We start from the raw sequence: 72,089 nt of genomic DNA, 5'->3' as shown, positions 1-72,089 counted from the left end.
GTTTATTTTTTACCTAAAACACACTGAGACTGACACTAACTGACACTGATGCCAATTTAAAAACTAAAAAAAAAAAATCCTGACCTTTGACACTGACCTTTGGCCCTGACATTGACCCAAGCACTAACCCTGGCACTGAGCTAGATCAAACCTTGATCTAGGTATTTTATCTTTTAATTTTTAATATTTATCTTTTTTTTAACAAACTGTTGTTTTTTTTCTCTATGTAAGGAGAGAAAGATACAATGTATCTCTCTCCTCCATTCAGAGAAAAAAAAAAAAACAAGGGGGGTGAGCTGTACAGTGACTGATCACTGTGATAGCCAATCAGAGGCTTTCACAGCGATCACGTGACGCATAATCGGGAGTCCTGGATCCCGATCGTTAGAACGGGACCCGGGGCTCTCAGTGACACCAAGGTCTTTGTGCTGGGAGTACACTGTGCGGCGCGCTCCCAGCACAAAGACAAGTACACAAATGTGCAGCTCCGAAGAAAAAAGCCCAGTTCTGTGAGGCCGTGTATTTGTGTGATGTTGGCGTGAAGGGGTTAAATTAAAGAAGAAGAGAGGGGAAAAAATGCACTGGAAAGCATAAAAAACGAGCATGCAAAAACGCATCCGGAAATGCATCCGGACTACATTTCTATAGTGTGAACCGGCCCTAAAAGAAGGTATTCCTTTCACTTCCTGCTGTGTATCTGGGACAGGAAATGAAGGAAAGTCTCCCCAACAAGACAAAGACAGAAAAAAAACCTAACGGGGGTCTTATCCATAACCTGCTATCTCTATAATTACAAAAACCAAATGTATTAGTCCCTGCCATAATAAATGAATACATGAAAATCTATTAAAGTGCACTGTAGATTCTTTTTAACCCAGTAATGCCTTAAAGTAAAACATATCAAAGTGCCATTTAGATGCAGAAGGAGCTTACAGAGATGGGTAAGCTTTTGTAAGAAGTAAGATCTCGTGGGAAGGTATAGAAATGGGGGATGGAGGGCAGGAACCAGAGAGCAAAAATAGGAAAGGAACTTACAGCAAAAGAAGATAGTAAGGAGCAGGGGCGGACTGACCATTTGGAAACTCGGGCACTGCCTGAGGGCCCGGGGTAAGTAGGGGGCCCCATGAGATGCCCCTGGTACCTTTTTCATAGGCTTTTTTGAGTTTGGGCAAGGACACAGGGGCCCCATGATCCCCTATTGCAGGGGTGGACTGACCATTTGGAAACTCGGGCACTGCCCGAGGGCCCGGGGTCAGTAGGGGGCCCCATGAGATGCCCCTGGTACCTTTTTTAAGGCCTTTTTGAGTTTGGGCAAGGACACAGGGGCCCCATGATCCCCTATTGCAGGGGTGGACTGACCATTTGGAAACTTGGGCACTGCCCAAGGGCCCTGGGTCAGTAGGGGGCCCTGTGAGATGCCCCTGGTACCTTTTTCATAGGCTTTTTTGAGTTTGGGCAAGGACACAGGGGCCCCATGATCTCCTATTGCCCAGGGGCCCCATGAGTTTTCAGTCCGCCCCTGGTAAGGAGAAAAGTGAAGAGAGTTATGGAGGGGGGGGGGCGGGAAAGGAGGGTAATAGGCAGGGGCGGACTGACAATTCATGGGGCCCCCGGGCAATAGGCGATCATGGAGCCCCTGTGTCCTTACCCAAACTCAAAAAAGCCTATGAAAAAGGTACCAGGGGCATCTCATGGGGCCCCCTACTGACCCCAGGGGATCATGGGGCCCCTGTGTCCTTGCCCAAACTCAAAAAGCCTATGAAAAAGGTACCAGGGGCATCTCCTGGGTCCCCTACTGACCCCGGGCCCTCGGGCAGTGCCCGAGTTTCCAAATGGTCAGTCCGCCCCTTGTAATAGGTAAGGGGGGGGGGAATGTGTTGTTTTTATTGTTGTTTTTGGTTTTTGTGAAAGGTTTATTATAATGGTGATTTTTGTAAGGAATAATAAATTAATAAAAGATACATAAAAAAAATGAAATGCTAGAGACAGAATATCACCCAGAAATCCAGGGGGACCGCTAGTATCCAAGTCCTCATCAGGAGTCTTGGGCCTCTCGTGGGAATAGGGCCAGGCTCTTTTCTCTTCGAGGGAGGACCATGTGTAAATCCTGTGCACTTTTTTGTGGTTCACTTTTTTTTTTTGCAGCTGTTTTTTTAGTTTTTAATTGTGTGACCACTGGGAGCCAAACATGGTGCTAAGTAGGCATTCTATTTTTTGCGCACACAAACACAACCACCTAGTCAGTAATGTATGTCTGGCACTGTCCCGTGCTGAGAGCTATGGGCACCACCATGCACAAGCCTGCACTGGTTTTCTTACACTGAATCAAAATATTTATTTATTTATTTCAGGTACTTATATATCGCAGTCAATGTACGCAACGCTTTACATATATATTGTACATTCACATCAGTCCCTAACCCTCAAGGGGCGTACAATCTAAGGTCCCTAACTCACATTCATACACATGCTAGGGCCAATTTAGACAAGATCCAATTAACCTACCAGCATGTCTTTGGAGTGTGGGAGGAAACCGGAGTACCAGAAGGAAACCCACACAGGCACAGGGAGAACAAACATGCAAACTCCAGGCAGGAGGTGCTGTGGCTGGGATTCAAACCAACGACCCGAGTACTGCCAGGCGGAAGTGATAACCATTTCCATCCTTCTTTACAGTTACATCATTTCACAAAACATGGCCAACTGTAAAGTCTGAGCCAAGAGACCAAGGCCTGCTGTAAACCCTTCCTATAAAAACCTTACCTATATGTCCCAAAGAATTATAAAATAAACAAAAAAGTTCAAAATTAGTAAAAGTTGCTAAACAAGAAATGGGTAACTAGATACAGTGGGGCAAAAAAGTATTTAGTCAGCCACCAATTGTGCAAGTTCTCCCACTTAAAAAGATGAGAGAGGCCTGTAATTGGCATCATAGGTAGACCTCAACTATGAGAGACAAAATGAGAAAACAAATCCAGACAATCACATTGGCTGATTTGGAAAGAATTTATTTGCAAATTATGGTGGAAAATAAGTATTTGGTCACCTACCTATCAATGGCACCTGTTTGAACTTGTTATCAGTATAAAAGACACCTGTCCACAACCTCAAACAGTCACACTCCAAACTCCACTATGGTGAAGACCACAGAGCTGTCGAAGGACACCAGAAACAAAATTGTAGACCTGCACCAGGCTGGGAAGACTGAGTCTGCAATAGGCAAGCAGCTTGGTGTGAACAAATCAACTGTGGGAGCAATAATTAGAAAATGGAAGACATACAAGACCACTGATAATCTCCCTCGATCTGGGGCTCCATGCAAGATCTCACCCCGTGGGGTCAAAATGATCACAAGAACGGTGAGCAAATATCCCAGGACCACACGGGGGGACCTAGTGAATGACCTGCAGAGAGCTGGGACCAATGTAACAAAGGCTACCATCAGTAACACACTACGCCACCAGGGACTCAGATCCTGCAGTGCCAGACGTGTCCCCCTGCTTAAGCCAGTACATGTCCGGGTCCGTCTGAAGTTTGCTAGAGAGCATTTGGATGATCCAGAAGAGGATTGGGAGAATGTCATATGGTCAGATGAAACCAAAATAGAACTGTTTGGTAGAAAAACAACTCGTCTTGTTTGGAGGAGAGAGAATGCTGAGTTGCATCCAAAGGACACCATACCTACTGTGAAGCATGGGGGTGGAAACATCATGCTTTGGGGCTGTTTCTCCGCAAAGGTACCAGGACGACTGATCCATGTACAGGACAAAATGAATGGGGCCATGTATCGTGAGATTTTGAGTGCAAACCTCCTTCCATCAGCAAGGGCATTGAAGATGAAACGTGGCTGGGTCTTCCAACATGACAATGATCCCAAACATACCGCCCGGGCAATGAAGGAGTGGCTTCGTAAGAAGCATTTCAAGGTCCTGGAGTGGCCTAGCCAGTCTCCAGATTTCAACCCCATAGAAAAGCTTTGGAGGAAGTTGAAAGTCCGTGTTGCCCAACGACAGCCCCAAAACATCACTGCTCTAGAGGAGATCTGCATGGAGGATGGGCCAACATACCAGCAACAGTGTGTGCCAACCTTGTGAAGACTTCCAGGAAACGTCTGACCTCTGTCATTGCCAACAAAGGATATATAACAAAGTACTGAGATGAACTTTTCATATTCACCAAATACTTATTTTCCACCATAATTTGCAAATAAATTCTTTCCAAATCAGCCAATGTGATTGTCTGGATTTTTTTTCTCATTTTGTCTCTCATAGTTGAGGTCTCCCTATGATGCCAATTACAGGCCTCTCTCATCTTTTTAAGTGGGAGAATTTGTACAATTGGTGGCTGACAATACTTTTTTGCCCCAATGTATATTCTGCTTGTCCACATTCTCTCATCTGCATCTGCTCCTTAATGACCTTTTCATATGGGTGGTATGAGCTCACTGTAAGGCAAACATGGCTTTAGATATGGAAGTAGCTGCCAAAATCTGCAGAAAACCAGTGAGTCTTTTTTTTGGTCTGTCATTACATTTTGGACATGGTTCTAAGTAGATCCTAGATTGGACCTACAGAACCTGATCAAATCAGTTTGTGTGACTGTACAAAAGTATGGTATTGAGCTTTTTATGTCATCGAAAGTAATTGATTTTGTATTAAACTAACCAATATACTGGAAAACCTTCGTAAACAGTAATCAATATTTCCCTTCCTGTAGAGAAAAGATAAAGACTTCCCACCATCTATCCATCATCCGTGTTTGGCAAAAGATTGTGTGAAATCCCAATGGCCCAAGCACCTAGAAACATCTTTAGCCTACCCAAACTTGTCTCCGCATAGGTCCCATTCCCCTTGTCACAGACTGGCTCTGCATTTGGTGCCTATGGAAGAATAGATACCAGTTGGTCTTATCCACAATGGAAAGTTTTGCACCTTGATGTCCCTGGAATTCCTTGCATCTGGAAACACCAACGTTTGTCACCTAAGCCAAACATGGAAGACAACTTTTAAGTGAAAGGAAGACAGAAGGAACCAATGAGCCACCTAAACAAAACGAAAGTGATTATGTTTGTGTTCTCTGGACTAACGGATAATGAGCAGCTTGCTCCATTCCTCTTTACTTTTTTCTCCAGCGTTTACCTCGTTTGTGTTGTGTTTAACTTTGGCATGATGTTCATATTACTCAAAGCCTCCAACCTCCACACTCCAATGTACTACTTTCTTAGCTACCTCTCCTTGGTGGACCTTTTCTACTCCTCAGTTATAGCTCCTAAAATGTTGGCTGACCTTTTGTCCAAGATAAAATTAATTTCATTTTGTGGCTGTGCAGTCCAGTTCTTTTTCTTCGATGCTCTGGCGGTCACAGAAGCAGTTTTACTCTCATCCATGTCCTATGATCGATATGTAGCTATCTGCCACCCTCTACGTTATGTTTCCATTATGACCATCGAAAAGTGCTTGAGCCTTGTCCTCCTTAGTTTTTCTATTGGTTTCTTGCAATCTGTAGCACAAACCAGCTGTGTGTTTAGTCTTGAGTTCTGTGGCCCAAATCTCATAGACCATTTCTACTGTGATGCACCACCACTGCTTAACCTGGCCTGCTCCAGCACTCTGTGGTGTGATTCAATAACTTTCTTCTTTGTGGTTTCTTGTGGTGTAGGCTCATTGACGCCTATCTTGGTGTCATACACTTTTATAGTTTCTTCCATTCTAAAGCTAAAGTCCAGTAAGGGGAGACAGAAGGCATTTGGCACTTGTTCCTCACATCTCATGTGCATCTCTATTTTCTACGGGACTGTTTTCTTCATTTACCTACGTCCTCCTAACAGTGACCTTGAAAATCAAGACAAGTCAGCTTCTGTGTTTTACACAGTCATGATACCAATGCTGAACCCTCTTATATGTAGCATGAGAAATCAAGAGGTGAAAAGGGTTATCAAGAAATCACTTTGCATCTATCTCTGACATAGAGATACTTGCATGAGTTTGTGGTTGTAAGTTTTCAGAACCTGTAAAATTGGCCAAAATCAACCAAATTCCAACCTTTATTCAACAATGACAATACATTGCCCAAGGATGGGGCCAGTTCATTCAATGCTTATTATCACAAGCAGGGGTTCTTCAAATGTGTGACAGGCCCAATTTTTACTTCTTCTCATCATGCAGAGGGGAGGTATGTGTCCAAGAAGGACAGAGGTCTATCCAGACATCATTCGTAGGGAGACATCTTTCCGTACTTGGCCTTCCAGAAAGTCAAAGTTGTAGAAGAGAACTCTAGGCAAAATACAACTCACAGTGTAGTTGCTAAATGCCATCCCTTGTTTCTGGGTACCAGGGGCGGACTGACAACTCATGGGGCCCCCGGGCAATAGGGGATCATGGGGCCCCTGTGTCCTTGCCCAAACTCAAAAGCCTATGAAAAAGGTACCAGGGGCATCTCATGGGGCCCCCTACTGACCCCGGGCCCTCAGGCAGTGCCCGAGTTTTCAAATGGTCAGTCCGCCCCTGCTGGGTACAGAATCCAGCATGGATACTATCTGTATGTTGTTTGATGTGTTTTTTGTGAGTTACATTCCACAATCCGAATTCCTAATGGTATGATAATTAGCTTCCATCAAACTGGCCCTACCTTGTGTTTCTATATAAATGTGGGGACCAGGGGCGGACTGACCATTCGAGCACTCGGGCACTGCCCGAGTAGGGGGCAGTAGGGGGCCCCATAAAATGCCCCTGGTACCTTTTATAGGCTTTTTTTGGGTTTGTTTTGAGTGTGGGCAAGGACACAGGGGCCCATGATCCCCAACTACCCGAGTGCCCCATGAGTTGTCAGTCCACCCCTGGTGGGGACATTAGAATGTGAAATCTTTGGAGGCAGAGACATCTGCAGAAGCATATAAAGGACATTCCACATGCTTCTACGAGTGTTTAATGCCCAAGGTAATCTGTGCAATAGTCAAACAGAATGTCTACCGTGTTTTTTGAAACCAAGGGGGTAAATAACAAGCAAGGTATATATTTTTTTCTTTTTTAACTCTTTTTTTCATAATGTAGAGGCTAGATTGGGGCAGGGAGACCTGAGGCAGAGCCCAATGCATTTGGCATTGCTCTTCGTTATCAACAAGCAGTAGATCTCTTTTACAGTTGTCTGTTATTGCAGGCAGATCAGAACTGCTACAGGAAGGCCTACAAAGCACACACAGCGCTGTGAAAAATTATTTTCCCCCTTCCTGATTTTTTTTTGCATATTTGGTACACTTAAATGTTTCAGATCAAACAAATTTTAATATAACCCGAGTAAATACAAAATGCAGTTTTGAAATGATGATTTTATTTATTAAGGGAAAAAAGCTGCACAAATCTACCTGGCCCTATGTAAAAAAAAGTAATCCCCCCCCCCATTGCTAAATCTTAAATTATCAATGATTAACCACATTTTTTGAAAATCTGAGGTAAATTTCACTTACCACACCCAGGCCTGATTACTACCAGAACTGTTGAATCAAACATTCACTTAATTAGAAACTATGTGACAAAGCGAAGCTCTCAAAAAGATCTCAAAAAGCAACACATTATGCTGCAATCCAAAGAAATTCAAGAACAGAAGAGAAACAAAGTAATTGACATTTATCAGTCTGGAAAGGGCTACAAAGCCGTTCCTAAGGCTTTGGGGTTCCAGGGAACCAAGGTGAGAACCATTATCCACAAATGGAGAAAACTTGGAACAGTAGTGGGCCCTTCTAGGAGTGGCCGGCCTACCAAAATTACTCCAAGAGCACAACAACGACTCATCCAGGAGATCATGAAAGATCCCAAAACAACATCTAAAGAACTGCAGGCCTCACTTGCCTCAGTTAAGGTCAGTGTTCATGATTCAACAATAGGATGGAGCCATAAATTCTGCACTCTACCAGAAAATCCTGAAGGAGAATGTCCAGCCATCAGTTCCTGACCTCAAGCTCAAGTGCGTTCGCGTTATGCAGCAGGACAATGATCTGAAACACACCACCTCTGAATGGCTAAAAAAAAAACTAAATTAAGGTTTTGGAGTGGCCTAGTCAAAGTCCGGACTTAAATCAGATTGAGATGTTGTGGCATGACCTTAAACAGGCCATTCATGCTGAAAAACCCTCCAATGTGGCCGAATTAAAACAATTCTGCAATGAAGAGTGGGCCAAAATTCCTCCATAGTGATGAGAAGGACTTATTGCCAGTTATCACAAATGCCCGATTATAGTTGTTGCCGCCAAGGGTGGCACAATCAGTTATTAGGTTTAGGGGGCAATTACTTTTTCACATAGGGTCAGGCAGGTTTGGACAATTTTTTTCCCCTTAAGCCCTTCATGGCTAAGGGTAAAGCAAATCTTAAAGCCTAAGTAAAATTTTACAATGTTGACCTGTGTTAGTAAAACCGTACATATAATCACAACTACTTTGTACATCCAAGCGAATTATACCGCGTTTCTTTCAGGACAAATTGGGCTTTCATTTGGTGGTAAATGGTAATGGATAGCTCCGGATTTTATTTTATTATCAAAGGAAAACTGGCCTAAAATAGTAAAAAAAAAAATTATTTTTTTAATGTAGCTGTGTGTTTCTTGTTACTACCATAACCTACCACCAAAGAGCAACCCAAAATAAATTCTCCAGCTCTAGATGATCGCAGCGATACCATATATGTGTGTTATTTGTTGTTTGTACCCGTAGTACAGCCCAGAAACAATAGTGCGCATTTTGTTTTTTTACCTAAAACACACTGACACTAATTGACACTGATACCAAATAAAAGAAAAAAAAAAATCCTGACCTTTGACCCTGACCTTGACCCAAACACTAACCTTGGCACTGAACTAGATCAAACCTTTATCTAAGTATTTTTTCTTTTCTTTTTTAATATGTATTTATTTAACTTTTTTTCCCCTCTCTGCAAAGAGAGAGAGAGAGAGAGAGAGAGAGAGAGAGAGAGAGAGAGAGAGATACAGTGTATCTCTCTCCTCCATTCAGAGAGAAAAAAAAATAAGGGGGACGAGCTTCACAGCGACTGATCACAGTGATAGCCAATCAGAGGCTATCACGGCGATCATGTGACATGGAATTGGGAGTCCCAGGTCCCGATCGTTAGAACGGGACCCAGGGCTCTCAGTGACAACCTGGTCTTTGTGCTGGGAGTGCGCTGTGCAAAAAAAAAAAGGTGCGCAAATATGCGGCCCCATGGAAAAAAGCCCAGCTCTGTGAGGCCACATATTTGTGTGGCGTTGGTGTCAAGGGGTTAATAATTGAAATCATTATTTAAAAATGGCATTTTGTATTTACTCAGGTTATCTTTGTGTAATATTAACATTTGTTTGATGATCTGAATCATTTAATGCAGGCCATAGACGGGTCGAAAACCGGCCGTTTTCTTATAAAAAAACCCCAAAAAATCGGTCATTCAATCAGCCGACGTTACCACCAACGGTAAAAAAATTGGCCAATTTTCGTTCCATCTACGGCCGCCATTTAACCCCATAATTACTACTGTCCCTGCAGAGAGCTCCGCTATTATATTTTATATGAAAGTCTTGTGGTTGCAACAATGTATCCATTTGTATCCATTTCAGATACAGATGGTTTTATTTGGATACAAATAGATACATTGTTGCAACCGCAAGACTTTTCATATAAAATATAATAGCGGACTGGACTTCTTCTTCCAGATTTTTTATCGGTAAAACGATCAGCCGATTTGCACATAGTTGCAGGGAAAATCGGTTGTGAATTTTCCAACTGACCGATAAAAAAAACGGCCGACCAATTAACCCACTAATGGTGCGAAAATCAGACGATTTTTTTTTTTTTGCCCCAAAAATCGGCCGATTTTTGACCCGTCTATGGCCTGTATTAGTGTGACAAATATGCAAAAAAAAAAAATCAGGAAGGGGGCAAATACTTTTTCACAGCTCTGTAGGAAACCTCAGTGACACTAGAGATGCTATCAGATATCAGTTGGGTGCAGGAACAATATGCTACATTGTACTACTTAATCCTTTTATTTATTGCTTTGTAGTAGCTTCACAAGCCTAAGGTCCTAACAGATTCCCCATCCAGGGAAGTGCTGGACCCCAGCTGTCTTTGAGTACATGAAAGGGGAGTAGGTGGGGTGTAGTTGGTCATCACGTCCTCCATGTTCTCCTTCTCATTGGCCACCAAACAAGGATCACATGAAAGGCCTACTCTAGAGTTGTTTCTGGGCTACGCTAGGCACTTTGTACTGGGTCACTGCCATACACACAGGGTACCTTTACTCTGAACCGACAATTATTTTTTATTTATTTCAGGTACTTATATAGAGCCGTCAATTTACACAGCGCTTTACATATATATTGTACATTCATATCAGTCCCTAACCCTCAAGGGGCGTACAATCTAAGGTCCCTAACTTACATTCATACATACTAGGGCCAATTTAGACAGGAGCCAATTCACCTACCAGCACGTCTTTGGAGAGTGGGAGGAAACTGGAGTACCCGGAGGAAACCCACACAGGCACAGGGAGAACATGCAAACTCCAGGTAGATGGTGCCATCATTGGGATTTGAACCAACGACCCTAGTACTGCCAGGCGGAAGTGCTAATTTAGCCACTGTTTAGGACAATTAGTTCTCAGGCACACGGGACATTTTTACAGAGGCTGTTTTTGGCTTTTGGCATTTTTTTTCTACAACTAATAAACTCCCCAGCATGTTATCCTATGTGTCCGTGCAGACATAGGCTTTAACCTTAGATTGTAGGCTCCTGGAGGGTTAGGGACTGATACAAATCTACAATATATATGTAAAGCGCTACGTAAATTGACGGCGCTATATAAGTACCTGAAATAAATAATAATAAATAAATAATCAGCGTTTTTGGGAGGGGTGTTTTTTGGCTGGAAAAAAAAACAAAACTAGTGGGTTTCTAGCTGTAAAAACGCTTTAATGCTGAAAAACACGGTAATACATGACATTTGTAGGAAACTAGCATTATTTTGACTTTTTTTGAGCAAGAAATTTTCTTATGGTGTAAAAAAAACAAAAATGAGGAAAAACGCAGAAAAAAGCAGCTAAACGCTAATGCAAAAATGCTAGAAAAAGCTGAAAAACTCACATTTTTAACGTGACTTGACACAGCTAATGCTACCAGCGTTATTAAACTGCCCTGTGTGCATGGAGCCTAAAACTTGATTAGACTCTCTCAATGTACCAAACATAACAGTGTGTAGAGAGCTTCATGGAATGGGTTCACATGGCTGAGCAGCTGCATCCAGGCCTTCTCATCTGACATCAGTGCCTGACCTCACAAATGTGCTTCTGGAAGAATGGTCCAACCTTCCCATAGACACCCTCCTAAACCTTGTGGACAACCTTCCCTGAAGAGATGAAGTTGTTATAGCTGCAAAGGGCGGGGCCAACTCAATATTGAACCCTACAGACTAAGACTGGGATGCAATTAAAGTTCATGTGCGTGTAAAGGCCGGCTGACCAATACTTTCGGCAATATAGTGTAACAGTCTAGACAAGCTCATATGTGAAAAATGCCCTCCCAACCTTTAAATTCCCTTAAAGTGTAACAAAAACAGATACTACAGATGAGATGTGATATTAAAATGTAAAAATGGTATGACGTCAAGATGTCTTCTTTCCGATTTGCTCCTGAAGCCAGCTCCATCTTTGTTAATGGTCCTTTGGTCAGGGACAAAAAATAAGGAAAGCTATTCCAGCAGTATATTACCTACAAAGAAAGGATTTTTGGGTCCCTTACTGTTTGTAAGCCTCAAATTGTTTATAGAAAGGCACCAGCACATAGAGGAAAATACATTTTTTTAAACCAAACATAATGGGTAGAGAATATAAAATAAACAAAATATTTTTTGAGCCTGCGGGGTTCCTAACGGGGGACAAGGCACACACAGGTCCACCCAGCTAAAAGGCCCAAAGCTGATCACTGAGCACTAGGTTGGGGACTCTCCTGAAAAGAGACCTCTAAGCCAGGGAAGGAATCTTACGGCCACACGGTGCAGTGCTTAGTCAAAACCCCTATGAACAAAACAGTGAACCGTGAAATTGCAGCACACAAAAAAAGTTTAGAGAGGATACAGGATGACCAATCCTCTGAAGAGAAAGGACCTCTAACCCTGAACCTCCCAAGGTGCAAGACATAGGCAAGGTACACCATGGTCTACCTAATCCAAAGCCAGGTGGATCCCACTCCACCAAGTACTTGGTGAGGGGCCTACCAAAGAGAGACACCTCTGGATGGGGTAAAACGAGGCACCCGGGGGCCAAAGAACCTTCCCCCAACATCATGGCAGCCTCAGCCTCCCCCCCCCCCCCCGCAGTGACCTGCACCCTCCATCTCTGTGCAAAGACACACAAAAAGACACAATTGCATTGCAAGTGCTAATGACAACCAAATGGCAACAGCAAAAAAAAAAGCTGTCATGTGTAGTACATAGCGGGTCAGAAGGCCACATCTAAAGGTGAAGTGCAAGTATAGCATGAAGCGACGTGTCCTTGTTCATATGAAACACCAATGGCATGGTGCAGCCCAATGGCGCTTTTCTGGCACCCCTGGGATGCCACCCCCCAGTGGGGACATCACTGAGAGCTCCTTGCACCTCCCAGCCCCAGGCCAGACAAATGAAGCCCCTATCAAATCAAGAATGTGTTAAAACCTATGGAGAGCCCTGCCATCAACTGGGGCAAGCCTGGTAAGCCAAGCCAGATTCAACCCAAGAAGAAAAGGGTCCTTCCCACCATATTACATCAGTAGGAATACTAAGCCCCCCCCCCCCAGTTCTAAGGAAGCAAGCTTTCTTGAAAACTGACAAGAGAAGATATTACACTTGATCTTAGTAAAAAAAGGCTGAAAACTTAAGGGGCACACATCCTCCCTTAGACCTCAAGGTAAGGCAAGGTAGCCGTGCTCAAATCAGGAGGCACTGGGCCACTCAGAACCCTCTACACCAGGGGAATACTCCCTACCCTACCATACCACGTGGGTGCTTCATTTTGTTTTTTCCCATGAGGAGGGCCCTCAGGACCCTTATCATACCCACAGGGATACTCTACAGACCAGCCAAAAGGCCAGAATGATGGTGGAGCACCCATATTGGGCACTGATAAGAACAGATTTTGCACTTGATCTTAGCCAAAAGGCAGAGAACATACCTGTTAGAATACCCATGCGGACCCCAGTATGTGGGATGCACAAGTATAAAACTTCATATAAGATTAGAAGAACATATCAGTAGCATAAACAAGGGTTCTAGGAACCATAGTTAGTCCAGATCGTTTTGAGTATTCCAAGCAAGGGATCAGTGCCAGATTACCAAATAGGCAGAGCAGGTATTGGCCAATAGGCTCCACACTGTTTAAGAGCCCCACGACAATTGATTAAAGTAATATTGATTTCATCTTGAAGTCAAGTCAGTAAGAAATAGTAGTGGAGATAAGGACAGATGCAGGTACACAAAAGAGCACAATAATCTGGCAAACAGGAAGTGCAAAGGCATGGCTTAAATCAAGTTCATGGGAAGTTCATGGGAGGAGCGAAAAGCTCAAGGTTCACCCAAAACAAAGGACAAAGCAAGAAGGTCCAAAGAATCAGACAATGTGCTGTCCAACATCTCAGATAGCTCAGCAGAAGGAGCCACTACTGGATACAGCAGAGGTTGTGGGTTCAGATCCAGATCCTGACAAGCAGCCGACGTGCACACTACTTAGTTTATTATTATCCCACTAGATTTAACACACAAGAAACGTCCAGAAACTTCCAGGTGGGCCCCAAGGTTTCAACTACCTAGGATCCTCCACAGGGGTCAATAGGGCACTGCTAGGCATCTGGGCCAAATGAAATGTGGCATTGATGAAATCCCAGGACACTGGAGAGGATCCATTATGACAAGGGAAATTTGAAGGAATGAAAGTAAGTGGACAATATAAACCTGATTCCAAAAGGACTTAATTTTGAATTGGATCTAATTTGTTTCCTGTCTAAAAACATTTGATGAAAACATTCTTGTAAAGGAGGCTTATTTGATGGTCTGTATAATATAAAATCATTTTTAGTGGGAATTACTTGTATTTATTTGATATAATTTTGATGGTTTAAACCAGTGGTCTCAAAACTGTGGCCCAGGGGCCAGATGCGGCCCTTTACTTGCCTCTATCTGGCCCTTGGGACACTATTTTTCCAACTGACACCAATGATGAGGAACCATTCCTCCAACTGGCACCATTAACGGGGAACTCTTCTTCCCACTGACACCATCAATGGGGCACTATTCCTCTTGCTAAGACAAATGATGGGGCACTTTTTCTCCCACTGACACCATCGATGAGGCACTATGTTTCCCTTGGAGAACAACCATAATTCACTATTCCTCCTGCTGAAACCAAAAATGGGAAACTTCCTCCTGTTAAAACCAATGGTGGGGCAATGTTTACTCCCACTGATGCTGGGACATTTTCTCCTCACACTGGCCACAGTCCGGCCCCCCTAAAGTCTGAAGGACAGTAAACTGGCCCCTTGTTTAAAACGTTTGGAGACCCCAGGTTCAAAAATTGGACCAATTCTTATTGGATGCCTCTAGGGTAGTTCCAAATGCATATTTTTATTCATTTTCACTTAATATAGCTAGTGTTCCACCGATGAAGGGAAACCACTCACTAATTGGCTTCATTGCGATTTACAATAATTGCGGCACCTGGGACTGATGGTAATTATTTTTCTGGATAAATCACATAAAACATCTCTTCATATACAGCATTGGGAAACTCTGTAGATCCTGACAGTCAAATCTCAGAGAGGTAAGAGAGCAAAACACGAGAGCAAACAAGTCCTGTTCCTCAAAATACAATTCTATTCTATGAATCCCTCTATTCCTCCATACCCCCAAATGTACAAAAATCCACAAAATATATCTAAGGCCATGTTTATTGTGATGAACTAAGAGAACACAGGACCCAATGTGTGGGGTGCTTATTGAGGGGTATTAAGCGCACAGGACCCAATGTGTGGGGTACTTACTGAGGGGTATTAAGGGCACAGGACACACTGTGTGGGGTGCTTACTGAGGGGTATTAAGTGCACAGGACACAATGTGTGGGGTGCTTATTGAGGGGTATTAAGCGCATAAGACTCAACATGTGGGGTGCTTACTGAGTGGTATTAAGCGCACAGGACCCAACGTGTGGGGTGCTTGCTGAGGGGTATTAAGCGCACAGGACCCAATGTGTGGGGTGCTTACAGAGGGGTATTAAGCGCACAGGTCCCAATGTGTGGGGAGCTTATTGAGGGGGATTCAGGAAGGACCCAACGTGTGGGGTGCTTACTGAGGGGTATTAAGCGCACAGGACCCAATGTGTGGGGTGCTTACAGAGGGGTATTAAGCGCACAGGTCCCAATGTGTGGGGAGCTTATTGAGGGGGATTCAGTGCACAGGACACAATGTGTGGGGTGCTTACTGAGGGGTATTAAGCGCACAGGACCCAATGTGTGGGGTGCTTACAGAGGGGTATTAAGCGCACAGGACCCAATGTGTGGGGCGCTTATTGAGGGGGATTCAGTGCACAGGACACAATGTGTGGGGTGCTTACTGAGGGGTATTAAGCGCACAGGACCCAATGTGTGGGGTGCTTACAGAGGGGTATTAAGCGCACAGGACCCAATGTGTGGGGAGCTTATTGAGGGGTATTAAGCGCACAGGACACAATGTGTGGGGTGCTTATTGAGGGGGATTCAGTGTACAGGGCCCAATGTGTGGGGAACTTAATGAGAGGGATTCAGCTCACAGAACCCAACATGTGGAGTGCTTATTGAGTGTTATTAAGTGCACAGGACCCAACATATGGGGTGCTTACTGAGGGGTATTAAGCGCACAGGACCCAACGTGTGGGGTGTTTATTGAGGAGGATTAGGCACACTGGACCTAATGTGTAGGGTGCTTATTGAGGGGGATTAGACGCACAGGGCCCAACATGTGCGGTGCTTTTTGAGGAGTATTAAGCGCACAGGACCCAATGTGTAGGGTGCTTATTAAGGGGGATTCAGCGCACAGGACCCAATGTGTAGGGTGGTTATTGAGGGGGATTAGGCACAAAGGACCCAATGTGTGGGGTACTTATTGAGGGGGATTAGGCGCACAGGATCCAATGTGTGGGGTGCTTATTGAGGGGGATTAGGTGCACAGGACCAAATGTGTAGGGTGCTTATTGAGGGGGATTCAGCGCACGAGACCCAATGTTTGGGGTGCTTATTGAGGGGGTTTCAGTACACAGCAGGGCAGAAGGGACCAAGAAGGAAGGCACAAATATAACAAATGTTACATTCATATTTTTATAACAAAGTTCCAATAATTACAAATTAGGAGGACTGGGGTGCCACCAGCTTCAGCAACAACTGCACTCCCAGCTAGGGTTGCCACCTCATCCCGTTAAACCCGAACACATATTAATGACACGGGTTCTGTGGCTGATTAAGGTGGTAATTAAACCCACTTAGTGCCATATCTGCATTAAATTATCCTCAGAACCGGGTCATTCATATGTGTTCGGGTTTAAAGGAATGAGGTGGTCCCAGCAGTTGTAACCTCCTTGTTGTAAGATCCTGAGCCATGAGCGTCTCCACGAATATCACTGGAATAAATTACAGTATACTCTTTTCTATGCTGTCTGTTATATTGTATAGGAGGTTCAGCAATGACAGACCTGAGCCCAAAAATTCCTGGTGCCGAGGTGTCAGGCTATATCCTGCTACAGAATATGATGAATCCTGTGCTCTCTGCTGAGCCGGGAATGTCATGTGGAGGCCTATGGCAAAGAGCAGGGCACAAGATGGCGGAGGTTTCAGCCTCAGCAGAAGGGGCAGTGTTCTAGCAGGCCTGGAGTTGGGTAGAGACTTTTGTTTTGGTGCCAAAACCAGCCAACCACAAAGCTCCTCTTACACTGGTCCTTCATACACATAGTGCAATGCATGAACGTTGTCACCCTAAGACAGGGAGAGAGTTGGTCGTCTTCATGAAATTTAAATGTATCAAAACCAGCCCAACCCAAAAAACAAAAATGTTTTAATTGCAGCTTTCCATTCCATAAATGTTGGGCAGCATTCGTTTTCTTCCTTTATTTTCTTCTTGTCAGTAACACACTTCCTGTCTTAGGGTGACAACGCTCATGCATTGCACTATATTTGGCTCCCATTGCTGTCAATCAAATGCTGTGACACGGGAGCGGGGGCGGGGCTGAGCTGCCCACGCTGTGAAAATGGACACAGACAGGGCGGCGCGAGAGCTAGCCCGCATGGGTGCCCCCATGGAAATCGGCTTTTCATGGGGGTACCCGCCAAAAAGGAGTGGCCTGGAACGCCAGCGCGGGACCCCAGTAGAGGAGGATCGAGGCTGCTCTGTTCAAGCCATTTGTTATTTTAAAAAAAAAAACAATGAAGGTTTAATATCACTTTAACCACTTTCCCCCTGGAAGGTTTTACCCCCTTCATGACTAAGGCATTTATTGCTGTTCGGCACTGCGCTACTTTAAATGGTAATTGTGCGGTCATGCAACACTTTACCTAAATGAAATTGATATCATTTTTTTCACTCAAATAGAGCTTTCTTTTGGTGGTAATTGAGCACCACTGGGTGTTATGGAGATACGTATCAGAATAAACGTGCGTAGCCATTCCACGATCACCCAAAACGTTTTTATAACATTATTGTGTCATAGGTCCAGAAAAAGACGAATATTTAATCTTTTTTTTTTGTATACGGTCAAATTGTTCCATAGACAAATCGAAATCACTCGCTAATTGGCTTCTGCATGATTTCTGATAATGGCAGTCTCTGAGACTAATGGGAATTGGTGTTCTGGGGAAATCTTATAAAAACTTCTCTCCATATACAGAATTATTAGGATATTAGAAAAAGAAAATAAATCTCAGAGAGGTAAGAGAGCACAAGGAGGGAGAGATTCCAGCACCTATATCTACAGACAAGGAGAGGAATACTAAGGAGCTCCCAGGGGATATCCATTACCAAAGAAATCCCAAGGGCACAACAAGTGAATACATCAGGTTCCAATTATGGACATAAAGTGATGTTTGCCTGAATTTAAAATTAGGCTTCCATGGAGGTGAGCGCATATTAAAGTCACAAATAGGAGCACACAAGATTTTGAAAATATCGTTTTGGATCACATAAAGGATTTATGGGACTGTCACAATATATTTATTTAATTATAGACTTATTTATTCATTTGAGTTTTGTCACATTTGAGTTGAAATAATTTATTATATGTCACAGTTTATTATTATTATTACATTTTTTCAAATTAATTGAATAATTTATCACATTAATTAGCTTAATGAATTTATGGTAAGTATGGAACAACAGTTGATTATATATATTTAGTAGAGGATTTAAATCACTGGGAATATATTTTGTGATATAGTAATTTATTTTTAATTTTGGAGCGAAACATTTTTGTTTTTTTTTAATGATATGGTACAATTACACATGATTATGAGGATGTGACCAAACTTCTTGTACACTCCCTCATCATCTCACGCCTTGACTACTGCAACTCTCTTCTCACTGGCCTACCCCAGTGCAGGCTCTCCCCGCTCCAGACCATCCTGAACTCAGCGGCCAGACTCATCCACCTCACCACCTCTCCCTCCACTGGCTCCCGATTGTCCAACGCATCAAATTTAAACTTCTAATCCTGACCTACAAAGCCGTTCATAACACTGCCCCTGACTACCTCACCAACCTGATCCCCAAGTACCACCCTACCCGTACCCTTCGCTCCTCACAGGACCTCCTTCTATCCTGCTCCCTGGTCTCCTCCTCCCATGCACGACTGCAGGACTTCTCCAGGTCCTCCCCTATCCTCTGGAACTCACTGCCCCAATCCATCCGACTGTCGCCTTCCCTCCCCACATTCAGGCGCTCCCTCAAAACCCATCTTTTCAGGGAAGCCCACCCTCACCTAACGGCCTTTCTCCCTCATTCCTCCCACCACTTCATCCCCCTCAGCCACTTCATCCCCCTCAGCCACTTCCTCCTGTACCATCACCCCCTCCCTCCTAGATTGTAAGCTTGAAAGAGTAGCCCCTCTTACCCCTCGTACGCTGTCTGTCTTTGTTGTACTGTGCCATGTATTGTCCCCCCTATTGTACAGCACTGAGCAAACCCTTTGGCGCTATATAAACTCGATGTAATAATAATAATAATAATAATGTGATTAATGTCAGCGAACCACAATATTCAATAATTCACAATTGTGGTGGCTCACAAGTAGAAATTGATACAAGAGAGCCAAACAAGCCCTATTATTCCTCAACATGCAATTCCAAAACCTACATCCCTCTGTTCCTCAATACACTCCAGAATAGAGAAAATCCACAGAGCATATCTAAGGTGGCTTGCTCATATCTAAGGTGGCTTGCTCATATCTAAGGTGGCTTGCTCATATCTAAGGTGGCTTGCTCATATCTAAGGTGGCTTGCTCCTATCTAAGGTGGCTTGCTCATATCTAAGGTGGCTTGCTCATATCTAAGGTGGCTTGCTAAGCACTCATCTCTTGTTCTCCGATGCATTTCTTAGGCACATTCACACACAGCATTCAATCTATAGAAATACAGAAAGAAATCCTCCTGCGCTAAAAGGAAGTTCACCTAATGAAAGCTGCCAGCATTTAAAACTGATACCTAAACAGTGTGTACAATAATTATAAATAGTGCAGCGCTCAAAACAATACTATGTGCAATACAAAAAATTGTGCTCACATGCAATTGTGTCAATAATTTTTCAAAAATAAATAATATATTAAATCATTAAATGAAATATCTTAATTATAAAGTGCCACTCAAAATGAATCTCTTCAAATTAGTGCCCACATAATCAAAAAATAATAACTGCAGTCTTCACAGGGGATAATTTTCACAGTGCCCAGAGGAAGTCACGAGTGATAGTGACGTAACGCGTAGGCACGTTAGCACGCATTTTCCTGTACGCGGTGACGCACTTCCGGCACCAGCCGCCATCTTGGTATACCCAGGAAGTTCCTTTACACGCAGTACACCCACATATTGGGGAAAAAGGAGGAGTGCGGGAACATGTGAGTGGCTTCTTCTTTTCTGCCTGTTACCATTAAAGTATTTTGGCTATAATACTACACTTAGAGGATTCTTTTTTTGGCTCACTGGGCTGGTGAGCGATTATTCTCCAGAGGCTTCTGACCGGGGGTAATGGAAGTCCCCTAAGAGATCCACAACGTGAGGAGAGGTACTTATCATCAGGAGATAGGGATCCAGAGTGATCCTGAAAGCTGTCTGGCCCTTAGGGGTCGCTTGGAGGAGGTGAGGAGGCAATTTAGCCTTAGGAGGTGAAGAGTGACACGTTCACGGAATACAAACACCGTTTTTGCACATTGCATGAATTTGATATCACTTGTTTTTTATGGACATTTTATTTTGATGATTTGAGTGGCATGTGAAGTGTGGTCACTGTATTACACTTAGAGCACTGTGAAAATTATCCCCTGTGAAGGCGGCAGTTATTATTTTTTTATTATGTGGGCACTAATTTGAAGAGATTAATTTTGAGTGGCACTTTATAATTAAGATATTTCATTTAATGATTTAATATATTATTTATTTTTGAATAATTATTGACACAATTGCATGTGAGCACAATTTTTTGTATTGCACATAGTATTGTTTTGAGCACTGCACTATTTATAATTATTCAATCTATAGAGCCACATTTGTTCTTCTTCACCCATGTAGAGATGTCCCATACTTGGAGCGGAAATGCAGGTCTTTGGAACATTTTCCACATTTGTGAAACTGCCAATGTTTCAGATGCCTGAGATGATCATACTGGTGTTACTATGTAATAGTGTTGTAATGGTGTCAAGACAGGGTTTCTGGATTCTGGGCTGGGAGCTTCTCCGCACCAAGGTGGTTCAGTTTTATTGGTTTGTAAGCAGGGGCGGACTGACCATTTGGAAATTCAGGCACTGCCCGAGGGCCTGGGGTCAGTAGGGGGCCCCATGAGATGCCCCTGGTACCTTTTTCATAGGCTTTTTTGAGTTTGGGCAAGGACACAGGGGCCCCATGATCCCCTATTTCCGGGGAGCCCCATGAGTTGTCAGTCCGCCCCTATTTGTAAGTAAATGGAAAGTGAAGCTCCACACCACAAGTTGGGCAGCACAGTGGATTAGTGGTTAGTCAGGTGTCAAACTGGTGGCCCTCCAGCTGTTGCCAAACTACAAGTCCCATGAGGCATTGCAAGATTGACAGTTACAAGCATGACTCCCAAAGGCAGAGGCATGAAGGTTTGTAGTTTCACAACAGCTGGAGGGCAGCCAGTTTGACACCTCTGCCCAGGGGCGGACTGACAACTCATGGGGCCCCCGGGCAATAGGGGATCTTGGGGCCCCTGTGTCCTTGTCCAAACTCAAAAAAGCCTATGAAAAAGGTACCAGGGGCATCTCATGGGGCCCTCTACTGACCCTGGGGCCCTTGGGCAGTGCCCGAGTTTCCAAATGGTCAGTCCACCCCTGCCCCTGCCTTACAGGGTCAACAGTTCAAATCCCAAACACAACACTACCTGTGTAGAGATTGAATGTTCTGCCTGTGCTTGCATGGGTTTCATCCATCAATACTCTGGTTTCCTCCCACTCTCCAAAACATATCTGGTAAATTAATTGGCTCCTCTCTAAATTGGCCCCTAGTACGTATGTATGAAAGGGACCTTGGATTGCAAGCTCCTTGGTGACAGGGACAAATGTAATTTTACAATATATGTAAAGCAGTGGGTAACTGTTGGTGCTATATACAACGACGAATCGTAAAATTATGACCAACCGTCTAATATTGAATAGGTCCTCCTTTTGCCCCAGAAATAGCCCAGACCCATCAAGGCATGGATGTCATTAGACCTCTGAAGGTATTCAGTGGTATCTGACACTGCCAGCTTAAGAACAAGAAAAATATTTGGCGCACTAAGAAGAAAAAGCACTTTCCTTGTCTGTGCTGGTGGTTCCCAGTACTTCCTGGTCGGTGTGGATCCTCAGGGCAGGCGGGAGTGATGTCAGCTCTAGGTATGGCACACGTTCGGAACATGCATGCTCTTTCATCAGACCATAGAGGGGGCATATATTGGCAAATGATAGTGGTAGACTATAGGGCCCAGCCAACTCATGGAGAGACCCAAGTGTCATCATAGGTTAGTACAAAACACATATCAAGCCTCCATGTCTTAAACTAATTAGACTAAGCACTCTTAGCACTCTTCTGGCACAGTGATTGACACCAGTTGACAAGCGCTCATTTGACTACTACTATTGTGAGTTGCCAATTTTGTGGAATAAATTATTTGCCTGTATTGCTGCACTTAGATGGTGCTGCTTCTCTCTCTTTTATGACTATGCCAGCTTGCCTTCTTCCCATAGTGCATCCTGGTGTCATCTCTTCCCAAGGTAAGCAAAACACACGCACTTGACCATCCACATGAAAAGAAAATGTGACCAGGCCACCTTCTTTCATAGCTCCGAGGTCTAGTTCTGATGCTCATGTGTCCATCGTAGGCACTTCTGGCTGTGGATATGGGTTAGCATGGGCATTCTGACCAGTCTGCGGCTACACAGCCCTGGAGATCTGGAGAATTTGGAGGCCAAGTCAACAACTCATTGTTGTTTTCCTCAAACCATTCTTGAATTCATCAGACCAGGCCTCCTTTTTCCATTGATCTGTAGTCCAGTTCTGATGCTCACGTGCCCAATGCAAGTCCTTATTCACCTCTCTAACATTAGGCATTGTGGAGAAATTAATCTTTAAAGTTCACAACAGAGGCCTTAAAATATCAGCTCTCTCGCCCTGATCTTCTATGGAGAGCAGAATCTTGGCAGGTGGGCAGTCCTCTCATGTATTTACAATTCAGGTGCATCTAAGCTGCTAAAAACCGAACTTTAGAGCCTTTGTTGTAATCTTTCAGGATGATACAAGGCCATTCACAATGTCGCCTACATAACTGACCTGATACCCAGATACTACCCTACCCGTGCCCTCCGCTCCTCACAGGACCTCCTGCTCTCTAGCTCCCGTACTCCTCCTCCCACGCCCAATTGCAGGACTTCTCCAGGACTTCCCCCATCCTCTGGAACTCCCTACCCCAATCCATCAGACTGTCACCTACCCTCCTCACCTTCAGGCGCATCCTGAAAACCCTCCTCTTCAGGGAAGCCTACCCCAACCTCACCTGACACCCGACCTCACCTAACAACTAACCTCCTCCACTCCTCCCACCACTCCATCCCCCACAGCCATCTCCTCCTGTACCACCTTCCCTTCCCTCCTAGATTGTAAGCTCGAAAGAGCAGGGCCCTCGAACCCCTCGTGTATTGTATTACTGTCTTGTCTCATGTTATGTCCCCCTTGCTACTGTACAGCGCTGAGCAAACCCTTTGGCGCTATATAAATACTGTATAATAATAATAATAATTAGCTCCACAGTACCTGTAGCTACAGAGGTGATGGTTTGCTGTGAAGATATCTTACTGATTGTTAAGAATAGATACTCTGGGCTCAGGTGCAACTTAAAGGTTAGGCTAGGTGTAAGAGGGTTAGGTGTCAGGGTCAGGACTAGTTTACCCTAGTATCAAAGCTTACATACTGTCCCATGCATTGCTCAGGTATTGACAGAACATTTTGGTGAATCTTTATCTTTGCAACATAAACAAATCAAACCATCTTTTATCAAAGACAACCTCCAAAACTAGGAACGCAATTTTGTTTGGTTGAGCCTTGTTTCTAACACCAATCCTGGTCTGTTCTGAAACGTCAGTCAGTTGTGTGCAGACATTATGGCTTTGGACAAAAAAAGAACCCCATCTCAAGCTACTGTATAATGGCACCTTAGATGGAAAATCTTTTCCAAACAGGCAGAAAAAAGAGGGGGGGGGAGGGATCACTGCATTCAGTAGGTGGGTGCTATTGAACGCAGTAAACAAAAAGTTTTTTCTCAGCAAAGAAAGTAAGACTGATCTGGTAAACCTTAAAAAGAGCGCAGGACGCCATCTGCTGGATAGAAATGGAATTATAACCTAATATTTTTTAAAATTATATTATACTTCTGGACAATAAAGAAATGATATACAAAATCACTGTATTGTCCCTTTATCAATGAGGCAACCATAGGTCTGGGAATATAAAAAACGCAATGTACAATGTCAGTTACATAGTTAGTCAGGTAGGATAAAGGCTCCTCCCTCACAATTATTATCTTTTGTATCACTTGCTCCTCCCTTTTAGGTTGTGTGCTCTCATGAACAGGGCCCTTCTAACTTCCTTGTCTTGTATGGTTTTGTAAGTGTACCATCGCCATTTATTTTATCAAGCTCTGTGCAAACTGTTGGCGCTATACAGTATAAATCCTTTACTAGAATAATAATAAAATGATAATGATACAGTATATGGACCATTTTGAATTTATACCAGTGAAATATTAATGCAAATATTTCTATCATTTCAGTTACAGGATGTTTTGTGAATGTTGCATTGGCTAGGAAAGAACATAAAGGAAGAAAAAATTCCTTCTTGACCCCATAAGGCAATTATATCTTATCTGGATCAACAAACTACCATGTAATCACTTATACAAAAAACAATAACCGGTTGTCTTATGGATGTGGCATTGGCCATACCTAGTCTTTAGTCTGTAGGTTAATAATCTATTCTGCTACCACAGAGACTTATGAACCTCAAAAACAAGACAGCTGTGAAGATCTTTGAGTTGGCAGGACTAACCAATGACAGACAGCTTGCCCCATTCCTCTTCTCCATCTTCTTAATTGTTTACTTAATCTCAATTTTGGCGAATGCTGGCATGATGGTCTTGATCCTTAAATCTTCTTGTCTCCAGACTCCGATGTACTACTTCCTGAGCTTCCTCTCTTTGGTGGACCTCCTATACTCCTCTGTTATAACACCTAAAATGCTGGCGGACCTTCTATCCCAGAGCAAGACCATATCATTTAATGGCTGTGCAATACAATTTTTCTTCTTTGCTATAATGGCAGTCACGGAATCTCTCCTACTTTCAACTATGTCGTATGACCGATATGTAGCTATCTGCCAACCTCTATGTTATGTCTCAATAATGACCAAGAAGAGATGCTTGAACCTGATTCTACTCGTCTTCAAAGTTGGTTGCTTGCAGTCTGTAGTACAAACCAGCTGCATCTTCACTTTAGAATATTGTGGACCAAACTTTATAAACCACTTTTACTGTGATGGCCCACCCCTGTTCAAATTGTCCTGCTCCGATACTTTTTGGTGTGATTTGATAGCCTTCTTCTTTGTAAGTATTTGTGGTGCAGGGTCATTGATGACTATCTTGGTCTCCTATACACTCATTGTTTTGTCTATTCTTTGTATGAAGTCCAGGAAAGGCCAACAGAAAGCCTTTAATACATGCTCCTCACATATTATGTGCCTCTCTATCTTCTACGGGACAGTTTTCTTTATCTATTTGCGTCCTACAGATCACAGCTTTGAGGAACAAGACAGAGTGGTTTCCATATTGTATACAGTACTGATACCTATGCTCAACCCTCTTATATACAGTCTGAGGAACCAAGATGTGAAACAGGTCATCAAGAAAGCAATACATATAAAACCCTGATTTAGTCAGCTTTTAGCATCTAAGTTAGAAGATTCTTCAGAGAAAAACTTGGAGACGGTCATTTCTAATTCTACAGCTGTTTTGAGATGTATATCAGGAATGTACAGACCAGTCAGCCTAACACCAATAGTGTGAAAGATATTTGAGAGACTGGTAATAGAATCAGAAATAAAGGGATCAAAAGTGACAACCAGCATGGATTTATGAAAAATTGTTCTTGTTACACCTGTTACCATTCTATGAGGAAGTAAGTGAGAAATTGGATGGTGGAAGTCCAGTGGAAGTAGTTCATCATGATTTTTCTAAGGCAGTTGATACTGTACCTCATGAACATTTAATCTATAAAATAAAATCTATTGGAGGTGATGAAATCATATGTACAAGAATAGGAAACAGATTACATGAACAGGTCCAGAGAGCAGTGAGAAATTACTCATTCTCTGAATGATCTAAAGTTGTGAGTGGTGTTCCCCAGGGTTCTATGTTGGGGCCATTGCTGTTCAATTTGTTTATGAATGATACAGAGGTTGGAATTAGGAAGCTCAATTTCGGTGTTTGCTGATGATACCAAATTATGCCAGGAAACAATTTCATCACAGGATGTAGCATGTTTACAGGAAGACCTTGATAAAATAGAGGGTTGGGCTGCTACCTGGCAGATGAGGTCCAACACTGAGAAATGTACAGTTATGCATTTGGGTGCCAAAAATACACATTAGGAGGGGCTCCCCTGGGAGAGTCAGTGAGGGAAAAGGATCTAGGGGTGCTTATAGATCACAGACTTAGCAATGGCATGAAATTCCAAGCTAACCAAGCTAGCAAATGACTCTCATGCATTCCAGAGATGCACTTATACACTTGGATGCCAAAAATTCACATTAGGAGGGGCTCCCCTGGGAGAGTCAGTGAGGGAAAAGGATCTAGGGGTGCTTATAGATCACAGACTTTGCAGTGGCATGAAATGCCAAGCTAACCAAGCTAGCAAATTACTTTCATGCATTCCAGAGATAAATCTACTTTGTTGAATTTAAAAGAGTTCAGCGAAGGGCAACAATATTAATAAGGGGGATAGACGACCTCAGCTATGAGGATCAATTTCATAGATTATAATTATTCACTCTGGAGAAAAGGTGCCTAAAAAGGATATGATTACAATGTACAAATACTGTATATCAAAGGTGACTTCAGTAACTGTAATAAACGGTTTACTTTAATGCCTCTGAAGGAAAGACATGGCAACAATTTGACCCTGGCTCTGATTCCCTGGGGCGCAAGGCTCCTGACAGGGACTGGGGTACTCCTTTCATTGGGAGGCCTGCCAAAGCAAAGCCTAACCAAGTAGTAGGTGGGCCCAAAAGGAGACTCCATAGGAGGGGGAGAACCTGACCAAAAGGCCATTCCCCACCAAGATTTTCAGGACAAGTCTGAGGACATACACCCTGCTAGTTAAGGTGAGTAAAGAGCAAAAGTGCTGTTCAAAATATGAACAAAAAAAACAAGGACGCAAAAAAAGGGAAAAGGGTCAGTGCTTCATGCCACTGTATAATAGAATGGTGCGCCCTTAAGCCAGTATACATATTCCTCTATCCTAGCAAAAAGGCCCTGCCTAGGGGGCAGGTGTAAAGAAAGCATGCATTAGTGCAGTGGCCTTGGGTTTAGATACACTTTAAAGCTTAACTACAGGAATTAGCAGTCATACTATGAGTTATGTCCAAAAAGTTTCTGCCACCTCATGGACTTCTCTCTTTATTTTACTTCAGACAGATTTATTGTGCTACAGGAAGATAACTTCTGGAGCTCTGATGCTAGCCACTGCGGTCTTAGCTCCTTCAAATGTAGAGTTGATGCAGCTGCATTGCCCACCCCTCCCCTCCTCCTGCCCAATCACAGAAGCCTTTGTAATATGTTGTCAGGAACCATAAACCAGGCAGAGACAGAAAGTGCAGTTAAAGTCACACCTTTAATGAAATAGCAAAAATAACACAGTTCAGGAACGTAGTAAAAAACATAGTCAGGATTTGGATGCCAGAGCGGGTAATCAGATGAGCTGGGGTCAGGAAAACAGAAGTCAGCATAGCCAGGAGCAAAAACCAGGAACAGGAGTCAGAAGAGAAGTTAGCCAGACCAACTTGTATACAGGAACACGGGCAGAAACACACTGGAGATCTCAGACCACAGAAGGACAAGGAGGAAATGAGCTAAGCTGCTAAAATAGCAAAAAGTGCTGGCTGGACTATTGAGGCAGGTAATGGTATCCAGGTGAGTCACTGTAGAGACAACGAGTGGCTGGTAATTAACCGACAGCAGAGCAGCTTCTGAGCACTGAAAGAAAAGAGCTGCTCCTTAAGTAGCAGGAGTCAAGCCCTGACATACACTATATTGGCAAATGTATTGGGATACCCCTCCAAATCATTTGATTCAGATGTTCCCATCACCTCCATGGCCATAGGTGAATATAGTCAAGCCCCTAGGCATGCAGACTGTTTCTTCAAACATTGGTGAAAGAATGGGTCGCTCTCAGGAGCTCAGTGACTCCAAGCGTGGGCCCGTGATAGGTGGCCACCTGTGTAATAGGTCCATCCGTGACATTTCTTGGCTACTAAATATTCCACGCTCAACTGTTAGTGGGATTATAACAAAGTGGAAGCAACTGGGAACAACAGCAACTCAGTCACCAAGTGGTAGGCCACGTAAAATGACAGAGCGGGGTCAGCGCATGCTGAAGCGCACAGTGCGCAGAAGTCGCCAACTGTCTGCAGAGTCAATAGCTAAAGACCTCCAAACTTGGTGTGGCCTTCAGATGAGCCCAACAACAGTGCGTAGAGAGCTTCATGGAATGGGTTTACATGGCCGAGCAGCTGCATCCAAGCATTCTTATCCGACATCAGTGTCTGACCTCACAAATGTGCTTCTGGAAGAATGGTCAGACCTTCCCATAGACACCCTCCTAAACCTTGTGGATGGCCTTCCCTGAAGAGATGAAGTTGTTATAGCTGCAAAGGGCGGGGCCAACTCAATACTGAACCTTACAGATTAAGACTGGGATGCAATTAAAGTTCATGTGCGTGTAAGGGCAGGCGGCCCAATACTTTTGGCAATATAGTGTATATCATAACAGTCTAGACAGCTCATATGTGAAAAATTCCCTCCCAACCTTTAAATTCTCCTGAAAGTGTAACAAAAACAGAAGCCGGGTGATACTACAGATAGAAGAGATGTGATATTAAAATGTAAAAATGGTATGACGTCAAGACATCTTCTTTCCGATTTGCTCCTGAAGCCAGCTCCATCTTTGTTAATGGTCCTTTGGTCATGGACAAAAAAATCAGGAAAGCTATTCCAGCAGTATATTACCTACAAAGAGGATTTTTGGGTCCCTTACTGTTTATAAACCTCAAATTGTTTATAGAAAGGCACCAGCACATATAGGAAAATTACAAATTTTAAACCAAACATCATGGGTAGAAAATATAAAATAAACAAAATATTTTTTGAGCCTGCGGTGCTCCTGACGGGGGGCAAGGCACACACAGGTCCACCCAGCTAAAAGGCCCAAAGCTGATCACTGAGCACTAGGTTAGGGACTCTCCTGAAAAGAGACCTCTAAGCCAGGGAAGGAATCTTACGGCCACACGGTGCAGTGCTTAGTCAAAACCCCTGTGAACAAAAAGTGAACCGTGAAATTGCAGCACACAAAAAAAGTGCACAGAGGATAGAGTATGACCAATCCTCTGAAGAGAAAGGACCTCTAATCCTGAACCTCCCGAGGTGCAAGACTCCTGACATAGGCAAGGTACACCATGGTCTACCTAAGCCGAAGCCAGGTGGACCCTACTCCACCAAATACTTGATGACGAGCCTACCGAAGAGAGATGCCTCTGGATGGGGTAAGATGAGGCACCTGAAGGCCAAAGAACCTTCTCCCAACATCAGGGCAGCCGCAGTCCCCCCCCCCCCAGTGACCTGCACCCTCCATCTCTGTGCAAAAACACACAAAAAGACACAAAGGCATTGCAAGTGTTAATGACAAACACATGACAACAGCAAATAAAGCTTCCATGTGCACTACCTAGTGGGTCAGAAGGCCACATCTAAAGGTGAAGGGCAAGTATAGCATGAAGCAACGTGTCCTTGTTCATAAGAAACACCAATGGCGTGATGCACCCCAATGGGCACCCCTGGAATGCCACACACTAGTTTTAATGGAGAAAGCTTTCTTGAAAGCTGACAAGCACAGATATTACACTTGATCTTAGTAAAAAAAGGCTGAAAACTTAAGGGGCACACATCCTCCCTTTGACCTCAGGGTAAGGCAAGGTAGCAGTGCTCAAATCAGGAGGCGCTGGGCCACTCAGAGCCCTCTACACCAGGGGAATACTCCCGACCCTACCATACCAAGTGGGTGTGGAAAGAAGAATAAAGCAACCGAATGCATGTACTCCTGCACTGGACAGTGGACTCCACAATGTCAAAATCCCCACGAGTATGAAAGGAATGCAAGCCTTGCTACCCTCAACGGACCAGGGAAATACAAAGAGAACTGTATATAAGAAACAAAGAGAGGGCACACGGGCCTAGCGCATTACCTTTAAAAATTACATTTATTATAAATAGTAAAATACTCACAAGAAAAATCAAATCAAATGGAAAGCATGTCACAAAGGATGCAATGTGGTCCAAAACCCCTGGAAGTGGTCTGTTGGGGGACTGTAGACCTCTAGATAGCTGGTGACTGATGCTTTTCGATGTTGTACCTCTTCCTCAGAGCCAGTCATACCAACTGGGTGCTTAATTTTGTTTCTTTCCCATGAGAAGGGCCCTCAGGACCCCTATCATACCCACAGGGATACTATACAGACCAGCCAAAAGGCCAGAACGATGGTGGAGCACCCATACTGGACACTGATAAGAACAGATTTTGCACTTGATCTTAGCCAAAAGGCAGAGAATACGCAACATACCTGTTAGAATACCCATGCGGACCCCAGTATGTGGGATGCACAAGTATAAAACTTCATATAAGATTAGAAGAACATATCAGTAGCATAAACAAGGGATTAAGGAACCATAGTTTATCCAGATTCTTTTGAGTATTCCGAGCAAGGGATCAGTGCCAGATTACCAAATAAGCAGAGTAGGTATTGGCAAATAGGCCCCACACTGTTTAAGAGCCCCATGACAATTGATTAAAATAATATTGATTTGATCTTGAAGTCAAGTCAAAGTTGGTAACAAATAACAGTGGAGATAAGGACAGCTGCAGGTACACAAAAGAGCACAATAATCTGGCAAACAGGAAGTGCAAAGGCATGGCTTAAATCAAGTTCATGGGAAGTTGATGGCAGGAGCAAAAAGCTCAAGGTTCACCCAAAACAAAGGCCAAAGCAAGAAGGTCCAAAGGATCAAACAGTGTGCTGTATAGCATCTCAGGTGGCTCAGCAGAAGGGGCCACTGTTGGATATAGCAGAGGTTGTAGGTTCAGATCCAGATCCTGAGAAGCAGCCGACGTGCACACTACTTAGTTTATTATTATCCCACTAGATTTCACACACAAGAAATGTCCAGAAGCATCTAGGTGGGCCCCAAGGTTTCAACTGCCTAGGGTCCTCCACAGGGTTCAATAGTGCACTGCTAGGCATCTGGGCCAAATGAAGTGTGGCCTTGATGAGGTCCCAGGACATTGGGGAGGATCCACTATGACAAAGGAAATTTGAAGGAATAAAAATAAGTGGACAATATAAACCTGATACCAAAAGGACTTACAGTAATTTTGATTTGGATCTAATTTGTTTCCTGTCTAAAAACATTTGGTGAAAACATTCTTGTATAGGAGGCTTATTTGATGGTGTGTTTAATATAAAATCATCTTTAGTGGGAATTACTTGTGTTCATTTTATCTAAATTTTTCTAATTGATGGTTTAAATCAGTGGTCTCCAAACTGTGGCCCTGGGGCCAGATGCGGCCCTTTACTTGCCTCTATCCAGCCCTTGGGACACTATTTTTCCAACTGACACCAATGATGAGGAACCATCCTCCAACTGGCACCATTAACGGGGCACTCTTCTTCCCACTGACACCATCGATGGGGCACTATTCCTCCTGCTAAAACCAACAATGGTCCACTATTCCTCCTGTTAAAACCAACAATGGTCCACTATTCCTCCTGTTAAAACCAATGGTGGGGCAATGTTTACTCCCACTGATGCTGGGACATTTTCTCCTCACACTGGCCACAGTCCGGCCCCCTAAAGTCTGAAGGACAGTAAACTGGCCCCTTGTTTAAAAAGTTTGGAGACCCCAGTGTTAAATAATGGACCAATTCTTATTGGATGCCTCTAGAGTGGTTCCAAATGCATATTTTTATTCATTTTCATTTAATTTAGCTAGTGTTCCACCGATGAAAGGAAACCACTCACTAATTGGCTTCATTGCGATTTATAATAATTGCGGCACCTGGGACTGATGGTAATTATTTTTCTGGATAAATCACATAAAACATCTCTTCATATACAGCATTGGGAAACTCTGTAGATCCTGACAGTCATATCTCAGAGAGGTAAGAGAGCAAAACACGAGAGCAAACAAGTCCTGTTGTTCCTCAAAATACAATTCTATTCTATGAATCCCTCTATTCCTCCATGACCCCCAAATGTACAAAAATCCACAAAATATATCTAAGGCCAAGTTTATTGTGATGAACTAAGAGAACAGAGGACCCAATGTGTGGGGTGCTTATTGAGGGGTATTAAGCACACAGGATCCAACATGTGGGGTGCGTACTGAGGGATATTAAGCGCACAGGACCCAACGTGTGGAGTACTTATTGAGGGGTATTAAGCACACAGGACCCAACATGTGGGGTGCTTACTGAGGGGTATTAAGCACACAGGACCCAATGTGTGGGGTGCTCATTGAGGGGTATTAAGCACACAGGACCCAACGTGTGGGGTGCTTATTGAGGATTATTAAGTGCACATGTGGGGTGCTTACTGAGTGGTATTACGCTCACAGGACCCAATGTGTGGAGTGGTTACTGAGAGGTATTAAGCAGACAGGACCCAATGTGTGCGGTGTTTATGGAGGGGGATTCAGCGCACAGGACCCAATGCGTGGGGTGCTTACTGAAGGGTATTAGGCGCACAGTACCCAACATGTGGGTTGCTTACTGAGGGGTATTAACCATACAGGACCCAATGTGTGGGGTGCTTACTCAGGGGTATTAAGCATATATGACCCAGCATGTAGGATGCTTATTGAGGGGTATTAAGCACACAGGACCCAACATGTGGGGTGTTTATTGAGGGGTATTAAGCGCACAGGACCCAACATGTGGGGTGCTTACTGAGGGGTATTAAGCACACAGGACCCAACATGTAGGGTGCTTATTGTGGGGTAATAAGCGCAAACGACCCAACGTGTGGGGTGTTTATTGAGGGTTATTAAACGTACAGGAACCAACATGTGGGGTGCTTATTGAGGGAGATTAGGCGCACAGGACCCAACGTGTGGGGAGCTTATTGAGGGGGATTCAGCTCACAGAACCCAACGTGTGGGGTGCTTATTAAGGAGGATTCAGCACACAGGACCCAACATGTGGGGTGCTTACTGAAGGGTATTAAGGGCACAGGACCCAACGTGTGGGGTGCCTATTGAGGGGTATTAAGCACACAGGACCCAATGCGTGGGGTGCTTATTGAGGGGTATTAAGTTCACAGGAACCAACGTGTAGGGTGCTTATTGAGGGGGATTAGGCGCACAGGACCCAATGTGTGGGTACTTATTGAGGGGGTTTCAACACTCAGCAGGGCAGAAGGGACCAAGAAGGAAGGCACAAATATACATATGTATTTTTATAACAAGGTTCTGATAATTAAATTTAGGAGGACTGGGGTGCCACCAGCTTCAGCAACGACTGCACTCCCAGATAGGGTTGCCACCTCATCCCTTTAAAACCGAACACATATTAATGACACGGGTTCTGTGGTTGGTTAAGGTGGTAATTAAACTCCCTTAGTGCCTTATCTGCATTAAATTATCCTCAGAACCCGGGTCATTCATATGTGTTCCGGTTTAAAGGAATGAGGTGGTCCCAGCAGTTGTAACCCAAGCTTACAACCAGGACTTGTCTTATGCCAATGGTAAAGCATTGTGGTGGCACAATCATAGTTTGGGAGGCCATATCTTAGTATTCAGCAAGCGCCAGCATCACCTTGAAAGGTAGAGTCACCGCTAGCGACTATGTCAAATTTTGGCTGACCATGTGCACCAGGAATTTGGGCTCAGGTCTGTGATTGCTGAACCTCCTATACATTATAACAGCCAATGTAGAAACGAGTATACTATAGTTTATTCCAGTGATATTCATGGAGACGCTCATGGCTCAGGGTCTTACAATGTCTGCACCATGAGGTGCACATGGTCAGCCAAACTTTGACATAGTCGCTAGCGGTGACTCTACCTTTCAAGGTGATGATGGTACTTGCTAAGATATGGCCTCCAAAACCATGATTGTGCCACCACAATGCTTTACCGTTGGCATAAGCCAAGTCCTGGTTGTAGCTTGGGTTGGTGTTCGCCACACAAACATGTCTGGTGGTTGGGAACAGTGTGCAGCTCGTTTCACCGGACCATATTACAGTCTTTCATTGATCGATAGTCTACGAAGTATGGGTGTTGCCCCTCTCCTCTTCTAAGCATTAATATTGGTTTCTAGTGGTTTGGCAATTGCAGCTCGACTGTATATGTTTTGCTTATGGAGTTCCCTCTCCACACAGTGTTTGTGGACCAGGGCACGTGAAGACTGAGATTGAGCTCTGCAGTCACTTTTGCAGCAGTTGTTTTCTTATTCCGGGTCACAATCCTGCGCAATGTCCTTTTGTCTCTCTCGGTCAGTTGACCATGTCAGCCGTGCTTATGCTCATTAGATGACGTTTCCCCAGAAACTGTATATGCCGCCATAACCTTTGATACTGCACCTTACGACACAGCAAATAAGTTGGCAACTTCAGTCACAGAGGCACCAGCTAAGCGGCACCAACAATTTGCCCTCTTTGAAGCTTAGTAAGCTCTGACATGACTCCATATTACTGGCAGAGCACCCAGTGATTGATGAAAGTAAGGCTTCCCACCTAGGTGTCTCATCACACAGTGGAAGTAAAAGAATGTTACATCATTCCAGCTTTCAATGCGAAACATTTCGTCACTTTCACACCTGCAAATCATGTAGTGTTTCCATAATTTTGTATAATCCCTGTAATTGTTAAGGTTAGGGGAGGTGAAAGATAAATGTTATAGACTGGTTGAGGCCATTGCTGCGGAGAGCGAAATTTAGGTTTTCCCTGAGCAATAAAAACCCCACTCATGTCCAAATGTTGAGTACCAGATTTTTGGTGACTTAAAGTGATGTACCATTTTAAATTAACATCATTGATTTTTTTTTTTTTGCCTAGGATTCACCATTGATGTCCATGGAAGATGGCCCTTCCATTTAGTTTATAGTGCAGATGCACAATGGCAGCTTCACTTGCTATAGGTGAGTCTGGACCTTTAGTGCACTATTGTATCTCTCTGGAAGATGCAGCTACTTTAAGGTAAGCTTGATCTCAGTTTACGCCAGGGGTCTCCAAACTTTCTAAACAAAGGGCAGTTAGCTGTCCTTTAAACATGGCCAGTGGGAGTAGAAAATGTCCTGCAATCAGTGGGAGTAAACAATGCCCCATCATTGATATTAGGGGGAGTAATAGTCCCCATCGTTGATATCAATAGGAGGAATGGTTCCCCACCATTGGTATCAGTGGGAGAAATAATGTCCCATTGTTGGTGTTAGTGGGAATAATAATGCCCCATCATTGGTGTCAGTGGGAGGAATAGTGCCCCATCATTGGTGTCAGTGGGATGTATAGTGCCCCATCGTTGGTGTCAGAAACTATGCCTCACTGTTGCTGACAGTGGGGGAATAATGACCCAAGGGCTGGATAAAAGCAAGCAAAGGGCCATATCTAGCCACTGGGCTGCAGTTTGGAGACCACTGGTTAATTCAGAGCACATTTTACAAAGGCACTTAATGTGTTTGTATGTCTTACAGTTGAAGCATGACTAAACCCAAAATTAAAAAAATTAAAACATTGCAGCTTACCAGTCCCTAGAATTTTATTTTTGCAGGATACAAAAACACCTCTTGATCCTGCCAGATATGCGGCACCCTGTCACCTCCTGTAACTGGAAGCATATAGCAATCTTAAATTCCATGCCTAAACTACTTATCCCCCATGTAATGTATATGAACAAAGACATGAGTATTTGTACTTCAGCTTGACCGTTCTCAACTTTTTACCCTGGAGGAACCCTTGAAATTATTTTGTTGGTCAGTGGAGAATTCCCTCCTTGCATTGGTGGTCAATTGAGAAATGTCATCTTGAACTGGGGGTAATTGAAGAATTCCCCCCCCCTCTTGAATTGGTGGTCAGTTGAGAATTTCCCCCTTTAATTGGCAGTCAGTGGAGAATTGCCCCTTGACTTGGTGGTTGAGAAATGTCCTCTTGAATTGGTGGTCAGTGGAAAAATGTCCCCTTGAATTGGTGGTCAGTGGAGAAATGTCCCTTTGAATTGGTGGTCAGTGCAGAAATGTCCCCTTGAATTGGTGGTCAGTGGAAATTTCCCCCTTGACTTGGTGGTCAGTGCAGGAAGGCACCCTTGAATTGGTGGCCAGTGGAGAAATGCCCCCTGGAATTGAAAGTTAGTGGAGAATTCCCCCTTTGAATTGGTGGTCAATGGATGAATGTCCCCTTGCATTGGTGGCCAGTGGAGGAAGGCCCCCTTGAATTGTCAGCCAGTGGAGGAATGCCCTCTGAACTGGTGGTCAGTGGAGAATGCCCCCTTAAATGTCTCGTCAGTGGAGAAATGTCCCGTTTACATTGGTGGCCAGTGGGAATTGCCCCTTTGAATTGGTGGAGTGGTGGGGGAGTAAAGGAAAAAGAAGTATATACAGCTAGCATACGGGGTTTAATGCAAACCTGTTGCCTTGGCCTGGACGAGCAAGGCATAGGTTTGCTTTCAGATGGCAACAGACACGAGAGAGTTGTTGCATGTTTTTTTTTTTTTTTTAAAGTGGACCTGTGCTATGTCCACGGACATACTCAGCTTCCCTTCTCTTCCATGCTACTCCAATCAGCCTCCGGGATGAATAGAGTTGGCCCTGTATAAGCTCTAGGTAGTGATTTTGAGTCTACACAGTTCACCCCTGGTGACCATTGCCTCTGGAAATGAAAGTGAGTTGTCTCCAGAACAAAAGGTAAGAAAGTCTTACAATGTCTACACCTACTCCAGGGAAAAGTCTCTAAGTGGGCAATTCCTCTTACTTTGGGCAATTTCCTTGCATTTCCTTGTGTCTTTGGGACGGGAAGTGAAATCACCCTAATGGCACACAACCAGCAAAAAATAAGGTGGTTTTTACTCTTCTATACTGTATCCAAAACCATACATACATAAATGAACTTGTACTGGGTATCAATTGAAAAAATTAAAAATCTCTTAGAAAAATTTGTACAACATCAAACTGTTAAAGTTGACCTATCAAGAAAATGGAACATCTGCTTTACTCACAGTCTCTCACCGCCGACTACAAATGGCTTAAATAGGACATTCAAAAGGTTTATTTCATCTTTCGAGAGGCAGGCATGTGTAAGAGGGCTGGGTTCCCTGAAACCCACAAGGATGCTCACCAGCTCAATGAAGGAGCCTGCTCTCATGGGATTTGTGCTCATAGTCAGTGAATGTTAGGAAAAATGTCAAACATATATCCACATTCTGCATTCTATAGATAGATAGATAGATAGATTGATTTTACTATTTTTATTTCTTTTGTGTTGCAAGCTCTTGACCTGTAATTTATACTTCCACTACAGACAACATAATGGCGGTCATCAACAGGACTCAAGTTAGCTTCTTCCTATTTTCTGGACTGACCAATGATGGAAGACTTGTCCCGTTCCTCTTCATCTTCTTCATGCTTGTATATGCTGTGACTCTGGTTGGCAATGCTGGATTGATTACTCTGGTCCAACTCACCTCAAACTTCCACACCCCAATGTACTATTTCTTAAGCTACCTGTCTGCGGTTGACCTGTGCTACTCCTCCGTGATAACGCCTAAGATGCTGTGTGACCTGTGGTCCGATAGAAAGCCCATCTCATACAATGGTTGTGCTGTTCAACTATTTTTCTTTGCTGGCCTGGCAGTCACGGAGGCTCTTCTGCTATCAGGGATGTCGTACGACCGATATGCAGCTATCTGCCACCCTCTCCACTATAACTCAATAATGACCAAAAAGAAGTGCTGGGGTTTGGTCGTCCTGGCTTCATCCATTGGCTTCATGCAGTCCTCAGTGCAGACTAGCTGTGTGTTCAGTCTCCACTACTGTGCATCAAACATTATTGACCACTTTTACTGTGACATCCCTCCACTACTTAAATTGTCCTGCTCTAGAACTTTTCCATGTGACACTGTAACGGTCTTCTTCACATGTTCTTGTGGTATAGGTTCCATGGTGACAGTCCTGTCCTCCTACTCTCTTATCGTGGCTTCTATCTTACGGATGAAATCGGCTGAAGGTAGGCAGAAGGCCTTCAGTACATGCTCTTCACATATCATGTGTATTTCCATCTTCTACGGAACTGTATTTTTCATCTACTTGCGTCCTCCTACTGCTGCGTTTGACAAAAAAGACAAGGTAGCCTCTGTTTTCTATACTGTGATGATACCCATGTTGAATCCACTTATATACAGCCTGAGGAACCAAGAAGTGAGAAAGATTCTAAGAAAGACAATACACAAATCTCACCAATAAAGATCCATCAGAATTCAAACAACTGCCGTTAGATCCATCTCTTATTGTTGCTTGTCCAGTTGACCAGAACAAAGAGGTCCAACTGCCCAGAGCTCCACTTCATCATTATGTGGTTACCTATCCATTACATCTCAAGAACGACCAGGAAAAATGTGTTGGGGGTTTGGTTCTTCATGCTTCTTCCCTGGACTTCTTGTAGATCTTAGTGAAGATCAGTGGTGTATTCAGTCTCCATTAGTGTGAATGGAACATTTTATCCTGCTCTTCCTGGTGCTTGTCCTGTTGAACAGAGAGCTCCAGTTGACCAGGTCAGCAGTACCAGCTGAACAACCACGCTTTATGGGCTCTGAGAATAAAGTGAGCCATCCCAATTCTGGTAACCCAAGGATTCCTAAGGAGATCTCACGTTAAACGGTGTTAAAGTGATCAAATTAAAGAAATAGTCCACAGGCTGTCCCGTGAAGACAAATTTTTCCACAATGCCCCCAGCTAGAGATGAATGCAAGCTTGTTTGCATAGTCTGGGCAAAGGTTCGCTTTACCACTTGCCACCCTTAGGACATACCCGTACATCAGGTATCAGTGGTTATACCAGGGCCATGGCTGCAGTTGCCGCAGTATCTATTTTTTTAGCCAGTGATGCTGAACATTGTACAAGTGATCCGAGTGGCTATACAGCTGCTGGATCACTTTTACATGTGGCAGAAGGTGCCCCCACTGGCCATAGAGATGAGGGGATGTTTCCCGATCATCTCCATGTTATATGAAATAGGGAACGATGAGGAATTTGTCACTTCCGGTTTTGGAATATTGTTTACAAGAAGTATCCGGCTAGTAACAGGATCAGGGCAGAGGAGAGATCTGGAGTCTAATAGACCCCAGATGTTTCAGTAAAGAGTACCTGTCACTGGCCATGCTATCACAGGGGATGTTGTTCATCGCTTGTGATAGCAATAAAGCTGATCTCTTTTTTTTTTTTTTTAAACAAACAGTGTGAATTATTTTAAATAAAATAAACAAGAAAAAAAATTAATGTAGTAAACTCATTTTTTAAAAATTTGTACCTACAGGGAAACTTATAATAAAGACTTACCGCATGTACACTGAACTCTGAAAGGATGGCATACTGAGTATGCTGTCTCTTCAGAGCGCTGTGCCGCCATCGTGGCTCCCGTGCGCATGCGTGGAAGCGACATCAATGAGGCTTGACAAATAGCCGCAGCCCGTGAACCCAGAAGGAAGACTGGGTGAAGATGGAAACCCTCTCAGTGCTGGCAGCGTGCTGCTGGAGGGCTTCGGTTTGGGGTAAGTCTTTCATAATGTGCTAGTATGTAATGCCTCATTAGCCCATTATGAATTTGTCTTGCAGATAGGTTTTTTTTTTTAATCACCCCTTCTACCGCTTTGAACACCCCTGCACCCCTCGTGCATATGCGCAAAGGTGAATGCATACGTAGGTCCCGCACCCATATGTGAATGGTGATTGCACCATACATGTGAGGTATTGCCGCGAACGCCAATGTGAGACTAATAATTCTATCACCAGACCTCCTGCGTAGCTCTAAACTGGTAACCTTTAAAGGCGTTTAAACCTTTCCTATGGATATTTTTAAGCACTTTAGTTTGTCACCATTCCATGGGCGTGCGCAATTTTAAAGTGTAACATGTTAGGTATCTATTTACTCAGCATCATCTTCTATAGTTTACCAAACAATTGGGTATTATATTGTATTTTCGTGCATTAAAATTCATTAAAGTGTATTTTTTTCCCCAGAAAATGGCATTTGAAAAACTGCTGCACACATATTATCTATAAAAAAAAAAAAGCAAAATCTACCATTTTATTCTCTAGGGCCTCAGATTAAAAATGTATGTTTAGAAGTTCTAAATAATTTTCAAGCAAAAAAAAAAAAAAAGATGATTTTTACATGTACAGTATGTAATAAATGTCAGAATTGGCTTGGGCAGCTCCCTTTTCTAATCACTAAAGGGGTCCTTGCATCAAAACGCAAGGTAAGCATATTCATTAGAACCGCCATCCCCAGGTACTTGTTTAATTACAGATAATAAAACCCCCACATTATGAGAGGATATACTGTATACTACCTTACACCCCTAGGTGAGAGGGGCACCATGGAACTTTCGGTGAAATCCTGAAAACGCTAAGATACGAAATCTCACAAGACAATATTTCAGCACTGTACAAGGGCATCTTTTCGTAAGATTTATGACCCTCTGCAATCCCAGGATTTTGACAGAAGACACATGGCATCGACCTCCCCTAGGCACTGCAGGTCGAAGTTTGGGGGTAAGGTAAGTATTTTATCTCCTACTTTTATTTTACATGTATAAATACATAAGTGGTTCATATAGTGAACTCGGTGTAGAGTTATTCCCCCTGAGGTCATCACAGAGGACAAGGGGGCGCTCTTTATGTCTGGAGGAAAAGAAATTTAATCTCCAAACACGGAAAGGTTTCTTCACAGTGAGAGCTGTGAGAATGTGGAATAGACTCCCTCAAGAGTTGGTTGTGGCCAGCTCAGTGGATTGCTGTAGGAAAGTCCTGGATTCTTTCTTGGATACACAGAATATAACTGGATATAACATTTATAGGTAAAGTTGATCCAGGGAATATCTGATTGCCTCTCGGGGGATCAGGAAGGAATTTTTCCCCTGCAGGAGCAAATTGAATTATTCTTTGCTGGGTTTTTTTTGCCTTCCTCTGGATCAACTGTGGGTGTAGGATTATAACTTTTTTTTTCTATGGTTGAACTGGACGGACTTTTGTCTTTTTTCAGCCAGACTAACTATGTAACTATTTTAATTTTACATTTTGATATATATATTTGGACACAGGCACAATTTTTTTTTTTCAGTTATTTACCAAAACATATTCCAGCTCTAGTTCTATAATGGATATGGGCGGACAGTGCACACTCTCAGGTTTCCTTTGAGGGTATGTACATCCAGATTGGAGGAAGGGTTTAGGAATTACAGCTCTTAAGAGTAGCCATCCACCCCTTCTTCAAGGGACCAAATGTAATTGGACAGGTGAATATAATCATAAATAAAATGTTCATTTTTAATATTTTGTTGAGAATCCTTTACTGGCAATGACTGCCTGAAGTCTGGAACCCATGGACATGACCAAAGACTGGGTTTCCTCCTTTCTGATGCTTTGTCTGAAGTCTGGAACCCATGGACATTACCAAAGACTGGGTTTCCTCCTTCCCGATGCTTTGCCTGAAGTCTGGAACCCATGGACATTACCAAAGACTGGGTTTCCTCCTTTCTGATGCTTTGTCTGAAGTCTGGAACCCATGGACATTACCAAAGACTGGGTTTCCTCCTTTCTGATGCTTTGCCTGAAGTCTGGAACTTATGGACATTACCAAAGACTGAGTTTCCTCCTTTCTGATGCTTTGCCTGAAGTCTGGAACCCATGGACATTACCAAAGACTGGGTTTCCTTTTTTCTGATGCTTTGTCTGAAGTCTGGAAACCATGGACATTACCAAAGACTGGGTTTCCTCCTTCCCGATGCTTTGCCTGAAGTCTGGAACCCATGGACATTACCAAAGACTGGGTTTCCTCCTTCCCGATGCTTTGCCTGAAGTCTGGAACCCATGGACATTACCAAAGACTGGGTTTCCTCCTTCCCGATGCTTTGCCTGAAGTCTGGAATCCATGGACATCACCAAAGACTTGGTTTCCTCCTTCCCGATGCTTTGCCGGAAGTCTGGAACCCATGGACATTACCAAAGACTGGGTTTCCTCCTTTCTGATGCTTTGCCTGAAGTCTGGAACCCATGGACATCACCAAAGACTGGGTTTCCTCTTTTCCGATGCTTTGCCTGAAGTCTGGAACCCATGGACATCACCAAAGACTGGGTTTCCTCCTTTCTGATGCTTTGCCTGAAGTCTGGAACCCATGGACATTACCAAAGACCGGGTTTCCTCTTTTCTGATGCTTTGTCTGAAGTCTGGAAACCATGGACATTACCAAAGACTGGGTTTCCTCCTTCCCGATGCTTTGCCTGAAGTCTGGAACCCATGGACATTACCAAAGACCGGGTTTCCTCCTTCCCGATGCTTTGCCTGAAGTCTGGAACCCATGGACATTACCAAAGACCGGGTTTCCTCCTTCCCGATGCTTTGCCTGAAGTCTGGAATCCATGGACATTACCAAAGACTTGGTTTCCTCCTTCCCGATGCTTTGCCGGAAGTCTGGAACCCATGGACATTACCAAAGACTGGGTTTCCTCCTTTCTGATGCTTTGCCTGAAGTCTGGAACCCATGGACATCACCAAAGACTGGGTTTCCTCCTTTCTGATGCTTTGCCTGAAGTCTGGAACCCATGGACATCACCAAAGACTGGGTTTCCTCCTTTCTGATGCTTTGCCTGAAGTCTGGAACCCATGGACATTACCAAAGACCGGGTTTCCTCTTTTCTGATGCTTTGCCTGAAGTCTGGAATCCATGGACCTTACCAAAGACTGGGTTTCCTCCTTTCTGATGCTTTGCCTGAAGTCTGGAACCCATGGACATCACCAAAGACCGGGTTTCCTCCTTTCTGATGCTTTGCCTGAAGTCTGGAACCCATGGACATTACCAAAAACCGGGTTTCCTCTTTTCTGATGCTTTGCCTGAAGTCTGGAATCCATGGACCTTACCAAAGACTGGGTTTCCTCCTTTCTGATGCTTTGCCTGAAGTCTGGAACCCATGGACATCACCAAAGACTGGGTTTCCTCCTTCCCGATGCTTTGCCTGAAGTCTGGAACCCATGGACATCACCAAAGACTGGGTTTCCTCCTTTCTGATGCTTTGCCTGAAGTCTGGAAGCCATGGACATCACCAAAGACCGGGTTACCTCCTTTCTGATGCTTTGCCTGAAGTCTGGAACCCATGGACATGACCAAAGACTGGGTTTCCTCCTTTCTGATGCTTCAGGGATTTTAGTGCAAAAACACACAATATAATACCCATTTTTGGTTAAAATATAAAAGATGAGTTTACATCGAATAGATACAAAACATTCCATGTCTTAAAATTGCTTGTGCCTGCAATATCGCCAAAAACTATGGTGCTCAAAATCACCATAGGTGACGCTTAAAAAATGTTTCCAGCTTATCAGTTCAGAGTTAACTAGGAGCTCTTGTGCTAGAATCATTATTCTCACTCTGATGATCACGGCGATATGTAACACGTGTGATGGGACCGCGGTTTACATACGCGTGCACATCCTGGTTTACATACGCGTGCACATCCCGGTTTACATACGCGTGCACATCCCGGTTTACATACGCGTGCACATCCCGGTTTACATATGCGTGCACATCCCGGTTTACATATGCGTGCACATCCTGGGCTTTCGTTTGCACAGGTGCGCGGGGCAACTAGGGGTCACTGCTATTTTTTTCAAAAATATATTTTATTATAATTTTATTTTTAAAAATTCTGTCTTTTATTTATTTTTACTTGATTGCTGTCACAGAGGGTTAATAAATCCCTATGTGATAGCATTGGGCAGGTGACAGGTACTCTTCATGGAGACCTTAGGGGACCTCAATGTCTCCCCTGTCCTTCACACCATCTAACCAAGCACAGGTTGGCTTGGTTAGATGTGTCCCCTGGCTGTAGTGGCCAGGAAAGGGAACATCTGAAACCGGATGTGACATCACTTCTGGTTTTGTTGTTTGCATGAATGATCACTGTACTACTTGTGGGGGGTGATGAAGATTTTTTTTTATTTTTACACTGATTGCTTTTACACCCATAAAGGTTGTGAAATCAAACATCTCCCCTTCTCTCTGGCTGCATTCCTGCAGCCATTGCGAAATACTGTGTGAGCTGTGATTGGTCCCAGCATGTCACATGGTACAAGGCTGTTGTGAATAGCCCTGAACCATGTGACCTCTGTGATCATTCACAGATTTTACACGTAGTAAGCAATGATGTCAGAAGTGACATCATTGCTTACTACTGTTCATGTGATCACTGATTGGCCAATTGTCCTACTGAAAGTTTATACATAGTTTTATTAAACTGCTGGTACATTTGTTCTGTGCCAATGGGGCAAAATCAAATGCTCTCTATTTCCTCTACAGGTAATGATAGAGATGAGGCTCACAGGAAATATACTCATTTCTTATGATCCTCAGCTCCATCTAGTGGCTATAATAAGGCATTTTCCCAAACCACACCATTGTTTAGGAATGCATAACATTCGACCTGTAGAAGAATTAGGAGAAATTGAGATTTTTGCCCCAATTGCACAGAATGAATGTACCAGTCGCTTTGCTGGAAGGATAGCTAGACAAATCTTTGTATAAATATGTCCCTGAGAGTTTTATTTAGAGCCAAAATCGGGTGACTGAAAGATTTAAAATAACACTTTACCATAGTAGGGGCAAGAATCATAAATATCAGATCCTCGGGACAAATCACAGGAAGGATTCAGGGGATCACCAAGTAAGCAGACATCCAAAATTGGCCCTTTTGTGTCGAGTATTGGGGCCATGTACTACGCTGTGTGGTTTAACAATGTCAGAGTTCAGGTTCATGTTAGAGATTTAAATTCAGACTGTGGGGGGATTAGAGTGTAAGCTCCTCTGGTACAGAGACTGATGTGATTGAGGGGGAGGGGACATTAGAGTGTAAGCTCCTCTGGTGCAGAGACTGATGTGATTGAGGGGGAGGGGACATTAGAGTGTAAGCTCCTCTGGTGCAGAGACTGATGTGACTGTGGGGGAGGGGACATTAGAGTGTAAGCTCCTCTGGTGCAGAGACTGATGTGACTATGGGGGAGGGGACATTAGAGTGTAAGCTCCTCTGGTGCAGAGACTGATGTGACTGGCTCAGTATCCTCTGTACAGCGCTGCGGTATATATCAGAGCTATATAAATGTATAATAATAGTAGTGTGACTGTGGGGGGACACTAGAGTGTAAGCTCCTCTGGTACAGAGACTGGCTCCTCCAACATCCAGTGATGTTACTCCTGATCCCTGCTGTGGCCTTTCACATTAAGCGACTCTACTCCTGATCCCTGCTGCCTCCTCTCACATCCAGTGACTCTACTCCTGATCCCTGCTGCCTCCTCACATCCAGCAACTCTACTCCTGATCCCTGCTGCCTCCTCTCACATCCAGTGACTCTACTCCTGATCCCTGCTGCCTCCTCACATCCAGCAACTCTACTCCTGATCCCTGCTGCCTCCTCTCACATCCAGTGACTCTACTCCTGATCCCTGCTGCCTCCTCACATCCAGTGACTCTACTCCTGATCCCTGCTGCCTCCTCACATCCAGCAACTCTACTCCTGATCCCGGCTGCCTCCTCTCACATCCAGCGACTCTACTCCTGATCCCTGCTGCCTCCTCTCACATCCAGACACTCTACCCCTGATCCCTGCTGCCTCCTCACATCCAGTGACTCTACTCCTGATCCCTGCTGCCTCCTCTCACATCCAGACACTCTACTCCAGTTCCCTGCTGCCTCCTCACATCCAGTGACTCTACTCCTGATCCCTGCTGCCTCCTCTCACATCCAGTGACTCTACTCTTGATCCCTGCTGCCTCCTCTCACATCCAGACACTCTACTCCTGATCCTTGCTGCCTCCTCTCACATCCAGACAAACAACTCCTGATCCCTGCTGCCTCCTCTCACATCCAGTGACTCTATTCCTGATCCCTGCTGCATCCTCTCACATCCAGACACTCTACTCCTGATCTCTGCTGCCTCCTCTCACATCCAGACACTCAACTCCTGATCCCTGCTGCCTCCTCTCACATCCAGATACTCCATTCCTGATCCCTGCTGCATCCTCTCACATCCAGACACTCTACTCCTGATCCCTGCTGCCTCCTCTCACATCCAGATACTCTACTCCTGATCCCTGCTGCCTCCTCTCACATCCAGACACTCTACTCCTGATCTCTGCTGCCTCCTCTCACATCCAGAGACTCTACTCCTGATCCCTGCTGCCTCCTCTCACATCCAGACACTCTACTCCTAATCCCTACTGCCTCCTCTAACATCCAGACACTCTATTCCTGATCCCTGCTGCCTCCGCTCACATCCAGTGACTCTACTCCTGATCCCTGCTGCTTCCCCTCACATCTAGACACTCTATTCCTGATCCCTGCTGCCTCCTCTCACATCCAGACACTCTACACCTGATCCCTGCTGCCTCCTCTCGCAGACAGATACTCTACTCCTGATCCCTGCTGACGCCTCTCACATCCAGCGACTCTACTCCTGATCCCTGCTGACTCCTCTCACATCCAGAGACTCTGCTCCTGATCCTTGCTGCCTCCTCTCACATCCAGCTGTTCTACTCCTGATCCCTGCTGCCTCCTCTCACATCCAAACACTCTATTCCTGATCCCTGCTGCCTCCTCTCACATCCAGACACTCTACACCTGATCCCTGCTGCCTCCTCTCGCAGACAGATACTCTACTCCTGATCCCTGCTGACGCCTCTCACATCCAGCGACTCTACTCCTGATCCCTGCTGACTCCTCTCACATCCAGAGACTCTGCTCCTGATCCTTGCTGCCTCCTCTCACATCCAGCTGTTCTACTCCTGATCCCTGCTGCCTCCTCTCACATCCAGACACTCTACTCCTGATTCCTGCTGCCTCCTCTCACATCCAGAGACTCTACTCCTGATCCCTGCTGTCTCCTCTCATATCCAGACACTCTACTCCTGATCCCTGCTGCCTCCTCTCACATCCCAGCACTCTACTCCTGATCCCTGCTGCCTCCTCTCACATCCAGAGACTCTACTCCTGATCCCTGCTGCCTCCTCTCACATCCAGACACTCTACTCCTGATCCCTACTGCCTCCTCTCACATCCACTCTACTCCTGATCCCTGCTGACTCCTTTCACATCCAGACACTCTACCCCTGATCCCTGCTGCCTCCTCACATCCAGTGACTCTACTCCTGATCCCTGCTGCCTCCTCTCACATCCACTCTACTCCTGATCCCTGCTGCCTCCTCACATCCACTCTACTCCTGATCCCTGCTGCCTCCTCTCACATCCAAACACTCTATTCCTGATCCCTGCTGCCTCCTCTCACATCCAGACACTCTACACCTGATCCTTGCTGCCTCCTCTCACATCCAGACACTCTACACCTGATCCTTGCTGCCTCCTCTCACATCCATACACCCTAGCCCTGATCCCTACTGCCACCTCTCACATCCAGTGACTCTACTCCTGATCCCTGCTGTCTCCTCTCATATCCAGACACTCTACTCCTGATCCCTGCTGCCTCCTCTCACATCCCAGCACTCTACTCCTGATCCCTGCTGCCTCCTCTCACATCCAGAGACTCTACTCCTGATCCCTGCTGCCTCCTCTCACATCCAGACATTCTACTCCTGATCCCTACTGCCTCCTCTCACATCCACTCTACTCCTGATCCCTGCTGCCTCCTCTCGCATCCAGAGACTCTACTCCTGATCCCTGCTGACGCCTCTCACATCCAGCGACTCTACTCCTGATCCCTGCTGCCTCCTCTCACATCCAGACACTCTACACCTGATCCCTGCATCCTCCTTTCACATCCAGACACTCTACTCCTGATTCCTGCTGCCTCCTCTCACATCCACAGACTCTACTCCTGATCCCTGCTGTCTCCATTCACATCCATACACCCTACCCCTGATCCCTAATGCCTCCTCTCACATCCAGTGACTCTACTCCTGATCCCTGCTGCCTCCTCTCACATCCAGTGACTCTACTCCTGATCCCTGCTGCCTCCTCACATCCAGCGACTCTACTCCTGATCCCTGCTGCCTCCTCTCACATCCCAGCACTCTACTCCTGATCCCTGCTGCCTCCTCTCACATCCAGAGACTCTACTCCTGATCCCTGCTGCCTCCTCTCACATCCAGACATTCTACTCCTGATCCCTACTGCCTCCTCTCACATCCACTCTACTCCTGATCCCTGCTGCCTCCTCTCGCATCCAGAGACTCTACTCCTGATCCCTGCTGACGCCTCTCACATCCAGCGACTCTACTCCTGATCCCTGCTGCCTCCTCTCACATCCAGACACTCTACACCTGATCCCTGCATCCTCCTTTCACATCCAGACACTCTACTCCTGATTCCTGCTGCCTCCTCTCACATCCACAGACTCTACTCCTGATCCCTGCTGTCTCCATTCACATCCATACACCCTACCCCTGATCCCTAATGCCTCCTCTCACATCCAGTGACTCTACTCCTGATCCCTGCTGCCTCCTCTCACATCCAGTGACTCTACTCCTGATCCCTGCTGCCTCCTCACATCCAGCGACTCTACTCCTGATCCCTGCTGCCTCCTCTCACATCCAGCGACTCTACTCCTGATCCCTGCTGCCTCCTCTCACATCCAGTGAATCTACTCCTGATCCCTGCTGCCTCCTCACATCCAGTGACTCTACTCCTGATCCCTGCTGCCTCCTCTCACATCCAGCGACTCTACTCCTGATCCCTGCTGCCTCCTCTCATATCCAGTGACTCTACTCCTGATCCCTGCTGCCTCCTCACATCCAGCGACTCTACTCCTGATCCCTGCTGCCTCCTCTCACATCCAGTGACTCTACTCCTGATCCCTGCTGCCTCCTCTCACATCCAGTGACTCTACTCCTGATCCCTGCTGCCTCCTCTCACATCCAGTGACTCTACTCCTGATCCCTGCTGCCTCCTCTCACATCCAGACACTCTACTCCTGATCCCTGCTGCCTCCTCACATCCAGTGACTCTACTCCTGATCCCTGCTGCCTCCTCTCACATCCAGCGACTCTACTCCTGATCCCTGCTGCCTCCTCACATCCAGCAACTCTACTCCTGATCCCTGCTGCCTCCTCACATCCAGCAACTCTACTCCTGATCCCTGCTGCCTCCTCTCACATCCAGCGACTCTACTCCTGATCCCTGCTGCCTCCTCTCACATCCAGTGACTCTACTCCTGATCCCTGCTGCCTCCTCTCACATCCAGACACTCTACCCCTGATCCCTGCTGCCTCCTCACATCCAGTGACTCTACTCCTGATCCCTGCTGCCTCCTCTCACATCCACTCTACTCCTGATCCCTGCTGCCTCCTCACATCCAGTGACTCTACTCCTGATCCCTGCTGCCTCCTCTCACATCCAGTGACTCTACTCTTGATCCCTGCTGCCTCCTCTCACATCCAGACACTCTACTCCTGATCCTTGCTGCCTCCTCTCACATCCAGACACTCAACTCCTGATCCCTGCTGCATCCTCTCACATCCAGACACTCTACTCCTGATCTCTGCTGCCTCCTCTAACATCCAGACACTCAACTCCTGATCCCTGCTGCCTCCTCTCACATCCAGACACTCTATTCCTGATCCCTGCTGCATCCTCTCACATCCAGACACTCTACTCCTGATCCCTGCTGCCTCCTCTCACATCCAGATACTCTACTCCTGATCCCTGCTGCCTCCTCTCACATCCAGACACTCTACTCCTGATCTCTGCTGCCTCCTCTCACATCCAGAGACTCTACTCCTGATCCCTGCTGCCTCCTCTCACATCCAGACACTCTACTCCTGATCCCTACTGCCTCCTCTAACATCCAGACACTCTATTCCTGATCCCTGCTGCCTCCGCTCACATCCAGTGACTCTACTCCTGATCCCTGCTGCTTCCCCTCACATCTAGACACTCTACTCCTGATCCCTGCTGCCTCCTCTCACATCCAAACACTCTATTCCTGATCCCTGCTGCCTCCTCTCACATCCAGACACTCTACACCTGATCCTTGCTGCCTCCTCTCACATCCAGACACTCTACTCCTGATCCTTGCTGCCTCCTCTCACATCCATACACCCTAGCCCTGATCCCTACTGCCACCTCTCACATCCAGTGACTCTACTCCTGATCCCTGCTGTCTCCTCTCATATCCAGACACTCTACTCCTGATCCCTGCTGCCTCCTCTCACATCCCAGCACTCTACTCCTGATCCCTGCTGCCTCCTCTCACATCCAGAGACTCTACTCCTGATCCCTGCTGCCTCCTCTCACATCCAGACACTCTACTCCTGATCCCTACTGCCTCCTCTCACATCCACTCTACTCCTGATCCCTGCTGCCTCCTCTCGCATCCAGAGACTCTACTCCTGATCCCTGCTGACACCTCTCACATCCAGCGACTCTACTCCTGATCCCTGCTGACTCCTCTCACATCCAGACACTCTACTCCTGATCCCTGCTGACTCCTTTCACATCCAGAGACTCTACTCCTGATCCCTGCTGCCTCCTCTTGCAGACAGATACTCTACTCCTGATCCCTGCTGACGCCTCTCACATCCAGCGACTCTACTCCTGATCCCTGCTGACTCCTCTCACATCCAGAGACTCTGCTCCTGATCCTTGCTGCCTCCTCTCACATCCAGCTGTTCTACTCCTGATCCCTGCTGCCTCCTCTCACATCCAGACACTCTACACCTGATCCCTGCATCCTCCTTTCACATCCAGACACTCTACTCCTGATTCCTGCTGCCTCCTCTCACATCCACAGACTCTACTCCTGATCCCTGCTGCCTCCATTCACATCCATACACCCTACCCCTGATCCCTAATGCCTCCTCTCACATCCAGTGACTCTACTCCTGATCCCTGCTGCCTCCTCTCACATCCAGTGACTCTACTCCTGATCCCTGCTGCCTCCTCACATCCAGCGACTCTACTCCTGATCCCTGCTGCCTCCTCTCACATCCAGCGACTCTACTCCTGATCCCTGCTGCCTCCTCTCACATCCAGTGACTCTACTCCTGATCCCTGCTGCCTCCTCTCACATCCAGCGACTCTACTCCTGATCCCTGCTGCCTCCTCTCATATCCAGTGACTCTACTCCTGATCCCTGCTGCCTCCTCACATCCAGCAACTCTACTCCTGATCCCTGCTGCCTCCTCTCACATCCAGCGACTCTACTCCTGATGCCTGCTGCCTCCTCTCACATCCAGTGACTCTACTCTTGATCCCTGCTGCCTCCTCTCACATCCAGACACTCTACCCCTGATCCCTGCTGCCTCCTCACATCCAGTGACTCTACTCCTGATCCCTGCTGCCTCCTCTCACATCCACTCTACTCCTGATCCCTGCTGCCTCCTCACATCCAGTGACTCTACTCCTGATCCCTGCTGCCTCCTCTCACATCCAGTGACTCTACTCTTGATCCCTGCTGCCTCCTCTCACATCCAGACACTCTACCCCTGATCCCTGCTGCCTCCTCACATCCAGTGACTCTACTCCTGATCCCTGCTGCCTCCTCTCACATCCACTCTACTCCTGATCCCTGCTGCCTCCTCTCATATCCAGTGACTCTACTCCTGATCCCTGCTGCCTCCTCTCACATCCAGTGACTCTACTCTTGATCCCTGCTGCCTCCTCTCACATCCAGACACTCTACTCCTGATCCTTGCTGCCTCCTCTCACATCCAGACACTCAACTCCTGATCCCTGCTGCATCCTCTCACATCCAGACACTCTACTCCTGATCTCTGCTGCCTCCTCTCACATCCAGACACTCAACTCCTGATCCCTGCTGCCTCCTCTCACATCCAGACACTCTATTCCTGATCCCTGCTGCATCCTCTCACATCCAGACACTCTACTCCTGATCCCTGCTGCCTCCTCTCACATCCAGATACTCTACTCCTGATCCCTGCTGCCTCCTCTCACATCCAGACACTCTACTCCTGATCTCTGCTGCCTCCTCTCACATCCAGAGACTCTACTCCTGATCCCTGCTGCCTCCTCTCACATCCAGACACTCTACTCCTGATCCCTACTGCCTCCTCTAACATCCAGACACTCTATTCCTGATCCCTGCTGCCTCCGCTCACATCCAGTGACTCTACTCCTGATCCCTGCTGCTTCCCCTCACATCTAGACACTCTACTCCTGATCCCTGCTGCCTCCTCTCACATCCAGACACTCTATTCCTGATCCCTGCTGCCTCCTCTCACATCCAGACACTCTACACCTGATCCTTGCTGCCTCCTCTCACATCCAGACACTCTACACCTGATCCTTGCTGCCTCCTCTCACATCCATACACCCTAGCCCTGATCCCTACTGCCACCTCTCACATCCAGTGACTCTACTCCTGATCCTTGCTGCCTCCTCTCACATCCAGCTGTTCTACTCCTGATCCCTGCTGCCTCCTCTCACATCCAGACACTCTACACCTGATCCCTGCATCCTCCTCTCACATCCAGACACTCTACTCCTGATTCCTGCTGTCTCCTCTCATATCCAGACACTCTACTCCTGATCCCTGCTGCCTCCTCTCACATCCAGAGACTCTACTCCTGATCCCTGCTGCCTCCTCTCACATCCAGACACTCTACTCCTGATCCCTACTGCCTCCTCTCACATCCACTCTACTCCTGATCCCTGCTGTCTCCTCTCACATCCAGAGACTCTACTCCTGATCCCTGCTGCCTCCTCTCGCATCCAGAGACTCTACTCCTGATCCCTGCTGACGCCTCTCACATCCAGCGACTCTACTCCTGATCCCTGCTGACTCCTTTCACATCCAGAGACTCTACTCCTGATCCCTGCTGCCTCCTCTCGCATCCAGAGACTCTACTCCTGATCCCTGCTGCCTCCTCTCACATCCAGACACTCTACTCCTGATCCCTACTGCCTCCTCTCACATCCACTCTACACCTGATCCCTGCATCCTCCTCTCACATCCAGACACTCTACTCCTGATTCCTGCTGTCTCCTCTCATATCCAGACACTCTACTCCTGATCCCTGCTGCCTCCTCTCACATCCAGAGACTCTACTCCTGATCCCTGCTGCCTCCTCTCACATCCAGACACTCTACTCCTGATCCCTACTGCCTCCTCTCACATCCACTCTACTCCTGATCCCTGCTGTCTCCTCTCACATCCAGAGACTCTACTCCTGATCCCTGCTGACGCCTCTCACATCCAGCGACTCTACTCCTGATCCCTGCTGACTCCTCTCACATCCAGAGACTCTGCTCCTGATCCTTGCTGCCTCCTCTCACATCCAGCTGTTCTACTCCTGATCCCTGCTGCCTCCTCTCACATCCAGACACTCTACACCTGATCCCTGCATCCTCCTCTCACAACCAGACACTCTACTCCTTATTCCTGCTGCCTCCTCTCACATCCAGAGACTCTACTCCTGATCCCTGCTGCCTCCATTCACATCCATACACCCTACCCCTGATCCCTAATGCCACCTCTCACATCCAGAGACTCTATACCTGATCCCTGCTGCCTCCATTCACATCCATACACCCTACCCATGATCCCTAATGCCACCTCTCACATCCAGAGACTCTATACCTGATCCCTGCTGCCTCCATTCACATCCATACACCCTACCCATGATCCCTAATGCCACCTCTCACATCCAGAGACTCTACTCTTGATCCCTACTGCCAGCTCTCACTTCCGGCACCATTGATCCTAGTCACTGCACTCACAATAGCGGTGGATCTATCAGCTCTGGAAGGGCTGTGCAATCTATCTGCCAGCTGATACATCACAAAGCTGGCAGATAAAGTACACAGCCCTGCTAGAGCTGAAAGATTCATGCTAATACATGTGCAATGACCAGGATCAGTGCAGGACCACGGATGAAAATGACATAGCACACTGCTCCAAGTACCTCTGATCCTCCATCTGCAGGCTGCGGCTGGATCATAGCGTGCTTTGCAGTGTTCACCCCTGAGCAACGAGTAGAGTGAGAGACAAGCATGGTCCATCATACCGAATTATATGAAATATTTTTAAGCAGCGCGCCGGACGTCTGATCTTCGGTTATACGGTCACTTCTATCAAAACCTAATATATTTGTCTCCCGGCCAGCAGTGTGAATGGAAAGGGATACTAGGGGGAAGGCAAGCTGTCCGACTAAGCTGCTCAAATCCAAGGGATAGATCAGATCAGGACCTGGTTCCCTCGGGGATGGGGGGCGGGGGTTAAGCAAGTTTTTTTTAACTTTGTGGTGATACTTCTACTTTAAAGATCCAACAAACTGGTTTACCATCTTGAAATTCAGTCAACAGAAACAAAATAAGAAAACACCTTTTTTATTTTACAGCAACCGTTAAAAGAAAAAAAAAAATGTACATATTTCTACAAAAAAATCTATTTACATTAATTACACTGTACAGCGGAGGGAGGTCTCATACCGTCCACTTCAGACACCTGGAAGAAACACAGACCAAGATCAGTCAGTATTAACACACCATGCGGGGTAAATGTAGGAAGCAGATAATAGGAACGAAGGTACAAGTCACCTGGTCTCCTGATGGGTGCCCAGACACTTCACGCAGCAATACCGCGCTCCGCACGACACGCAGCAGTAATTAGAGGGAAACCCACACACAGAACAGAAATGGCGCTGAGGGAAGTTCGATGGAGGCGCACAGGCCGTCAGATAATTGGGTCCTTCACTGGTGCTCAAATTCTGGAATGTGGGGGGAAAACAGAAAAAAAAAATCAACCCTCCTTCTGCATGATGACATCTCGCTGCCAGAGCTGAGTTTGTGTTTTTTTTTGCACACGTTTTAAAAATCATTTTAGCCCTGAAGATTGCATAAAGCCCCCAAAAATATTTTCTGAAAGCCGGCACCCTGGAGAATAAAATAGTGGTAGTTCCATTTTTTTGGTATTTTACACATATATTAGCATTACTACTAACGCTTTTACACTTTAGTTTAATTTCAGTAAAAAAAACCCCCCAAAACACAAAAACAAAATTGTATATGCTCATAACGTCAGTACCCTACATTGTCCATAGGCATCATTCTAGAGCAGGGGTCTCCAAACTGCGGCCCGAGGGCCGGATATGGCCCTTTGCTACCCTTTATATGGCCGGCCTTGGGGCACTATTCCTCCCAGTGAGACCAACAATGGGGCAGTGCTTATTCCATTAAAACCAATGATGGGGCACTATTCCTCCCACTGACACCAATGATGGGACACTATTCCTCCCACTGACACCAATGATGGGGCACTATTCCTCCCACTGACACCAATGATAGGGCACTATTCCTCCCACTGACACCAATGATGGGGCACTATTCCTCCCACTGACACCAATGATGGGGCACTATTCCTCCCACTGATACCAATGATGGGGCACTATTCCTCCCACTGATACCAATGATGGGGCACTATTCCTCCCACTGACACCAATGATGGGGCACTATTCCTCCCACTGATACCAATGATGGGGCACTATTCCTCCCACTGACACCAATGATGGGGCACTATTCCTCCCACTGATACCAATGATGGGACACTATTCCTCCCACTGATACCAATGATGGGGCACTATTCCTCCCACTGATACCAATGATGGGGCACTATTCCTCCCACTGATACCAATGATGGGGCACTATTCCTCCCACTGACACCAATGATGGGGCACTATTCCTCCCACTGATACCAATGATGGGGCACTATTCCTCCCACTGACACCAATGATGGAGCACTACCCCTACTGACCATTAACCCTGCTTCCATGTTTATTCTCACTGATGCTGGGGCCAGGGCATTTTCTATTCTCGCTGGCCCTAACCTGAAACAGGACCCATAAGTGACCATTTACGAGGAGGTACAAGTCTGTCCTCCTGCAGGGTGACACATATAGAAGGAGTTATGAGTCTGTCCTCCTCCTGCAGGGTGACACATATAGAAGGAGTTATGAGTCTGTCCTCCTCCTGCAGGGTGACACATATAGAAGGGGCTATGAGTCTGTCCTCCTCCTGCAGGGTGACACATATAGAGGGGGCTATGAGTCTGTCCTCCTCCTGCAGGGTGACACATATAGAAGGGGTTATGAGTCTGCCCCCCCTTGGGGTGACACATACACTGACCTGTTCTTCAAGAAGTGCCTGGAAATTCTTCCGGAATCTCAGTTTAAAATGATCTCCTCGTGTTTTCTTCTTTTTCTTGCCTGAGACAAACAAAAAACACAATCCAACATCAGGAAGGTTTAATTGTCACATCCATTTCCCCCAGAGGAAAGCAAACCACAGAACCTCCCTATAAGAAGTACCGAGTTTATGATATCCCAATAGACATGCAACTTAATATCCTCAATCCCTTCCATGTAAGATCCGCGCACTTGTTGTGGTCATTATGGCATTTCCCTCTCCTGGCTGCATTTTTAAAAGCTGACGCTTAATCTGCTTATATCTGCCTGCCTTGTGCCCCAAATCAACATGCTGATGAAATTTTTATGCAAAACTTTTCTATTCTCATGACATACTTTACTTTAAACCCTGTGATGTCATCACTGGGCCTCTGTGCTTCTCTATGCAATGCAGGCAGATCACAGTTGATAAGAGGGACTGGCAGAGTGCTGTACATAGCTATCTGAAAACATCACCGCACCCTGCCTCAGTACTCAGCTCAAGAGTTCTTAGTCCTGGTGCAAGCAGTGGGCTGGCTTTTGGGAGGAGTTATGCAAATATCAACATGCTTTGATGGGTGGGTGCCAGTCTGGAAGAGTGGGAGTTCCTAGGCAGACTGTATTTGCATGCAGACCCACATGTGATGCTGAGCCTCCATGATTGATAGAGCTGGAACCCAATGAATGATAGGGGCGGGTCATGGACAGTCAAAGCTAAAAGACAATGAACATCCTCCAGCCAAGAAATGAGGCGGAGCTCTATCTGACTTGCTGCAGCTTCTAAGGCACATTATGAAAAGCTCACAGTGTGCAGTGAAACCAGATTAAGCCATTACTCTGAACAACTGAAGACCCATCTCCCTGCTGCCATTTACCTCGAAACTCCTAGAACGCTTAGTCTACAATCGCCTGAGCTCCCACCTCACCGACAACAACCTTCTGGACCCTTTACAGTCTGGCTTTCGCTCACTACACTCCACTGAGACTGCCCTACTAAACCTCACTAATGATCTACTAACTGTTTAAACCAATGGCTACTACTCCGTACTCATCCCAACCAATGGCTACTACTCCGTACTCATCCCAACCAATGGTCACTACTCCGTACTCATCCCAACCAATGGCCACTACTCCGTCCTCATCCCAACCAATGGTCACTACTCCGTCCTCATCCCAACCAATGGCTACTACTCCGTCCTCATCCCAACCAATGGCTACTACTCCGTCCTCATCCCAACCAATGGCCACTACTCCGTACTCATCCCAACCAATGGTCACTACTCCGTACTCATCCCAACCAATGGCCACTACTCCGTCCTCATCCCAACCAATGGCCACTACTCCGTACTCATCCCAACCAATGGTCACTACTCCGTCCTCATCCCAACCAATGGCCACTACTCCGTACTCATCCCAACCAATGGTCACTACTCCGTACTCATCCCAACCAATGGCCACTACTCCGTACTCATCCCAACCAAGGGTCACTACTCCGTCCTCATCCCAACCAATGGCCACTACTCCGTACTCATCCCAACCAATGGCCACTACTCCGTACTAATCCCAACCGATGATCACTACTCCGTACTCATCCCAACCAATGGCCACCACTCCGTACTCATCCCAACCAATGGCCACCACTCCGTACTCATCCCAACCAATGGCCACTACTCCGTACTCATCCCAACCAATGGCCACTACTCCGTACTCATCCCAACCAATGGCCACTACTCCGTACTCATCCCAACCAATGGCCACTACTCCGTCCTCATCCCAACCAATGGCCACTACTCCGTCCTCATCCCAACCAATGGCCACTACTCGGTACTCATCCCAACCAGTGGTCACTACTCCGTCCTCATCCCAACCAATGGTCACTACTCCGTACTCATCCCAACCAATGGCCACTACTCCGTACTCATCCCAACCAATGGCCACTACTCCGTACTCATCCCAACCAATGGTCACTACTCCATACTAATCCCAACCAATGGTCACTACTCCGTACTCATCCCAACCAATGGCCACTACGCCTTACTCATCCCAACCAATGGCCACTACTCCGTACTCATCCCAACCAATGGCCACTACTCCGTACTCATCCCAACCAATGGCCACTACTCCGTACTCATCCCAACCAATGGTCACTACTCCGTACTAATCCCAACCAATGGCCACTACTCCGTACTCATCCCAACCAATGGCCACTACTCCGTACTCATCTCAACCAATGGCCACTACGCCGTACTCATCCCAACCAATGGCCACTACGCCGTACTCATCCCAACCAATGGTCACTACTCCGTACTCATCCCAACCAATGGCCACTACGCCGTACTCATCCCAACCAATGGCCACTACTCCGTAATCATCCCAACCAATGGCCACTACTCCGTACTCATCCCAACCAATGGTCACTACTTCGTACTAATCCCAACCAATGGTCACTACTCCGTACTAATCCCAACCAATGGCCACTACTCCGTACTCATCCCAACCAATAGCCACTACTCCGTACTCATCCCAACCAATGGTCACTACTCCGTACTAATCCCAACCAATGGTCACTACTCCGTACTCATCCCAACCAATGGCCACTACTCCGTACTCATCCCAACCAATGGTCACTACTCCGTACTAATCCCAACCAATGGTCACTATTCCGTACTAATCCCAACCAATGGTCACTACTCCATATTCATCCCAAACAATGGTCACTATTCCGTACTCATCCCAACCAATGGCCACTACTCCGTACTCATCCCAACCAATGGTCACTACTCCGTACTCATCCCAACCAATGGTCACTATTCTGTACTCATCCCAACCAATGGTCACTACTCCGTAATAATCCCAACCAATGGTCACTACTCCGTACTAATCCCAACCAATGGCCACTACTCCGTACTCATCTCAACCAATGGTCACTACTCCGTACTAATCCCAACCAATGGTCACTACTCCGTACTAATCCCAACCAATGGTCACTACTCCATATTCATCCCAAACAATGGTCACTACTCTGTACTAATCCCAACCAATGGCCACTACTCCGTACTCATCCCAACCAATGGTCACTACTCCATACTCATCCCAACCAATGGCCACTACTCCGTACTCATCCCAACCAATGGCAACTACCCCGTACTAATCCCAACCAATGGTCACTACTCCATACTCATCCCAACCAATGGTCACTACTCCATACTCATCCCAACCAATGGTCACTACTCCGTACTCATCCCAACCAATGGCCACTACTCCGTACTCATCCCAACCAATGGCCACTACTCCGTACTCATCCCAACCAATGGCCACTACTCCGTACTCATCCCAACCAATGGCCACTACTCCGTACTCATCCCAACCAATGGCCACTACTCCGTACTCATCCCAACCAATGGTCACTACTCCGTACTCATCCCAACCAATGGCCACTACTCCGTACTCATCCCAACCAATGGTCACTACTCCGTACTCATCTCAACCAATGGCCACTACGCCGTACTCATCCCAACCAATGGCCACTACGCCGTACTCATCCCAACCAATGGTCACTACTCCGTACTCATCTCAACCAATGGCCACTACGCCATACTCGTCCCAACCAATGGCCACTACTCCGTACTCATCCCAACCAATGGCCACTACTCCGTACTCATCCCAACCAATGGCCACTACTCCGTACTCATCCCAACCAATGGCCACTACTCCGTACTCATCCCAACCAATGGTCACTACTCCGTACTAATCCCAACCAATGGTCACTACTCCGTACTCATCCCAACCAATGGCCACTACGCCGTACTCATCCCAACCAATGGCCACTACTCCGTACTCATCCCAACCAATGGCCACTACTCCGTACTCATCCCAACCAATGGCCACTACTCCGTACTCATCCCAACCAATGGCCACTACTCCGTACTCATCCCAACCAATGGCCACTACTCCGTACTCATCCCAACCAATGGCCACTACTCCGTACTCATCCCAACCAATGGCCACTACTCCGTACTCATCCCAACCAATGGCCACTACTCCGTACTCATCCCAACCAATGGCCACTACTCCGTACTCATCCCAACCAATGGTCACTACTCCATACTAATCCCAACCAATGGCCACTACTCCGTACTCATCCCAACCAATGGCCACTACTCCGTACTCATCCCAACCAATGGTCACTACTTCGTACTAATCCCAACCAATGGTCACTACTCCGTACTAATCCCAACCAATGGCCACTACTCCGTACTCATCCCAACCAATGGCCACTACTCCGTACTCATCCCAACCAATGGCCACTACTCCGTACTCATCCCAACCAATGGTCACTACTCCGTACTAATCCCAACCAATGGTCACTACTCCGTACTCATCCCAACCAATGGCCACTACTCCGTACTCATCCCAACCAATGGTCACTACTCCGTACTAATCCCAACCAATGGTCACTATTCCGTACTAATCCCAACCAATGGTCACTACTCCATATTCATCCCAAACAATGGTCACTATTCCGTACTCATCCCAACCAATGGCCACTACTCCGTACTCATCCCAACCAATGGTCACTACTCCGTACTCATCCCAACCAATGGTCACTATTCTGTACTCATCCCAACCAATGGTCACTACTCCGTAATAATCCCAACCAATGGTCACTACTCCGTACTAATCCCAACCAATGGCCACTACTCCGTACTCATCTCAACCAATGGTCACTACTCCGTACTAATCCCAACCAATGGTCACTACTCCGTACTAATCCCAACCAATGGTCACTACTCCATATTCATCCCAAACAATGGTCACTACTCTGTACTAATCCCAACCAATGGCCACTACTCCGTACTCATCCCAACCAATGGTCACTACTCCATACTCATCCCAACCAATGGCCACTACTCCGTACTCATCCCAACCAATGGCAACTACCCCGTACTAATCCCAACCAATGGTCACTACTCCATACTCATCCCAACCAATGGTCACTACTCCATACTCATCCCAACCAATGGTCACTACTCCGTACTCATCCCAACCAAAGGCCACTACTCCGTACTCATCCCAACCAATGGCCACTACTCCGTACTCATCCCAACCAATGGCCACTACTCCGTACTCATCCCAACCAATGGCCACTACTCCGTACTCATCCCAACCAATGGCCACTACTCCGTACTCATCCCAACCAATGGTCACTACTCCGTACTCATCCCAACCAATGGCCACTACTCCGTACTCATCCCAACCAATGGTCACTACTCCGTACTCATCTCAACCAATGGCCACTACGCCGTACTCATCCCAACCAATGGCCACTACGCCGTACTCATCCCAACCAATGGTCACTACTCCGTACTCATCTCAACCAATGGCCACTACGCCATACTCGTCCCAACCAATGGTCACTACTCCGTACTCATCCCAACCAATGGCCACTACTCCGTACTCATCCCAACCAATGGCCACTACTCCGTACTCATCCCAACCAATGGCCACTACTCCGTACTCATCCCAACCAATGGCCACTACTCCGTACTCATCCCAACCAATGGCCACTACTCCGTACTCATCCCAACCAATGGTCACTACTCCGTACTAATCCCAACCAATGGTCACTACTCCGTACTCATCCCAACCAATGGCCACTACGCCGTACTCATCCCAACCAATGGCCACTACTCCGTACTCATCCCAACCAATGGCCACTACTCCGTACTCATCCCAACCAATGGCCACTACTCCGTACTCATCCCAACCAATGGCCACTACTCCGTACTCATCCCAACCAATGGCCACTACTCCGTACTCATCCCAACCAATGGCCACTACTCCGTACTCATCCCAACCAATGGCCACTACTCCGTACTCATCCCAACCAATGGTCACTACTCCGTACTAATCCCAACCAATGGCCACTACTCCGTACTCATCCCAAACAATGGTCACTACCCCGTACTAATCCCAACCAATGGTCACTACTCCGTACTCATCCCAACCAATGGTCACTACTCTGTACTCATCCCAACCAATGGTCACTACTCCGTACTAATCCCAACCAATGGCCACTACTCCGTACTCATCCCAAACAATGGTCACTACTCCGTACTAATCCCAACCAATGGTCACTACTCCGTACTAATCCCAACTAATGGCCACTACTCCGTACTCATCCCAACAAATGGTCACTACTCCGTACTAATCCCAACCAATGGTCACTACTCCGTACTAATCCCAACCAATGGTCACTACTCCGTACTAATCCCAACCAATGGTCACTACTCCATATTCACCCCAATAAATGATCACTACTCTGTACTAATCCCAACCAATGGCCACTACTCCGTACTCATCCCAACCAATGGTCACTACTCCATACTCATCCCAACCAATGGTCACTACTCCATACTCATCCCAACCAATGGCCACTACCCCGTACTAATCCCAACCAATGGTCACTACTCCGTACTCATCCCAACCAATGGTCACTACTCTGTACTCATCCCAACCAATGGTCACTACTCCGTACTAATCCCAACCAATGGTCACTACTCCGTACTAATCCCAACCAATGGCCACTACTCCGTACTCATCCCAAACAATGGTCACTACTCCGTACTAATCCCAACCAATGGTCACTACTCCGTACTAATCCCAACCAATGGTCACTACTCCGTACTAATCCCAACCAATGGCCACTACTCCGTACTCATCCCAACCAATGGTCACTACTCCGTACTAATCCCAACCAATGGTCACTACTCCGTACTAATCCCAACCAATGGTCACTACTCCATATTCATCCCAAACAATGGTCACTACTCTGTACTAATCCCAACCAATGGCCACTACTCCGTACTCATCCCAACCAATGGCCACTACTCCATACTCATCCCAACCAATGGCCACTACTCCGTACTCATCCCAACCAATGGCCACTACCCCGTACTAATCCCAACCAATGGTCACTACTCCATACTCATCCCAACCAATGGTCACTACTCTGTACTCATCCCAACCAATGGTCACTACTCCGTACTCAACCCAACCAATGGTCACTACTCCATACTAATCCCAACCAATGGTCACTACGCCATACTCATCCCAACCAATGGTCACTACGCCATACTCATCCCAACCAATGGTCACTACTCCATACTAATCCCAAGCAATGGCCACTACTCCGTACTCATCCCAACCAATGGTCACTACTCCATACTCATCCCAACCAATGGCCACTACTCCATACTCATCCCAACCAATGGCCACTACTCTGTACCCATCCCAACCAATGGCCACTACTCCGTACTCATCCCAACCAATGGCCACTACTCCGTACTCATCCCAACCAATTATCACTACTCCATACTCATCCCAACCAATGGCCACTACTCTGTACTCATCCCAACCAATGGTCACTACTCCATACTCATCCCAACCAATGGCCACTACTCCGTAATCTTACTACTTGACCTCTCTGCGGCTTTTGATACGGTTGACCATCTCCTCCTCCTCAAAAAACTCCACTCTCTTGGCCTCCGAGACTCTGCTCTCTCCTGGTTCTCCTCCTACCTATCGCAGTGCTCCTTCAGCGTTACCTATAACGCTGCCTCCTCCTCTTCACTCCCTCTTTCTGTAGGGGTCCCTCAAGGTTCTGTCCTTGAACCCCTTCTCTTCTCCATCTACACCTCCTCCCTTGGTCTCCTGATAAACTCCCATGGCTTTAAGTACCATCTATAGGCTGATGACACACAAATCTATCTTTCTACCCCTCACCTCACCCCTTCAGTCTCCTCTCACATTACTAACCTACTAAGTGACATATCGGCATGGATGTCAATCCACTTCCTCAAACTCAATCTTTCCAAAACTGAGCTCTTAGTATTCCCCCCAGCCCGTGCCCCCTCCCCCGACTTCTCCATCAAGATCAATATCACAATCATCAGTCCCTACCCTCATGCCAGGGTACTAGGTGTAATCCTAGACTCCCATCTGTCCTTTCAGCCCCAAATCCAATCACTCTCCAAATCTTGTAGACTTCACCTCTCCAACATCTCCAAAATACGCCCGTTCCTAACCTCGGAAACCACTAAGCAACTTATTCACTCCCTGGTTATCTCTCGCCTTGACTATTGTAACTCCCTCCTCATTGGCCGACCTCATCGCAGGCTATCCCTTCTTCAGTCTGGCATGAATGCTGCTGCCAGACTCATCCACCTCACCAACCGTTCCATATCTGCCAATCCCTCCACTCAGTGTCCTCCACCCCTCTCTGCCAATCCCTCCACTGGCCTCCACTCAGTGTCCTCCCTCCCTCTCTGCCAATCCCTCCACTGGCTTCCCGTTGCCCAACAAATAAAATTCAAAACATTAACAATAACATATAAAGCCATTTATAACTGTGACCCAAATTATATCACCGATCTTGTCTCCAAATATCACCCAAACCGTCCTCTCCGCTCCTCCCATAACATCCTGCTCTCTAGCTCCCTTGTCTCCTCCTCCCATGCTCATCTCCAGGACTTCTCCAAAGCTTCCCCCATCCTCTGGAACTCTCTACCCCAATTTATCAGACTATTGCCTACTCTGCTCACTTTTAGGCGATCTCTGAAAACCGATCTCTTCAGGGAAGTTTATCCCGCCTTCAGCTAATAACGGAATCTTCTACTCTTCCAACCAGTCCATCCCCCACAGTTACTACCTTTTGTACCACTAGCCCCTCCCTCCTAGATCGTAAGCTCCCAGGATCAGGGCCCGCCTAACCCTCTTGTATTGAACTGTATTGTTGCTGTATTGTCTCCCGTTATATTGTAAAGCGCTGAGCAAACTGTTGGCGCTATATAAATCCTGTATAATAATAATTTCAGTCCAGGAGAGGAGCTGGTACAACTGTGCTGAGTGAAGAGAAGGCTGGGGGTCAGATTTAAAGTGTTACAAAACCCACAACAGTAAAATCAGTCTGTATATGCAGTCAAGCATGGTGGTGGGAGTGTCATGGTCTGGGGCTGCATGAGTGTTGCCGGCACTGGGGGGCTACAGTTCATTGAGGCAACCATGAATGCCAACATGTACTGTGACATAATGAAGCAGAGCATGATCCCCTCCCTTCAGAGACAGGGCCACAGGGCAGTATTCCAACATAACGACCCCAAACACACCTCCAAGACCACCACTGCCTTGCTAAAGAAGATGAGGGTAAAGGAGATGGACTGGCCAAGCATGACTCCAGACCTAAACCCTATTGAGCATCTGTGGGGCATCCTCAAACGGAAGGTGGAGGAGAACAAGGTCTCTAACATCCACCAGCTCCGTGATGCCGTCATGGAGGAGTGGAAAAGGACTCCAGTGGCAACCTGTGAAGCTCTGGTGAACTCCATGTCCAAGAGGGTTGAGGCAGTGCTGGAAAATAATGGCGGCCACACAAAATATTGACACTTTGGGCCAAATATGGACCTTGTCACTTAGGGGTGGACTCACTTTTGTTGCCAGTGGTTTAGACATTAATGGCGGTGTGTTGAGTTATTTTGAGGGGACAGCAAATTTACGTTATACAAACTGTACACTGACTACGTCACATTGTAGCAAAGTGTCATTTCTTCAGTGTTGTCACATGAAAAGAGAGAATCAAATATTTACACAAATATGAGGGGTGGACTCACTTCTAGGAGATACTGTATATATAAATATATATATATATATATATATATATATATATATATTGTATGCAGTCTGGGGGAGGGGGGGACTCACTTCTGGGAGATACTATACGCCACATATCCCAGGAGGCATAGCCTTCCATAGAGGAAAGGAGGGGGTGGGTCTATCAGCGTATCATCGAGAGGCCTGCCTGATGACGTCAGAGGGAACATGGCGAGGCAGGACACAACGGTGGCAGGGCATGAGATGATCGCAGTGGGACAACGCTGGATCCACTGGATGGGTGAGTATCTGAAATGTGCAAATACCACCTTCAGGTAAGCGGCGGCGGGGGTTCAAATTGGGATGGAGCATGGCCGACCTGCCCAATAGTAAGCACTGAGGATGTCCCTACACTTTACCCTTGTTGGGACTGGAATCATGGTACATTGTTACATCTGATCCTCCTCTACCCTGATAACATGTAACCAATAGACCCTGAGTGATCTACAATGTATCACTGATGGGAGTCTATCACCATCTCCCACAATGCACCGCACCAGAGAACACCCCCGAGAAGCGGAACCCACCTGTCTCCGTGTCGTCATCGAACTGCGGGAGGCGCTTCAGCTGCGGCAAGTTGGCGTGGGGGTCATCCTGGAAGTTGTCCTTTTCCAAAGCTTCCAGCTGACGGTTGAGGCGGCGCTGGCGGGTGGCGGAGTCCAACACCCGCCTCTGGGAGGGGTCATTGGAGCGCACTGAAAAACAGGAAAAAAAAAGTATTAATACCCAATGGAAATATATTACATGACATCCAATATATTTATTATCATTACTTTGTTCGTCTTCTCCTGCCTCTAAGCTTCTCCCACAAAGCCAAAATTGAAGGTGTCCCCCTCACATTGCATTAAGGGAGGGTGTCACCATTGTTTCAGAGTTTGGTTGGGTATCTGAAATACATTGATGTAGGTGAACGGTTCTGCTCAGCCAGCCTTGTGATCCAGATCACACTTAGCAGATCCTGGACCTCTCTGCACAGTATACTGCAGCTACACAATACAGCCTGGCCAAGGACCTGCCTACCAGCCTGTGATTGGACAGTGAAGCATCCCCCTCTGCTCTGCTGTGCAGGGGATGATGGCAGGGAGATAGAACTAGGGCAGCCTTGGGTACTTATGCTGGCTGTATACAGTATACTGATATTCAAGGACAATTATGTTCCCCCTCCAGTCTTCATTTTATTTTCAGTCCTTCTGGGTGTCACAGCCCCGCCCCTCATTTACTGCCTAGGTAACGTCAATCTGGGAGTCACAGCCCCGCCCCTTCTTTACTGCCTAGGTAACATCAATCTGGGTGTCACAGCCCCGCCCCTTCTTTACTGCCTAGGTAACATCAATCTGGGTGTCACAGCCCCGCCCCTTCTTTACTGCCTAGGTAACATCAATCTGGGTGTCACAGCCCCGCCACTTCTTCATTGTCCATGTAACATCATTCTGGGTGTCACAGCCCCGCCACTTCTTCATTGTCCATGTAACATCATTCTGGGTGTCACAGCCCCGCCACTTCTTCATTGTCCATGTAACATCATTCTGGGTGTCACAGCCCCGCCACTTCTTCATTGGCCATGTAACATCATTCTGGGTGTCACAGCCCCACCCCTTCTTCACTGTTTAGGTAACATAAATCTGGGTGTCAAAGCCCCGCGCCTTCCTCATTGTCTAGGTAACATCATTTTGGATGTCACAGCCCCGCCACTTCTTCATTGTCCAGGTAACATCATTCTGGGTGTCACAGCCCCACCACTTCTTCATTGTCCAGGTAACATCATTCTGGGTGTCACAGCCCCACCACTTCTTCATTGTCCAGGTAACATCATTCTGGGTGTCACAGCCCCGCCCCTTCTTCACTGCATAGGTAACATCAATCTGGGTGTCACAGCCCCGCCCCTTCCTCATTGTCCAAGTAACATCATTCTGGGTGCCATAGCCCTGCCACTTCTTCATTGTCCATGTAACATTAATCTGGGTGTCACAGCCCCGCCCCTTCCTCATTGTCCAGATAATATCATTCTGGGTGTCACAGATCTGCCCATTCTTCAATGTCCAGGTAATATCATTCTGGGTGTCACAGCCCCACCCCTTCTTCATTGTCCAGGTAATATCTTTCTGTATGTAACAGCTCCACCCCTTCTTCATTGTTCATGTAACATAATTCTGGGTGTCACAGCCCAACTCCTTCATTGTCCAGGTAACTTAATTCTGGGTGTCACACCCCCGCCCCTTCTTCATTGTCCAGGTAACATTATTCTGGGTGTCATAGCCCCACCCCTTCTTCACTGCCCAGCTAACATCAATCTGGGTGTCACAGCCCTGCCCCTTCTTCATTGTCCAGGTAACATCATTCTGGTTGTCATAGCCCCACCCCTTCTTCACTGCCCAGCTAACATCAATCTAGGTGTCACACCCCTTCTTCATTGTTCATGTAACATAATTCTGGGTGTCACAGCCCAACTCCTTCATTGTCCAGGTAACTTAATTCTGGGTGTCACGGCCCCGCCCCTTCTTCATTGTCCAGGTAACATTATTCTGGGTGTCATAGCCCCACCCCTTCTTCACTGCCCAGCTAACATCAATCTGGGTGTCACAGCCCTGCCCCTTCTTCATTGGCCAGGTAACATCATTTTGGGTGTCACTGCCTCACCCCTTCTTCATTGCCTAGGTATGTATCATTCTGGGTGTCACTGCAACTTCCCTTCTTCCTTATCTAGGTAACAAAAGTTTGGGTATCACAGTCCCACCCCTTCTACATTGGCTAGGTAACATCCTTCTGGGTGTCACAGCCCCGCCCCTTCTTCATTGCGTAAGTAACATTATTCTAGGTGTCACAGCTCCACCCAAAAAAAAAAAAAAAAGGTCCTGAGGCTGATGAGGGGAAGCTTTAGAGTTCTGATAGCCGGATAGGACATGGCTGCGTGAGCGGCACTGGAGGGAGCAAGGAGCTGCATCTTCCCCTGGGAATATCATTTGGTTCTCCATTAACCTGTCCAAGTGTGACTGCTGATGTCCAAGGATAGGTCCACAAAAAAAGGACAGGTCCACTGCTAAAAGGTGAGTCCATGGTAAAGGACAAGTCCACTTTAAAGCGCAGGTGCACTGCTAAAGGACGGGTACACGTTAAAGGGAGGATCCACAATAAAGGACAGGTCCACGTTATAGAGCGGAACCACAATAAAGGTAAGGTCTGTGCTAGAGGGCGGATCCACGATAAAGGACAGGTCTGCGTTAGAGGGCGGATCCACGATAAAGGACAGGTCTGCGTTAGAGGGCGGATCCACGATAAAGGACAGGTCTGCGTTAGAGGGCGAATCCACAATAAAAAACAGGTACACGTTAAAGGGCGGATCTGCGTTAAAGGGGGGTTCACTGCTAAAGGACAGGTAGACATTAAAGGGCGGAACCACAATAAAGGACAGGTCCATGTTAAAGAAAGGTCCGCATTAAAAAGCTGGTCCACTGTTAAAAGGATGGGTCCATGCTAGAGGGCAGATCCACTATAAAGGATAGGTCCACGTTAGAGGGCGGGTCCACGATAAAGGACAGGTAGACGTTAAAGGGCGGGTCAACTGCTAAAGAACAGGTACACGTTAAAGGGCGGATCCATGATAAAGGACAGGTCCGCGTTAGAGGGCGGATCCATGATAAAGGACAGGTCCACGTTAGAGGGCGGATCCATGATAAAGGACAGGTCCACGTTAGAGGGCGGATCCATGATAAAGGACAGGTCCGCGTTAGAGGGCGGATCCATGATAAAGGACAGGTCCGCGTTAGAGGGCGGATCCATGATAAAGGACAGGTCTGCGTTAGAGGGCGGATCCACAATAAAGGACAGGTTTGCATTAAAGGGTGGTCTAATGCTAAAGGACAGGTCCGCATTAGAGGGCGGATCCATGATAAAGGACAGGTCCGCTTTAGAAGGCGGATCCATGATAAAGGACAGGTCCGCTTTAGAGGGCGGATCCACAATAAAGGACAGGTTTGCATTAAAGGGTGGTGTAATGCTAAAGGACAGGTCCGCATTAGAGGGCGGATCCATGATAAAGGACAGGTCTGCATTAGAGGGCGGATCCATGATAAAGGACAGGTCTGCATTAGAGGGCGGATCCATGATAAAGGACAGGTCCGCGTTAGAGGGCGGATCCATGATAAAGAACAGGTCTGCATTAGAGGGCGGATCCATGATAAAGAACAGGTCTGCATTAGAGGGCGGATCCATGATAAAGGACAGGTCAGCATTAGAGGGCGGATCCATGATAAAGGACAGGTCCGCGTTAGAGGGCGGATCCACTGCTAAAGGACAGGTATGTTAAAGGGTAGATCTACGATAAAGGACAGGTCCATGTTAAAGAACAGGTCTGCATTAAAGGGTGGATCCACTGCTAAAGGACAGGTACAAGATAAAGGGCAGATCCACGTTAGAGGGTAGACCCAAGATAAAGGACAGATCCACCTTAGAGGGCGGATCCACAATAAAGGACAGATCCACGTTAGAGGGCAGACCCAAGATAAAGGACAGATCCACCTTAGAGGGCAGACCCAAGATAAAGGACAGATCCACCTTAGAGGGCAGACCCAAGATAAAGGACAGATCCACCTTAGAGGGCAGACCCAAGATAAAGGACAGATCCACGTTAGAGAGGAGGATCCACGATAAAGGACAGATCCGATGAGGAAGTGGGGGGTGGGATCTCTCAGAGATTTCTTTGCTTCACCACCACAAACTGAAAATCTGTTCTGAGTCAAGCCGAGCCACCCCTCTCCTCCCCCTGGGAGCTGAAATCAGGCTGGCGGTGGGCGTGGCCATCTGTAGGGGAGCGGAGGTGGTTGTGATGAGAGGGGCTCCAGAAAATGCAGGTTGGAGGGTGGGCACTGACCCCTACAGAGGCGGAGCGGGGGCACAAGCCACACATTGGCACTTATAAGGACGGTGACCCCGGAGCCAGTGTACTTACAATATCTCCAGATAAACCCAAATGTCAGTTCTGGGTGGAGTGTTCCTTTAAGAAGATTAATAATTGCCCCTCCCCCTACAGGATATAAGACTCCAGGACTCCCTCCCCCTCCAGGGTCTCCGGACACGGCTCTATTTAGTATCCCGCCCATTCCCAGCACAGAGGACGGGGGGCGCGGCTTCACGCAACGCAGGGGTGGACACTGTGCTACCACGTGACGGTGGCCGCCGAAGCACTCACCGGAGAGTTTCTTCTCCAGCATAGCGAGTCCTGCGATCCGCCTCGGTCCCGCCAACACTGCGCACGCTCCCGGAGAGCCAATGAGGACAGAGAACGCATGCGCAGGACGGTCACGAACGCGGCTGTTAAACTGCGCGTGCGCACAACCGCAAATCCGCAAGCCGATAGTTGGCGGAAGTTGCCGGTGAAACCTGCGTGCTGGTTAGTCTTTCATAATATTTGCTCCTCATGTTGCGTGAGGGTAAAAAAGCCTACTTTTTAAACATGGTTTTTCAATAATAAAAAAATGCCTAGTTATAGTGTTCTATCCTTATATTTTTATACTGCGCATGCGTGAAGTTGATGGTTGGCGGAAGTGACCGCATTACTTGTATTACACCTGTCTGTCCGCCGCTGGAGGGCAGCACTGGTGAGCGGACCGGCTTGCCTAGGCATTTGACGCGTGCGCAGTGGAAATGTACACTTTAAAGCACTAAAATTAGGATTTTTAAAATGAAAAATAAAACAAAAACAAATATGGGAAAAAATAGGATTTTGTATTTCACGTATTTTGAGGAGCATTTAGCGAGTCTGCGGCCCCAATCACACCTAGCTTATTTAAATCATGAATTCATTTTTTTATTTCGATGGGGTGACCTACGCGCGACAAACGCAACAAAGTTTCTTTGGCACGTTCTGGTTTGCTTCAAAAATCGCAATGAATGTTCTAAAATCATCAGA

At 46.4% G+C, this 72,089-nt stretch overlaps 4 protein-coding genes and 2 pseudogenes across 4 annotated transcripts; 3 read left to right on the top strand and 3 right to left on the bottom strand.

The window, feature by feature from the left end:
* Nucleotides 1-5,033: 5,033 nt before the first annotated feature.
* LOC149434506 (olfactory receptor 5A1-like) lies at nt 5,034-5,963 on the top strand. The gene has a single exon (XM_089663699.1). It carries the CDS (start codon nt 5,034-5,036, stop codon nt 5,961-5,963), a length of 930 nt encoding a protein of 309 aa, XP_089519825.1.
* Nucleotides 5,964-13,036: 7,073 nt separating this feature from the next.
* LOC149434505 (U2 spliceosomal RNA) lies at nt 13,037-13,183 on the bottom strand (annotated as a pseudogene).
* Nucleotides 13,184-24,768: 11,585 nt separating this feature from the next.
* On the top strand, nt 24,769-25,860 carry LOC149434504 (olfactory receptor 5AP2-like). The gene has a single exon (XM_089663698.1). It carries the CDS (start codon nt 24,769-24,771, stop codon nt 25,696-25,698), a length of 930 nt encoding a protein of 309 aa, XP_089519824.1. The 3' UTR covers nt 25,699-25,860.
* Nucleotides 25,861-30,477: 4,617 nt separating this feature from the next.
* Nucleotides 30,478-30,652, bottom strand: LOC149434503 (U2 spliceosomal RNA; annotated as a pseudogene).
* A 6,958-nt stretch (nt 30,653-37,610) lies between these two features.
* LOC149434502 (olfactory receptor 8A1-like) lies at nt 37,611-38,694 on the top strand. The gene has a single exon (XM_089663697.1). It carries the CDS (start codon nt 37,611-37,613, stop codon nt 38,541-38,543), a length of 933 nt encoding a protein of 310 aa, XP_089519823.1. The 3' UTR covers nt 38,544-38,694.
* A 15,934-nt stretch (nt 38,695-54,628) lies between these two features.
* Nucleotides 54,629-71,469, bottom strand: LOC149434501 (zinc finger HIT domain-containing protein 1-like). Its single transcript, XM_089663696.1, has 5 exons — nt 71,370-71,469; nt 66,712-66,879; nt 56,439-56,518; nt 54,855-55,024; nt 54,629-54,762 (listed from the first exon to the last, which is right to left on the bottom strand). The coding sequence occupies exons 1-5, from the start codon at nt 71,389-71,391 to the stop codon at nt 54,741-54,743; spliced, it is 462 nt and encodes a 153-aa protein (XP_089519822.1). The 5' UTR covers nt 71,392-71,469; the 3' UTR covers nt 54,629-54,740.
* Between the last annotated feature and the right edge of the window lie 620 nt (nt 71,470-72,089).

The sequence above is a fragment of the Staurois parvus genome, unplaced genomic scaffold (assembly GCF_062004578.1).
Source record: "Staurois parvus isolate SC_StPar_1 unplaced genomic scaffold, SC_StPar_1.0 ptg001753l, whole genome shotgun sequence".
NCBI lineage: Eukaryota > Metazoa > Chordata > Amphibia > Anura > Ranidae > Staurois > Staurois parvus.
The sequence above is the reverse complement of the archived record's forward strand: the minus strand, read 5'-3'. Positions and strand labels throughout refer to the sequence as shown.

Bases quoted from the DNA above. Each gene is read 5' to 3' on its own strand.
- LOC149434501 (XM_089663696.1), bottom strand. From the start codon at position 71,391: ATGCTGGAGAAGAAACTCTCCG. The intron at 56,519-66,711 runs GTGGGTTCCGCT...TGTTTGTCTCAG, and splicing joins CGATGACGACACGGAGACAG to GCAAGAAAAAGAAGAAAACA. The intron at 55,025-56,438 runs GTCAGTGTATGT...CCCACATTCCAG, and splicing joins AGGCACTTCTTGAAGAACAG to AATTTGAGCACCAGTGAAGG.
- LOC149434502 (XM_089663697.1), top strand. From the start codon at position 37,611: ATGGCGGTCATCAACAGGACTCAAGTTAGCTTCTTCCTATTTTCTGGA.
- LOC149434504 (XM_089663698.1), top strand. From the start codon at position 24,769: ATGAACCTCAAAAACAAGACAGCTGTGAAGATCTTTGAGTTGGCAGGA.
- LOC149434506 (XM_089663699.1), top strand. From the start codon at position 5,034: ATGAGCCACCTAAACAAAACGAAAGTGATTATGTTTGTGTTCTCTGGA.